Genomic DNA, 68841 nt, shown 5'->3' on the forward strand with positions numbered 1-68841 from the left:
CTTATGGAGCTCTAGTCTTCCACTTCAGCAATGGGTATTCCTATGGAGATGCCTATTGGGTGTGCTCCTGATTGGGTCAAAGCTTCAAAAGCGATCGATTGCTTCGCCACATTGTGCACGATGTGGTGGAGGATCGGAAATGATCCCACACTTATTATGGACTTGCTCATTCACCACACCATTGTACAATGACTAAGTGCATCTCTTTCTCACGGATTTCCTGGGGGAAGGTTTGGGAAGCACTTTTGGCAAATTGGACAGATTTCGTGTGCCATATCTAGCAATGGCTATTTTCTCAAATGGACAAGATTTTGGGAACTCTAGACCATCTAGACAACCCACAATAGTAAGGTCTTTCATCGAAACCAACTACATGAAGTTAGATTTTTTAAGCAATCCCTCATGCAATCTATGTTTGATTGTCCGCAACTTAGAGACATCACATTGCAATTTTACACTCTTTGAGTGCTTCTCAACTCTTTAGTGTCTAATTGACACTTTATACTTCTCTTTATTCTCTGTGGGTTTTCACGTCACTTTGAGGTTTTCCACTAGTAATAAAAGTGGTACTAAAAGAAAAAGTTTATATATAACATTGCAACTGCACTTCATGAAGAATCTCAAACGAGTTTCTCTCGATGGGAGAGTGAACGCGATATAAAAAAGTATCAACTATATTTTATACAAAAGGCATCTCTTCTTGGACTTGTGACAAGGTGGACGTCATTGACATATGTTCACCAAATATGTGCATTCACATATGAAGTGTGTTGTCGAGCTTGATGCCGCAACAAATCCATGCTCTATTAACTGAAATATAAACATACATCCGTATCCATTATGAAACTAAGAGGAAAGAAACTTTGAATTATCAGACAAGTTATGTGTCAAGAGCAAACATAACTTTTGATACAATACAATATACGAGCTTAGGCAATGGCTCTTGTTAGCTAAGCACGTGCAATCCTCGCAGAACCCAAGGTACGATTCCCATCAACCCTCGTTGGAATGCCTCACACCTCCCCCTCCCACCTTACAAGAGTGTCAAACTAGCGAAGGTTGATGACATTCCACAAGCTAGAAAATGGAGTTGGGAGGGAACAATGATTAGCCAAGAAAGAAGTTGTGGGATGGGGGGGGGGGGTCATGGACAATGAGTAGTGGGAGATATATGAAGTGGAGGTAGCGATATAAAGGTAAGAAAACATGTGGCACATGTCAAGGGAGGTATCGATACAAGTAGAAGAGATGCAACATCATGATGTGAGGGGGTGGGGGGGGTAGTCCTCGATAGCAAGTAGCGGAAGATATATGAGTCGGAGGTAGCGATATAGAGGCAGGCGAACAACAGATGATGGACACCTTCCAAGGGAGCTATCGATTTGGGCACACGCGGACATAGAGAAAGGGTGCCCACCGGAACTCATAGAAAAAGAAGAAGAAGAACTTAGAAGAAGAAAAAGAAGAAGAAGAACTTAGAAGAAGAAGAACTTAGAAGAAGAAGAAGAAGAACTTAGAAGAGAGTTTACTCATACACTCTCACATTTACTATTTATTAGTATTTACAATCTTAGCCCCGTATTTTTATTTATTTATTTAATTTGATCCCCCAATTCTTCTTCTTCTTCTTCTTTTCCTTCTTCTTTCTCTGTCTGTCTTTCGATGGCGCTCTTTTTCTCTGCGTGCTGTATGGTGCCATGGCGATCTTGATCCTCTCTTCGACATGAAAAGCTTATCCGGATCTTATATCCTGGAGGTAAAACGCTTTTTGTATTTCTTCGAATGTACTGAAGAATTGATCAAATGGCAGTAACGAGTTTACTCTCTCTCTCTCTCTCTCTCTCTCTCTCTCTCTGTCTAGGCAAGTGAAAATGCCTCCTTAATTTAATCAGTAGCAATTTTCTCTTTCTGCACACCGAAGCTCATCGCATTTCTATCTTCCCTTTGCTCATACATTATCATGACGAGCTCTCCATTGTAGTGATATTTCCCAATTGGTATGGAAATAGAAGATAAAGCCGTGCTTTTTTCATTGTCTTCTTCCGATCTCTTTCCTCCTATGATGATAAAAAAACAGAAAAATAAAATCGAGCTGTTTCCTGGTAACGATCTTTGCCTTTTCACCATGAGAAGAGAAAAGCCCATTCCATTTTCTGTAACCGATTCTGCTCTTTTCTTTCTTTTATACCATGAGAAGAGGAAATTCTATTCCATCTTCAGTAACATATTGCATTGGTAACAATTTTCCTCACACACAGTTTCTCCTTCCCTCCATCTCCATCTCCCTCTCCTCCTTTTCCGCTTCTGTACAATTTCAGCTCTCAACTGTAGATTACTCTCCTCTGTGATTTTCTTGTTGCATCATTGGTCACTCTTTTAGCAGTCTCATGATTCATAAGAAATTGAAAGGTTTATGAGGTCCTTTTATATTCACATTTTCTGCTCAATTAATATTGTTTTCTTATCATTTAGGGTGGATTTTGTGTTTCTGACGTTCATTTTTCTTCTGGAATTTCGGGCTTTGCTTCATCCGAGGTGGCAAAATTTCTCTCCTTATAGCTGCATTGCATTCTGTAATGAAAAATAGGCTTCTTCCATGCTATGTGGTTGAGGCTCCCCCCATCCTATGTTAGGGGCAAAACTCGGCTTAGGTGGTTTTGCATCAGAAAGGAGAGATGTTGTTCTGTTGGTTTTCCCCTTTCCGACCAATACTTAGCGTTTTAAGCCATTCTCAACCAGTGTATCATCAACCATCAACATATGCAATGCAATAGCTTGGACCCTATTGTTGTGTACAAAGGATTATTAAATATACTGGAAACATTACCTCCAGTTTTTCCAATATACTGGCACTATGTTTTTTATTCCCTTGACATGCCCTCGATCAACCTCCCTCAACAGTAATTATGGGATCAATCCATCTTCTTTCTCTCTTTATTTGGCATTTACATGGCGAAATTGGGGAAATAATGAAAATGCGGTGGCACTTGGGGATCTAATGAAAGATTGGAATTTTGATTGTCCCTTTCATAACAAATATATATGAATAACCAATTCAGAAACAAGCCAATTGCCATGGCCAGAATAGAAAAACATCTGACAACCAAGATGAAGAATATATTATAACCAGGTTTTTGCATATGCCAGCATTTTTCTTATCACAGGTTACCTATTTTCCATTAGGATAATGAAAGAGATCAATAGGCTGGCCTTGCAATTCATTTATCTTGTTTCTTTAAGCATTATTTGGAAAGTTTTGTATTATAATATTACTGTTCAGATTTGAAATTAATAAAATACTTTATATGGTTGCTTCCATTGGGGATAAACTAAAATGTGACCAAATTCAATTCATCAATTGTCTGTTTGCACCTGTTTTAACTGGACGTATTGTCACACCTTTTCATCTGCAAATATATATGGGCTACCTTAATATTATCCATCTGATTTATGTTTCTAGATAATTGCTGCAAATTTTCAATGCATCTACCATGCTGTAATTTCTGTCATTTACGAGGCACTGGCGATGGGCGCAAGCCATAGTTGAGAGAGAGCACTCGTTGAAGATGAAGTTCATCTCCTTCATAAATTACCATTGGCAGAGGGAGAAAAACCTTGAATCAACACGAACTATTGAAGTAAGGGGCAGTTGGCATGATCCGAAAGGAAAGAAGTATCCTAACAAGATCTCTACGACAAAGTACAAATGGTACTCCTTCTTACCGATGGGGCTTTATGAGCAGTTCCGTCGTGTTGCGAATTTATACTTTGCATTTCATGCGGCCATCACTCTTACACCTGTTTCACCAGTTAACCCAATCACGACAGTTCTCCCCCTTGCATTTGTAATTGGTGTCTCTATGGCAAAAGAAGGACTAGAGGACATAAGGCGTGGACGGTCAGACAAAGATGTGAACAATCGTCTCGTACAAACATTGGATTCAGATGGTGTTTTCAGGAAACGACGTTGGAAACAACTGAATTCTGGAAATATTGTAAAAGTTGAGCGTGATGAGTTCTTTCCTGCAGACCTCCTTTTTCTTTTCTCAAACAATCCTGCGGGGACTTGCTATGTTGAAACTGCAAACCTCGATGGCGAGACAAATCTCAAAATAAAGAGATGCCTTAATGATACTGCTGGGTTATCTGAAAATAACCTGAAGGGCTTTAATGCTGTGGTTCAGTGTGAACACCCCAACTCATCTATCTATTCTTTCCGTGGAAACTTTCTATGGAATGACAAGATTTCTTCTCTTACACCAGGGCAGATTCTACTCCGTGGCTCTAAGCTCAGAAATACAGAATTTGCATATGGAGTGGTTCTTTATAAAGGGTATGAAACTAAAATAATGATGAACTCAACCCACCCACCATCCAAACGGAGTTCTGTAGAACACCAGTTGGATTCCATTATTCTTTTTCAGCTTCTGCTGCTTATTTGCATGTCAGCAACTAGTGCTATGATCTTTGCAGTGTGGTTGGCTCAAGACAAAGACAAACACTGGTACTTGCAGGTCAATCTCAACAATGGCAGTAATCTTATCTCAAAAGCAGCTTACAATTATTCAAATCCATTTGTTGCGGCCATTTTACAATTTTTTACATGCCTGGTATTGTACGGTAAGGATTTTGAAAGCTTGAGTAATTTAATGGTCAGACTCCACTAGTGCTTTACTCTCATGAACTGTGCAAATTTTCAGCTGAACTAATTAAGTATAGAATCATGAAAATAATAAAATTTTTTAATCAGTCAAGCAATCATAATTCATGATCAAGTTTAAAAAAATGCATGGTAGTCCGGATTCCATTTCACACTTGAGAGTGCTTATTGTGAACAGAACTGGCCTGGAATATGTTTGTATTCAGCACTTCTAATTGTATATGGCAGCCAACTTTTTCCAGGTGATACTGCTCCTCTCTGATCTTAGAAAGATCAAAGAGATCATTGCTTGTTATAGAAGAAATACACCATGATATTCTAACCTCTTTGCTCTAGTACATCCAATGAAGGACATTCTCAGGGCAGACCACAGTTTCTAACTTGAAGTGTGTCTATAAAATGACTTATTATTCATCTTGTTATGATGAGATACATCAGATGTAAACATATGTAAAACTTTCTTTCGTTTAATAGGTCATTGTGGCCTTCAATAGACGTTAATGCTTATTTCTTGCCTTCTTTTTTATCTTCACTTTCACCATCAACTCTCATATAGTACAAGAGTTGTTGGAAGGTGTATAACTTCCTCGCTGGAAGGTGGATGTCTGGATAAATTCCATAGTTGATGAATTATAGCCTCTTTAGCATATCTACATCTACATATAGTGCTTTCAGTTATAATGTAGAGGATAGCATTTGCTGGACACCTAAATCTCCCTTCTGTGAGGAATCTACCTATTTGCTCATATTAGACATTTGATGCTTGCTTTAACTCAGACAAAGGTTTCTTTTGGAATTAGGGAGCGCAAAACCTGATGGCTGCTTCATGAATAACTCCTCCTGGAGATAGCCATTCAGAAAATTGGATTTCATATCATTTGCTAATAATGCTAAGTTCTGGGCCATGGACACTACTAAAATTGGTTGCTATTTCCAAATCTTGCAGCCAGATCAAGTGATTCCTCTAAACCAACTCGTTTGTTCTGTAATACCCTTTTGCTACGAGTGTTGCTTTGTATTGATGAACAACTAACCAGCATGAGAGGGGCTTAATTTATATTGAACATTCTATGTATACGATTTACAGTCCTAAACTAGTTTGTCATAAGGGGAGAATGAATGAGATATCATAAAGTATTCCCTACAATTAATAAAAAAGGTATCTCATCTTAAGCCGAACTTCAGCACACATTTCCATGAAGTGTGTTCACACACTTAACTCTTGGCTTCTAACCTAACACTCATTAGTCATATGTCCCACTTTAGCACATTCATGGAAAGATTGCTTCAGCTTTCTGCTCCTCTTTATCCCATCTAGCAATGAATGTGAATCTGTATTTAACTAATGATGACTTCCCGTTTGCTCTTTTTTTTGTAGTAACACAGAAAACTGTGGTGCCCGAATCCTCAAATCTCTTCCAAATGATGAAGAACAAGTTTAGAACATCCATAGATCTGACCATGCGAGCTATTGAATGGCAAATAGAGAATGCATAGACAATGAACAATGCAAAGAAACAATGAATAAAAAAGATTATATTAATACCAGCGCCGAAGCTAGGAAAAGATTATATTGCATACACAAGTAATTGGCTTGAAATGTAGAAATAACCAGGTGAACACATGTGTTCTAGACTCTAGTTTCAACAAATAGAGATGTTCGCATTTTGCATGAAGTTACCAATGTGAGTTTGAAGTCATGCAGTTAGTAGTAAGAACAATTGAAAATGAGAAATAAATTTAATTGTACTGTCCTTAACAAACATGCAATGATCATATAAATAATCTCAATTTGTTCTATAAAAGTTCAGCAAACATTTCTAAACCCAATCAGCCTATTCCTTTGCTGATGTATCCGATTTGAGAGGGTTTTAAAGATGTTTTACTTATAGACTTTGTTGGCTTATTTGTATTGGCCATTGGATTGAGCACCATGGTTGAGTTTGTATTAAAATTGATTTTAAAAGCATATGTTGTAGAATGTCTCCAAAGCTTTGGTGTCTGTATGCATATCTTGAGACTTGGATGCTGTTACATGGAGTGGCAAAGGAATGATCGTTGTATGCTTGACCAATAAGGAATTTTCTCTTAGAATTTGCAAACTTTGTTAACTAGTGAATGGCAAACTCTCGCCAAATATTCTGTCAAGTGAAACATGAGTTCTCAGATATGAGTTGAGAATGATGGGAGTTGAATCTTGATTGCTTTTGGGAGTGTTGAATATTTGTGGGGACAAATCCCTAACCACTATTAGCACTCTATGAACTAGTAAGCTGTTTATTAATTTTGATTAGGAATCAATTGTATATTCTATTCCAATGTTAACTTCCCATAGGGTTGATAAATATGAGAGCAGTTTATACAGGTGTAATTTCGCCAAATTTTGCATGTAAAGAAATTGCACTTTATGCGGATTAAAAACTGCTATTCTTTGATTTACAGGTTATTTTATTCCTATATCTCTCTATGTTTCTTTAGAGATAGTTAAAGTTGTTCAGGCTCTATTTATAAATTCAGACAATAAAATATACTATGAGGATGCTGACAAGCCAGCTTCTGCACGGACTTCCAATTTGAATGAAGAGCTTGGAAAGGTTGGATTTCTTTTCTTAGACGTGTGTGTTAAGTTTACATTCTACAATTGTAAGTGCTATGATTATAACCTTGTAGAATATATTCTAAGTTTCTCTATATTCTTAACAAAAATTGGAAATCTGATGAAAATGACGGATCTGAATTTGTCAGTCCGCATTTAAATGCCCTTAGAGTTTTTAAGAGATTTGAATGCCATGCATCGTCATGCATTTTGAAGTAGTCCAAGACATGTAAGATGTCCCTGTTTTTGTTTCTTGCTCTTTGAACCTAATAATCTTTTTGTCCATAAATTTCACTTATAATCATTCCTGCCATAAAGTTAGATGATCTTTATCATGCATATTTTTCAGCTAGTTCTCACTACCAAGCTTCAAATCCCACTAAAGCTGATTGAAGACTGCAATGTTTATAATGTGCAATATCAGAAACAAAAAGCTATTCCTATGGCTATGCCTTGTGAGAGGTAGCCTTTCACTTGCAAAAGCATCTTGTCAGGAACTCTGTTTTACTCATGATAAAGAATGCTGAGTACCATATGTATGAGAAACACGGATTTTCTATCCATCAATGATGCCTCCAGATCTGTAAATGACACTCCAAATCAGGCTGCCAAATCTGCTTTCCATAAAGAATTGTAGGAGTGTGACTTGAAACTATAAGAAAGTACAAGTACAGCCACAGATAATTTCTTCCAAATATGACAGGAAATGATATATACATTAGGCATACAGAGGCGTGGATGGTCTAGGATGTAGTGAGAGTAATAAGGCCATATGATTGTCTTATGTGCAGTTACCTAAACCTATTTTTTCTTCCAGTGACTGATTGTGCTTAAATGAATCTGCAATTTGTTTGGGTTTATAGGGGGAATTCTTGCTAAACTATATTTATCATAGCAATAGAGTTATATCCTTTTTTATTGTTTTGTAATGTAGGTTAGCACTATTCTCTCAGATAAAACTGGGACACTGACACGTAATGAAATGGAATTTTTCAAGTGCTCCATAGCTGGTATTTCTTATGGGAGTGGTATGACCGAAGTTGAAAAGGTTGCAGCTTTAAGGGCAGGTAAGGCTTTGTACCATATGGAACAAGAGAACACTAATATCAAACTTGAGAAGGAATTTGCACTAAGAGATGAAAGGCTTGATGACTTAAACTGGCAAAATGAACCCACAAAGGATACAATTTTCCGATTTCTGGAAATTCTAGCTGTTTGTAATACTGTCATCACTGAAGATTCAGAGGATCCTTATAACATTAACTATATATCTGAGTCTCCTGATGAGGCAGCCTTTGTTGTTGCTGCCAAAAGATTGGGGGTCTCCCTACTTGAACGGACAGAAATGTTCATACAGTTGAAACTGTTAAAGAAGAGTGAAAGTCCAATGCTTCAGAAGTACGAACGACTGAATACCATTGAGTTCACAAGTGTTAGGTATTTGTTAATTCTGTTTTTTGCTCGTTTCCCTTAGCAATGCCATATTGAAATTGTTTGGTTGTGCAGAAAGCGGATGTCTGTAATAGTTCGGGATCCAGAAGGAAACATTTTTCTTTTTTGCAAAGGTGCAGATGATGTAATCTTTGACCGACTAGCTAAACATGACAATACATTTATTCATGCTACAAAGCAACACATGAAGGAATATGGTGAAGCTGGCCTCAGAACTTTGGCCCTTGCATACCGTGTTTTGGATGAGGATATGTATGCGCAATGGCAGGTGACAGCATGCTTTCATGACTTTGCTATGCACAGCATTAGTTAGGTAACCAAAGTAGGATGATGTTAAGTGTTGCCACTTTGTTCTGTAATAAATTTCAGGAATCTTGGTGTGAAGCCAAGCGAGAAATCAATCATGAGAACATGGAGGAACTCAATAGACTTGCTGATAAGATTGAATGTGATCTGATACTTGTTGGAGCGACTGCCATTGAAGATAAGCTTCAGGTTGGTTAGTGGATTGTAGGGATGTGCCCTACCATCTGCTTTCTCAAAGAATGTATGGTGAGGTAAATGGTCCCAGCAGCAATTAAGTACTTACCACGCATGCCATGCTTCTCAGGTTGGGGTGCCACAAACAATCTATCGCCTAGCTGAAGCTGGAATAAAGATTTGGGTCCTCACTGGGGACAAAATGGAGACAGCGATTAATATCAGTTATGCTTGCAGGCTTTTGAGGCCAGATATGACCAAACATATTATTCGTCTTGAAGATAACATATCTCTATCATCTGAATCTCAAAATGCTGAGGAGGTGAGCATTTTATTTGCATTTATAAATATCAGAAAACTAGTAGTGAAACTATCTGTAGGCTGATCTCTCAACAAGAATGCATGAATACCAGCCTCATGGATGTATACATATCAGAAACTACTATTAAGCATTCAACATCTAGTTCTGTTAGTGTTTCAACACATTGTTTTGTAACTCAAATCTGTCCCTCACCCTCCAGTTGTGTTTTTATAGTACTATTGATGTGCCTCCTTAGGAACTTTATGTGTAGGCTCTTTCTAGGTATTTCTTTACAGTGTTTTTTTACATTCTTTTGTAAGACTTTTTGCTTTTGGGCTGCTAGATTTTGTATTTCAGAATTGGGTCACTTGCCAGGCTATATACTGTTAATGTAAGGCCTGTAAGCTGTATTTGTGTAAGATTAAATAAAGCATTACACAACAAATACTCATTCTTCAGTTGAAGGTGAAATATTCTTCAGATATAGACGAAGTCCTGTCTGATAATTTTTAATTTTTTTATGCAGGTATCTGCAGAATATGTACAAAACATGATCAAAGAAGGAGTGAATGATTTGAATAATAAGGAAAATAATAACCAATCATCACATGCCATCATTATAGATGGAAAATCCTTAGACTTTGTAATGCAAAGTACATCAATTAAGGAAGAATTTATGAGCTTTGCATTGAGATGTGACTCAGTAATTTGCTGTCGAACATCTCCTATCCAAAAGGCCACAATCACAGAGTTAGTGAGAACTTATGGAAAACAAATATGTTTGGCAATTGGTGATGGTGCTAACGATGTTGGTATGATACAGAAAGCTAATATTGGTGTTGGGATAAGTGGAGTGGAGGGTCAGCAGGTATTGAATCCCGAGAAGTCCCTCCTGAGTTTTTCATGGATGCAAATCAATCAACTGTATGCTATGTTCAGTTACTTATTCAACTAGGATGTCTGTTCACATAAACATATGTACCTATGCAATATGAATTTATGCTATTGTGAATTCTGTATTGGATGTATGATGGTGCATAAAATGATCCATAATATGTACGTGTATGAGACACTTGCTGTTTGGTCTGGGTGCTTACTATTCTGTTTGTCACAGGCTGCAATGTCAGCTGATTTTTCAATTGCACAATTCCGTTTCCTGGAAAGATTACTGTTAGTACATGGAGCTTGGTGCTATAAACGCACTACATTCATGGTATATACTCTCTGGAGCTATAAATGTGTTTAAACCTATGTTTGTTAGTGCTGATACAGGAACTCTTTATGTGCTGTGCAGATAAAGTATTTCTTTTACAAGAATTTTGTATTTGGCTTGTCTATTTTCCTCTTCAATGCATATACACGTTTTTCTGGACAATCGATCTATGCAGATTGGTTTCTTTCTCTATATAATGTGATCTTCACTTCTGCCCCAGTAGTGGTGATAGCTATACTTGACCAAGATCTTGGAGCAAAATCACGGTTAACCTTTGCGCAACTTTATAGAAAGGTGGATTGTTAATGAAGCTTCGAAGAAACTTTATCTAAGCATATAAGATGCACTTGCTTATCATCAGCTTTTTATATCTGTATTCAGGGACAACTTAATGCTGACCTTCGACCAAGGAAGTTTATATCATGGTTGATCAACGGAGTTCTTCAGGTATAGCAAGCTAGCCGTGATTCCTTTTTACTCGATGCTTTGAGATTTGTCATATCAATCTTTTGGAAATGAGGTAATGACAAAGGTTATGAAACTTATGTTTGAAAATGTTATTCCAATTGCCAAAAAAGGCAAGGTTAGGTGAATTGAATTTTGGAGGCTTGATTTGTATATTGTTGGAACTTGAAAGTCTGAAAATAGTCTTGTTGAAGATAACTAATCTGGCTGAAAAATATGGCTCCCTCTGATTAAGTGGAAGCCCTAAATCTGTCATTCCAAATGTTGCTTTCAAATTATTGTGAAGCTGCTCCATCTTGGTTTCAAAAGAACCTGTAACTAGTAATTCATTTACATACAAAATAACTAGACATATCAAGCCATCGTGGTATAGGGCATAGAGATTGTTAGGAGAACATCATTGGAATTCAAGAGAAAGAAAGAAATAGTTAGCCTTGTCATACCAAGGATTCGGAGCTTGTTTCGAGCATTATAAGGTTTGGTGATCTGAAATCTCAAAACCAGGGAGCTCCACATAGACATATTCCATTACGTCACCATTCAGAAAGGCAGATTTGACATCCATTTGAAACATACACCAATTGTTGGAGCAAATGTCTCCTCATAATTAACTCTTTCCACTTAGGGGTATCCTTCTGTTCCCAACTTTGCATTTGAAATCATCAATATTAAGCATGAAGTATCATTCATCTCCAAAAGCTGCATGTTGCATTGGACCACATAAATACATATGCACCGACTCCGAAATGAATGTGGCACAATTAGTGTCTTGCGAGAAAAGGTTGATGGTGGTGCTTCCCATGTATACAAGGCCTCACATGAGATATTGTTGACATTAAAATGAGGAAGATCATGCACCATTTGGGATGAAGGAAGCTGTTGAAGAGAGTCATAGTAGAGGCGTTGAAAGCAATCATGCCACAAACGAGGATCTTCTTGAGCTACCACAACATAACGTTGATGAAGAAGTTGTAGTAGATAAGACTTGGAGGATGATAATGGGCTGGTGGAGCTGTTAAGACGGTAGAAGCCAGCTTCCTTTTTGTTGCTAGCACCAATTTGTAGGTTGTTGATAAAATAGACACCATAGCCTTGTTCAGTAGTACGAGGAATTGAGAGTAGGTTACCTGAAAGGCGAGGTACATCTAATACATTTTGAATCATAGTTGGCTGTTGTCTAGAAGAAGAATTCAAAAATACATTACCGATGCATAAAACCTCAAGAATCGAGCATCTTCATTAGATATCCAATAAATTTTTTTGAAGTGTGTGGCTATGATATAGGCATGTTGTGAAGTGTGGCTGTCATATGAATTGCACCACCTCTATCCATAATCCAATCATCTGCATCAGTCAGTCATAGAGGAAAAGAATTAGCGCTGATGCCTAAGAGAGCTGTTTCTTTGGTTGTATGAGTATTGTTGGATTGTAGTGTGAACTTGAGGTTGGTTGAGGATGACATATGTCATTATCCCATTTCTTTTTCCAGTAATTAGGCCAGATTGGTTGAGGTGGTCTTGCTTCCTGAGGAAACAAGCTATTTTGGAGAGAGAAAATCTATGATTCACTCCTTGCAGAGATTTGCTATTTGGTTCTCCAAAGCTATCAAATGAGCCTTATTGTCTTTATTATACTTTTGTTGGACTGTGTCCCACAACTCTTTAGCTATCTCATCATCTTTGCCTACAAGTTGACAACCAACGTGAGGTGTCATGTTGAAGAGTGTTAAAGCATGATAGCAGCAATCTTTGTCACCACAAGCGTCAATTACAACTTGTGTCTATGAGGTCAAATGCCGTTTAAGATGTCAAATGGCCTGTAGAGACCAAACCGGAGATCGCATCTTAAAACGTTGTGTAGTCTTGGGGAAACAAAGAAAAATAAATCCCTAAAGGTATCCTAAAAGCAATGAACAGAAATTCACAAACATTTATCTCTCTGCTAACCAGCAACTGTAATGTGTTGCAGGCTGTTATTTGTTTCTTTTCAGTGGTGTATGGATATGGATATGGAAAGGTTCCTGAACGTAGCACAGGCAAGATGGTGGGGCTATTTACAATTGGAACCACCATGTATACGTGTGTGCTCTTTGTTGTCAATATTCAACTGGCAGTAGTAATTCAGGTGAGTCTCTGATAAAAAAGTTCTCCAGTTTCTGTGAATCTCCACTAAAAGGTAAACTTAATGCTGGATAGGCTTGATTTCTGGCAGTACTGGACATGGCTGCATCATTTCTTCATTTGGGGAGAACTAGTTGTGTGGTTTTCATTCCTTGTAGTTTTTGGTGCACTTCCTACAAATTTGTCTGGGGAACTTCATTGGCTTTTTGTGAAGATTGTGGCTAATTCTTCAAGCTTCTACAGAATAGTTTTGTTGACGACAGTTTTTGCATTACTTCCGAGCTTTGCTATACACTGCTTTTCCAGGTTTCTATTCTCAATTAAAAATTGTTTCTCAATATCCAACTTTAGAAAGTTTTTAGTTGGAATCTCATAATTATTACTATGCAAATTTAGATTTTGTTGAGAGACACAAAATGTTATTTCTTGCTGACTTGCTGCATATTTCCTTTCATGCTTAGGAAAACAATTGTTTTAAATTGGAGATTAATTTGGTGGAAGGGAGAGTTCCCAGGCTTATAGGGGTTTATTATATTATATAGCTCTCAATGAGTTCCTATATGACCTGTGTGTGCTGTTAGATAATAATGCAGGTTTGTTTTCTGTCAAATTTTAAAGGATTCCCAATTTTGTAGAGGGAGAGTTCCCAGGCTTACAGGGGTTTCTTATATTATAATAGCTCTCAATGAGTTTCTATATGACCTGTGTGTGCTGTTAGATAGTAATACCGCTTTGTTGTCTGTCAAATTCTAAAGAATTCCCAATTTTGTAGGAGTCACACAAACTTATTAGAATAGAGCGCACCTAAAGAAGTGTATCATCTTCTTCCATATGCATTTCATCATTATTCAATATTATAATGTTCAACTTTCAAAGTAATAAGGTTCATGTCTATTTTAATGCCTGCCTAGACTTTAAAATCTCACTATGTCGTATAAGCACGCTTACACTATTTCTGTACAAGGACCCCAAGCATAACACTAATGATGACGAATGCATAAAATATTGGGTAAATTCTGATATACCCCTGAGTTTGTGTATTTCGCCAAATGCCCATGAGTTTTTGTTATTTCCCAAACTTTCTTTTGTCAACCCTTGACAGAGATAAAGAAGAGTTTAAATTGGCCATGGAATTGCTCTAATAGCACATATAAAGTAAACAAATGAACTATATGATTTCTCAAATAGCACATATAATTTCTCTTATGGCGTCAAGTGGGCATTTGGGGAAATAAAGAAAAACGCAGGTCAAATGATAGCTTTGGAGAACCAACAAGCCAATCTTTGAGTTTGTCCATGGGGTGGTCGTCCACATGTGTAGGATTGGTGTCTGAAATAAAACTGTCTAGGCAATGATGTGAGCTTTAAGAAACAAAGCACATTTGATCCTTTACCTTGACATTGAGTTAGGATGTGACATCTTCCTACTTTGGGAGGAACTTTGTTCTAATGTGAAACACTCCATGTTTTGTGCATCTCCTGTAAGCCATCATGTATTTTCCAAGATCAATTAATTTATGATTGCTTCAATGCAATTTCATGACTCATGTGATACGTCAAGTTTGTCTACGAGGCGTATATTTTTGACATGAATGGATCAGCAGTTGTCCCTTCAAAAACTAAATTGGGACCAATGCAGTTATTCTTGGTCTTGTTATGTTAATCCCATGCAAAGGTTTCTATACTAATATTTCTTTTCTATTATTATTAGGAACTTTAATCCATCTGATAATCAAATTGTGCAAGAATTGGAGAAGAAAGAAAGGATGAGCTGCAAGAAAGAACACAGCAAGAAAGAACGCAACATCGAGCTAGCACAACCATTGGAAGACAGATGGGATACCAATAATAAACCATTTTCGATACAAGGTATGAAACATTGAATATAATGTAAGTAACAGCTCAAACTTATTTTACTAATAGGAATTTAACCTTTTTCATTCAGTGTCGCCAATGTCGTACGATTCATTTGAAGCACAGGCTGAGCCTTTGAGAAGTTGGGAGTCTCGTGAAAGCTCACAAGAGATTGAGATTGCTGAGTTAGGTTGTAATGGGGTGATGTCTTGTAGCTCAAATGGTGTTGAGTTGGTAAAGAGAACAGATTCTGATTTTAAACACATACGAAATAATACATGAGTCTCTCATATGTCTCACTCTCATATATTGTATCCATATTCCATTAAAATAACTGTGTTAACAGCCCTAACAAAACTAAGAGCATGTATTGGCCAATACATGATAGTGGCTATCTCTCACCTGTTTGTATCCATATATTCTGTTGAAAAAGGGTTAAAATATGGCCCTAACAATGATTGCGCTTATTTTGATGTATGAATAGTCTGGTTAGGGGAGCATAATCAATTGTCTTCTTTCTTCAATGTCTGTAACATTTTTGCTGTTTGAAGAGTTTTGAGTTTATGTGATTCATTCAATAGTTCAAATGAAAAAAAGAAAGTACTGCTCATTATGTTCGATAAATAATTGCTATTCGACCGCTGGATTTTCTAGAAAGTTCAATTGAAAACCTTTAATTCATGGCAAACACAATTCAGAAGGTAGCTCAAAAGCTTGTTAACAAGCAGATATTAGAAGTGAAGCAAGTTTTTAAATCTTGGTATTAAGATATTTTAAAAGAATAGAGCGTTCATCCATGCTAATGTCAGTGTATAACAAGCTCGACACAAATGAGAATCTAAAGAACCATTGGGATTGTGATTGTTGAATCTGTGATATAGGGGATTCTTGTACTGTAGCAAAAAGTATAAACAAACCTGTATATATGGGGCAAAAAACTGTGCTCCACAAAGAGTGGCATTATCCTCATTCTTGTTGTCTTAACTTTCATCATATCTAGTTTCAAATCCATGATTATGTAATGAGCTTGAAGAGCGTACACATTTTAAATAATAATGCCTCCTTTGGGGAAGGCTAGCTCAAGCTTTCAAACCATAGGAACTCAACCCATATTCATACATCACCTCAAGTTTTCCATAATTACTCCATTATCAATGTATTGAGAAGTCACCATTGAGTGAGAAGTGAATGTCAATGACAATAGAGATTGTGTATACTGAGGCATTTAACATAGAGGCCATATCAATAGTAGATAATGGAGATCATTCCTATCATATTCATTATACTTGAGCACAACTGGATATAGTCATTGAACTTTGTCATAGCCCCACTCCATGGCATCAACCGATGCTAGATATCACACATCACTCCGAATTCCATACATAATGGTTATGCACATCATGTTTGATCAATTATGGTGGTTTAGCAAGCTTAGAGCTTTTTATTTTCCAAAATTTGATAACTTCAAATCACCTATTTTTGTAATCATGACTTGCCTTGCAAGTTGAAGATGGCCTCTTGTAGAAAATATATCTTTCTTTCTTCCAATCTCTTGTGAAATAACAACTTAACCATAACTTAAGTTGGTCGTTTGGTGGTGTTTGTAAATCCACAATATGATCTAGTCACTATTATATAAAAGGGTCAATGTTGGTATAGTACAAGTTGTAGATTATACTACATTTCTAGGAACAAGGGGGGTTGTCAACTACTTGATGACCCATAATGCATAAATATCGTGAAACAACTAACACGCCTTTAATCCAATGCCTTTAATGGGCAAGCAATATAGTACCATTCAACAACATTGACCAATTTTATATGGGCACTAGGGAAGAACATAAAACAATGGCCGAACCTAGAGATAACCCTTGGTAATGCCCACTATCATTTGTAGAGTGCCACTCCCACTTTAGAGGACTATTGTCCTTGCTACCATTTGTGTCAACCCTCTATCGATAAGCAATCACCAACACCTTTGAGGACCGATTTCCTCTTCTCCATAGACATATCGTAATGGACTTTGGTGAAAGAAGCCTACTAACGACCAACTAAAATCATTCTTTATCATAATTAGAGTCACATCTAGGCTTCTTGCTATTGGATAGAAGCCTCACAATGAATACAATGTACCTTCACCCTTTCCCTTGTCTTCATCCTTATCGTTCGACATGTGGCCGTCCTTTTAGAGGGTCTTCAAGTGAGATTCCCTCATGGTGATGCATGATGACGGGATAGGACCCTTGACGTGGCCTTGTGTGCATGGTCTTGAGGTTGAAGATTACGAAATGATCATACGTGCTTCTAGATTTCAATCAAGTGGTTGCCCATTTCACGTTCCTCAACCGTAAGTTGCCAGGACATATATATATACATATATATATATATGACTATTGATTTGTTGAATGCTTGAGAGCTCCTCACGTAGCATGATATGCTCATGGCACACACCAGATCATCACCAAAAGCTTCATATCATGATGATCATGATCAGGATTCATGATCATCATCTAAGCTTTTCATCTAAAACGCTCTCAACCTAATGAGCCAACAAACAAAGCAAATAATAGCGCCTTTAAAAAGAAGAAGAGGAAGGAAGGAAGGAAAACTAATACATATACATTCATTGTATGTATAAACAAAATCTAACGCACGCAATAGAAACCTCTTCTTCTTCTTCTTCTTCTTCTTCTTCTTCTTCGATATCAAAAATCGAAACATGGCAGACAAATTGGCTCCATCGCAGAGACACAAATTCCTGCACGAAGGTTTTCAACTACGTGTCTCTCCATCCCTCCCTCCCTCTCTATCTCTCTCTCTATTCTTGTGTATTTTTCTGTCTGTTTTTCTCTCATTCTCACCCTGTCTCCTTTCTTTCGGTCTCAATTTCCTTTTAACGTTTTCTGTGCAGGACGGACTGTCTTCGAATGGGACCAGACCCTTGATGAGGTGAATTTGTACATAGACTTACCTAAGGATGTGCCAAAGCGCCTCTTTTGTTGTTCCATCAAGTCCACGCATGTAGAGGCTGGGATCAAAGGAAATCCACCATATCTCAATGTACATAATCATTCCATTGTAACTCATTTTTCGTGTATGTATGGCATGGATGTACATATGTGATGTATGTAGTGTTTTGTGAATGTATGCATGCCATGTATTCCTTCCTATATCCTACATCTTGTTGGGTTTTAATGCATGTATAAATTCTTTTTGTATGTTATGTCTCATGGTATGTAAGAATTCTATATTATATCTCGTATTTTGTTACATCTCAGTTAGCTAAGATACCTTTTGCTTTAATTTGTTCCGTTTTGTTTTGTTTTCTTCATGTTTAGCATGATTTGGCTGGTCCTGTGAAGCTTGATGGATCTTTTTGGACAATTGGTTAGAGCTCTCCTCCCTCATCTCTTCAGTTATCTTATTTCTATTTCTAACAGTGTAAACAAAAGAGCTAGCAACTTCAGTTCGTTTGAAACTGACATCAATTTGATCGGATATGGGAAAAAATCCAATCAAATACCATTTTAACAAATCGAATTGACCAGAACAAATCAGTTTTCTATTTCGGAATAATGAGAGCAATGTCTAATCCAATGGCAGCTTTGGTGGCTGCAACAGCTATTGTGAATAAACAAAAGAATTCTCCCTTCATTTGCTGGATTGAATCAGCAAAATGAAGATGAGAGAATGCTATAATGCTAATATTAATTGCATTAACTATTAGTTAAGAAATTGGCAGAATCAGTTGTTCTTCCTTTCTCAGAATCATGGTCAACAAGCACTAGATGCTGCAAGAAATGATTGTTACATTCCAAGATAAAAATTCAATCTTGTTCTTTTTGAGTCATTTATCCTCTGGATGTTTTGAACAAAAGAAGCAATGGAAAAGCCTTTCAGAAGTTTTTTCTTGGAATTTTTGGGAAAAGAATGCAAAAGTTGATCCTCAAAATGGTCTTAGACAAAAATCTTATCTCTCACTTGGGTATGACCCTGACCATTCCTGCACCTAGACAATCCAGTCGATAACATACACATCTAGTCAGACAACAGTGGTATTGTAGATGTGCCCCATTGCAAACATTTCTGTTTGTAATCAGTCAACTTCTTTGAATGGACTAAAAGGAACGAGTATGACTGGGAAAGAAGATGACTCTAGATGTCAGCATATGGACTTGTGGGAAAATTATTTTTAGTTTATCGATTCCTCAAACTATACATAAATCTTTTTTCAGGGAGTGTTGTTTTTTGCCTTCTTTTTTATTTTCAGAAGCTCAACTCCATGGAGTGTTGTGGCTGAACTTGATGATAACTGAGGCTCAACATGTTTATATTGCATTCCAAGCTCTTTCATATGTGTTTATGTTTTAGGATACTTCTGTGGATTTGTATCGATGTGTATTTGCCACATGGAAAAACTATGCTATTTTTTATATTTGATGTAATTACCAGCATAGTTTCTGGTCATGTCTGAAACAAAGAAATAAACGAATTACTTTATCATCTGTGATGAAATTATGATGGAACAACTTCTTGGTCTTGTAGTCATCTCTAATATTGAAGTTAGCCTAGATACACTTGTTTGTGTAGAAAAGATGGTCAGAACCTTGAAGTCTTTAGATTTTTGTGGTTCTGTTTTCTCAGGACTGTTACGAGGCTGAGATTTAGAAGAGACAGAACTCTAAGGGGTCAAAAACACCCTCCCATATGCTGTTTTCTGCTTCTTTCCAAAAACATCCTACCATATGCCAAGGAGCCACCCCCTATCCCATCTTTGTGATTCCCTTGGATTTGTATGGTGCCAGTCCACTAATCTTTCCTTACCTGGGGAGATATATGTGAAACCTTCATCCATTGTTAGTCCATCACCTTAAATAAGTTGGACAATGACAGGCCAAGATATGCGTTTTGCAGATCCCTCTCATGCAGCCAGAACCTCCAATAACAGTGATTGATCTTCATGCTCATTCTAAAAGAAACCTGATAAGTTGGGTTCAAGAACCTCGTTTTAGCCTGTCCCAGACTCATGAGTAGAACAATATTCCTTTTCTGAATCCATACTTGTTCTGTAAGAAACAAGACACTATCGACTATGAACCAGGAGAAAGAAAACTGTAATAACCCAAATGATCAGAACTTGCTTTATCATCTAGTTTCTTTCAACTCAAGCTGGGATTGAGAATCCCTCTTTGCTTGTCTCAGACTCATGAGTAAAACAGCATTCCTCTTCTGAGTCCATTCTTGGTTCTAAACTATGACCTAGGAGAAATAAAACCTTGAGACATTTCACGTTTCAAATATTTTGAAACTATTTCCCAGTGACCTTTTGTTACTTGCATAACCATAACTGATCATGAGATACTTTTCTGCAGTGTTCCCTAATCTTATGATGAGTACGTGCGGGTTAATTCCGAAAGTAATGAGGGTATGAACTATAATATTCAATACTACAATATGAGATTACTATTAAGTGTGTTTGAACACACTAGGGCCTAGGGTTTTTGCCTATATAAGAAGACTAGCTACCTTTTTATTAGAGAGGCTTGACTTATGTTGAGTCTATGTCAGTGTGGCTATGGCTGTTGTTAGCTAAGCACGGACGATCCTTGCAGAACATAGGCACAACTCACATCAACCCGTGATAGCATGGGACATCAAGGAGGTTTGGGTTCGTCTTATGCTGTTGCTAGGGGGTGATCGGGTGGTTTGACACCCCTCTTTCTTTTCTTTGGTCTATACTTCCTCATGTTTTGCTTACTTAATTAGTTAGACTCTAATACATTTGTTGGGGACGGTAACAAATTGTATGTGCATGTGTGCATTTGTCAATGATGGTCATGAACACCATTTTTGTTAAGGCTTTGTCAGAAATAGAAGAGTCTATCAACTGGGTTGATGTTAAGGTGAGTTCAGGTGGCAGTAGACTCTGATGGGTGGTGCTAGGATGGTGGCAATGCTACCGATTCTCAGGGCCCTTGTGAAGCTTGATTAATTGAATGGAGTGAAAGGGAAGGTGTCGTTGACTAGTTTAAGATCCTATGTAATAGAAGGGAAACTACTAATCAAGTGGATTAATTAGTAGTGAATAATCCCTTTTGTCATTTGTTTGTCACTTCACCAAAATCAAATCAACATGCTGTGTCAAAAATTCAGAACAGGAAAAAACACACGTTTTTGTAATGTGATACAATAGAGGACTTCGAACTGGATGAGAAAGTTACCCATCACATATTAGTTATGCACTTCATACTTGTAAACCATCTCCAAAATCATTCCATTCCGTCACATGGATCCATCGGAATCCTGGAGCTCTATATCACCCATATCTGTAAAGATCCTTCTCTTTCTCTTTGTAGAGCTGCTCAATAGTTTCTCTAATATTTGCCTAATCAGTTTATTTCTGAAATGTTTACCTAATCTCTGTGTTCATGCCCTCTGCATTTTCTGAAATGTTTCCCTAATTTTTTCATTTTTGCAAAATTTCTGAAATGCTAGCTTAATCTCTGAAATGTTTCTTTGCAAGGTTTACTAGTTTCACAAAGAAATCAAATTTAGACCTCAAGGATGACATGGCATAGTACCTAAAAGATGAAATATCCTCAAAGAAGGTTGAAATAGTAGCTATTAAATTTGATTTACAAAAGGATAAGACGTAATGGAAAATGCATCTTCTAAAGACGATGTAAATGCTGACATGAGCAAAGATGGCCAAAGATGCCAAAAGCTCATGCTGAGCATGCTCAGAAAATAATTAAAGCAATCACTCCTTGGACAAAGTTAGTGAGAAAGAAAAAAGGAACACCAGCAGATACAATGAATGATGAACGCTTACATTAGAAGAAGCAGGCAAAAGGAAGCTCATGTTGTTGGTTAAGCTGGAAAAGGAATCCCACAAGAAGATGGCAAGAATCTTAGAACAAAGATTAGGGAATAAATATTCCATTTGCTTCAGCATGGAGGGTGGGAAGAGATGAATCTAGAGCCAGAGTTCTATTTATCTGTTTAAGGAGGTGCAAGCATAGATGAATGCCTGATGGGACCTCCAGCTCTTATACCAATAAAATAGTTCACCATCTTTGGTAGACCTATTGGGTTGGCAACAGATCACACATCTACGATTTGAGGTGAAGAATGGACGCACAAAGGATATATATGCTAAGAACGAGAGTGGACTCGCTAAATACCAATTTACCGTGGAGACAGTTGATGTATATAGTTGTGGAATGTGCAATGGCCTGCTAGATTTGGGTCCTTTCGCGCCCCTTGAGGAACTCACAAAATAATTATCACACTTGGCTAAATTTTGAAGCACATGTGTACCACTTATTCTTAGGATAGGAAAGTATAGGATCATGGAAAACCTACTACACAACTGGCCTGAACTCAGTTGTGCCATGAATATCCCCAGGCGGCCCCTGCCCACATGGCTCATGCCCAGTGAATCCACTGTTTTTAGTCCACAAAATGTAAGAAACACCATCTATCAGATACATTTTAGGAAGGCTTAAGATTATGATGCCGGAGACCCCACGATGCCAAAAAGTTATAGGACAATCATGATTAGGCATCAGTTGGCTAAACTATATGGCTCCATCCTAGAGTCAGAATTGAGTGTAAATGAATCTGTGTCAGGAAAAGTGCAATCTACCAGAATTGCATCTATATTCCCATCCTTTGACCTTATTTTCCATATTTTCTTCCACTCTGATTATTAGTTTATTAAAATTTAACCATATTAGCTTTATCATGGTTGAGCTATGATACACATATTTGAACTTTGTACATTTGTAGGTTCCATATTCTATATTGTAGTAGGTATACCTTGCTAATTGATAACATAAATTTATGTTGATTAATTTTCCTTATTTGACATAGAGGATGACACTATGCATATATACTTACAAAAAAGGGAAAAAGGACAACCTTGGCCTTCTGTGATATCGGGGCATGGTGAATTGGATCCTTATACTGTTGATAAAGAGCAACGCCGGCTTATGCTCCAACGTTTCCAAGAGGAGGTTTCTATCTGAGCTTTGTATTTACATTACCTAGTCTTACCATTAATTTGTAAAGTTGTTTGTAATCTATGCATATAATATATATTATATTCTTGCAGATGGCTGTACCTATAGCCTCATGTCAATAGTATGATGGCATATCTTATTTACCAACACACTACAAAGTTATTCGTTTATAGAGAAAAGCCCATTAATAGACTAATGGGACATGAACAGGAAGAAGATGTATATAATTGGCACTAACCTCTCTATTAGCTTCAGATAACTTATGGAATGCTAGTCAGTCTTCTCTCACTTTGGTAGCATTGATTGAGAATAGGTTTTCCATGACGTTACTATTACTGAGTCTATCATTACTCTTACAGTTTGATAGCCATTTTAAAAGGTTGGTCACACAATGAAAGGCCGTTCATATGAATATTATCTATCTTGGTCATATCACTTACAATGATGCTGGAATCACAGAATTACCTAGGCTTCTTTGCATATCGCTTACAATGATGCATATTTCCAACACAGAATTACCTAGGCTTCTTTGCAATCAAGTCACTAGAGTTTTCATTGTTCAATGATTAAGCAGTCTTTGATATATTGCTCCAAAACTGAAATCATTATTGCAATCCAGTAGTAAAAACACAGATGTCATACCCAGTTTGTGTTGGATCTGCGAAAATGCTAGATGGGCAAAGATTATGGGCACCATTTCTTTGTGAAGGATAAAATATTTAAAGCATCAAAATGAAATATTAAGGCTTAGATTTTTTAAAATTTCTAAACACCCATCTTTCGTGTTTTTATGCAGCACCCAGGGTTCGATTTCTCACAAGCAGAGTTTAGTGGTACCTGTCCAAACCCCAAAACATTTATGGGGGGTATTAAACAATGAAGTTGTATATGACATTCACTCAAGTGTGTTTTAAATGCTGTATAACAAAGATGGTATATAATTTAACATTGATATTTTCTAGACAGCATAATATATGATAGTGGATAAGAACACAAAATTGTATGAATGCGCTAACATCTTTTAGCATTCTTTATTCTTCAGAGTAAGTTCAAGAATTGTGTAGCCAAGTATAAATATACAATTAAAAGTGGATAAATTTTCTAGAAAATACAACATATGATTCTGGATAAGAATACAATGTACTGAATGCACTGTTATAATTTACCATTCTTTGATCTTCAACGGGTAGGCAATTGTAGACCTCGTCACTCAATCAGAGATTGAGGTAAGCAAATATATATGCACACCTTTGGAAGAAAAATTTGCCAATTGTCTTCTTCGAGTGGAAACTGAAGAAAATTATGTTTGCCATTGTATTGCTTTATTAAGAAATGCACGAGACATACCATTGCCTTTTTAACCAATAATAATCTTGAATGCTTTCACACGCTATGCATGGTATGGAATATGAGGACCATTGTTTGGGGTGGTTCTTGCTAGAACTTGAGACAAATGGAAAGACTATCAATAAACCTTAAACCCTAAAAAAATGTATTTAGCCTAATCACTTCTAATAAAAATCCAATGTAGAACATACATATTTCCTACTAAATCTTGTAAAGCAGCGTAAAATACACTAGCAGGTATTTTAGGAATAGGTCTAATTTAGCAAGATTGTGAAATACACACCATGTATTTTAGCAAGAAGTGTGTGATACGTAAGGTAATGATATGCCATGAGTATTATTGATGCATTTACCAGGTAGTCTACCTAAGGATTGGGAATGTAGCCAACAAATGACCTTAACATATTGGGAAAAGAATTTGCACAAATTTGTTTGTGAGAACATGCCTCCCTTGGCCTATTGCTTTAAGGTTTGAGGGAAGCATGTTGTGTGTATACCATGACCTTGATTTAGTGAGAGCATCATCACCACATCCTTATTCTATAGTTTTCTTGTGATATTTCCTTCTTTACTTTTTTGTGCACTTAGTGAGATGCTCAATACTATGCCCTTTATATGTTTATTATGTCTCTATTGTATTGCAAATTCTTGTGAGAACTTCCCAAAGTCATACACATGTCTTTCACCTTATATGCATCGTAGCCGATTTCACTTTGATAACAATAATAATCTTGAATGCCTCAACAAATAGATACCTGTCTTTCAAAAAATCAAGAACCATGCAAAGATATTTGATACAACACGTGCATGTCATAGATAAACATAAAATTGTTGATACACCATGAAGCTTTTAATAAAGCTACACACATGATGTTTGAAAACGTCTAGAAATGAACATGTTTGAAAAGGGAAAAATGCGTGTTCCTTTTATTTTTATTTTTTTTCATTTATTAGTTTTACAAATCTAGCTCATCCTAGTGGTAAGGAGTCATGCTATTGTTGTCTATGTCTTGGGTTTGATTCCAATTTTTTCATCTCTCTCTCTCTCTCTCTCTCTCTCTCTCTCTCTCGTTAGTACCATGTCATAGCAAAATTTTATGTTAATGTTATTATAGTTTTTTTCTTTTTTTTTTCTCTTCTTATCATTAGAACTAAGTACAATCTAGTGGTGAGTTATTGTGTTATTATTACTTGTGTCTTGGGTCCAATTCCCAACTTTCTCATATCCTCTTATTAGTGTTATGGCAAAATTTTATGTTAGTGTCATGTTCCTTTTTTTCTTTTTCTCTTTCTTTGTTATTAGAAATTAGCTTACCCTAGTGGTAAGTTGTTATGCTACTACTGCCTATGTCATGGCAAAATTTTATGTTAGTGTCATGTTCCTTTTTTTTCTTTCTTTCTTTCTTTGTTATTAGAAATTAGGTCACCCTAGTGGTAAGTTGTTATGCTACTACTGCCTATGTCATTTTTCTTTATATTCTCGAATATACGTTTTATAAGTTTTTGATCATTTCTTTTTTTTCTTTGTTATTAGAAATTAGTTCACCCTAGTGGTAAGTTGTTAATCTACTATTGCCTATGTCATGTTTTCTTTATATTCTCGAATATACGTTTTATGAGATTTTGAATGTTTGATTATAATTTATAATGACATATTTTGATTCAATCTCTACAGTTCAAACTCATTTTTTTGTAAAGTTCTAAAGTGAGGATGATAGAGATGTCTTGATTCCTAAGAAGCATCCCAAAAGTATGCATGTGATACAATGCAAATATTGCAACCATACTTATGTTGGTGGTTCACAATGGATTAGAGTCCACTTATTGGGATTGAGAGTGAATCAATATATAATATACACCATAGTCAATCCAATCCAACTTTGAGATGATTTACCATATGGTTTGATTGAATCATTCTCGAATGCGAATGCTCATATGGTTCATTCTATGATCCCAAGTAATTGAGTTCAATTATGGTAATCATTATAAACTGAAACTTAAATGAAATGAAAATATCAATGTAATGATTCATAAATGGAATGATTAATGATATAAGACGAGATCCTTCCATCATTCTGTAGTCTGCAGGTTACTAATTATGAACTTGGGCACATTATTTACAGGAACAAGTGTGCATGAGACAACACATGGAAATAGTTGTATTTTTTTTACCCGAAGCAAAATATATAAAACTGACACTATCATTTTTATCTATTACATTCGAGCTCCATGTTCATCTCAACTGAGCAAAATTGTTAACATTCCCCTTTCAAAGTTAGAACCACATTTACACAACTGCATCTTTGTTTCAGAGTTTGAACCACATTTACTCAACTGCATCTCTGTTTCAAAGTTTGAACCACATTTACGCAACTGCATCTTGATAACACCCCTCAATTTGAGCTGGAACAAACATTCAAAAAAATATCTACATGGTGAAGTGAACCAATTTATTGAATCTCTTCAGAGTAAAGAAAAACATGTCAACTTTGCAGAATATCAAAGAAAAAATGATATATAAGCACACATACATATTTTGATGTACATATAGATAGCCACTGTCAAAAGTGCTGGCCTCAACCACAAACAAGCAGTGGGAACTATTTGGCTAAAGATTTAGTTTTGCAATATTTTATATTACTAGCATTAGGTAAAATATTATACAATGAAAAGATCAGTAGATTACATATGTATATACATGCATATATATGATAGGAAACAAGTCCAAAATACACCCAAGCTTTTATTTCTCAGCCTGAATGCACCTAAATGTCCAGAGTCAACCCCCGAGAACTTCTATGACTGATTCATCCCCTTTTTCTCCACTATATGTGCTATTTGATCAATTACACTGTGATTTCACCCTCTTTTTCTCTCTTTGGGGTTGGCGAAGGCCTTTTGGGAAAATAGAAAATCCCAGGGATATGTCAGAGTTTCTTTATATAAAAATAAACGCTTGAAAAAAACAGAAATACATACCAAATGTATCGTGGAACTCCAAACGCATTGTGTTGATTATTTATTTCATCTTCTTGACCAACTCTGTTTTTTCTCAGTGGATTCAACCAAATCCTCCTTTTATTCACTCTATTTGACAGGGACCTATTTTAAATGGCTTCTCCCTGCTTCATTCACACAAGTAAACTCTAACGCAGAAAAAACTCGGCTCCCATTTCCGCACTTCCAAGGCTGGGATTTCAAGTTATGTCGTACAGATTTTTCAAGCTCTATTCACTCTCATCCAACCAACAATTATACATTCAATGGTTATTGCCTCTCTTCATGTTGTTATATCATTGGTCTCACCAAATAACAATCAGATATGCCTTTTCCACTCTGTACAAAAGAATGATGCCTACAAGAATCTATACAGCATGCTTTTTCTCGGTGGCACTGCCTCATTTACCAGAGCCTTGTCTGCTTTGGAGTCACCGATGAGTGTCTTTAATGTCAATGAATTGACCAGCTTATGCAAGTGCGCATTATCGATAAAGATGTCAGTCAACAATTTTCTCATTGTCTTGTAGCCTTTAACCAACTCACTGTCTGACTCTGCAGTCGTATTGTCATTTTCCTCAGTAATGTCATCAGCATCAGCATCATCTTCCTCTGCAAGAAGTTGTGCCTAACACAAATAGAGTATGGTTATACTAATCAATATTCAGCCTTTGTAAGCAAAAACTTCTCCTATTTTCCAATCACAAAAATGTAAGTATTAAAAATGGAGAATATGCTGTGTACAACACATAAACTTCCAACTTGAAGTCAACATCAAGACCAACTCTAGATCTCAGCCATAGGAAAGATACATATTAGGGCCAACCACTTATTTTACATTCAGCTCCTATTTTCCTCCATTCTAGTAGTGGCAGCAAGCTTGAGCTATTGTAGTGAACATCTCTAATGCAGCGCAAGAACATCAGTCACTATAGGACTAGACATAGGCCTGTTTGCACAAATTTGGATAGGTATATCCTATCTAATCTGGATACCTATATTCATGCACAATCTCATTGCTACAGCCTCAACACTAGACCCAGGGTGGATATACATGGGTCAAATATCCCTTTGCGCATTTAAATGTTCTCCCTCTTCTTTTCCTCTATTTTAGAGGTAGTGAGGCATCATACTGCACATCCCTAGTCCAAGGTACATGCTAGATTCCTAACAAATACCACATTCCAAAAGCCAGATACAAAATTTATGAAACTCTCTCACTTTAGCAAAACTATCAAGTCAAATTGTCAGCGAGTGATCTCACTTGGGTAAAAAAGATAAATTCTAAGTAGCCTACCTCTGCTATAAGGAGGCCTATTCGGCTATCTGATGTCATGAGCAAATCGGCAGCATCTGTCAAAGCTGCATTGTTGTCAACCTCCCTCGCATCCTCTTTGGCAAGAAAATCAACTGTGCATTGTTGCAGCCTCTCACGTAAAGCTTCCACTTCATGCAGAATTTTGAGTCTGTTTTCCTTATTTTTCTGATGTGTTTGTAACTTTGCCTGAAATATTCGTTAAAAGAAAGTTATTTATTTCCTGCCAAAATCAACATGGGAATGGATTTATATGAATTCTTTGAATGATGCTAAGTTGGGAACTGCCTTTTTCTGATCTGAAAAAATTCATTACTAGGGAAACATGAACATCCGACAAAATAACATTTCAAGGCATTATCAGGAGATGATGTGATTCATTATTAGTAAGCCCTCATTGATTAAGGTTTTTTAGAAGGTGGAAATTTTCTGACTGTTTACAGATTGATTATCATATGTACTTCTCACAGTTGAATCGTACCAACAACAGACTATAGTAAAGTATTATATATCCATTAATAATCAAGAGATGAGGGCATAGAGACTTTTCAATAAGGGGTAACTACTACAACTGACTGATTCCTGATAAATGGGAAGTTGCAATTGACATCTAGAAGATTCTTCAACAACTGCATGTCTCAATATGCATAGAACCCTATGCGTAGCAACTAAAATATTACCTCTAGTTCTGTGTTGGCTTTCAGGGCTGTTTCCAAATTTTGTTTGAGCTCTGGTTGTGATTTCCGCAATGCTTTGACCTCCTTCACGAGTACCCTTGTCTCAGCCATCGCTTTTGCTCTTATATTATCTCTCTCAGATTCCACTAATTGAAGTCTCACTTTAATTTCAGATAATGCATTTGTAAGCTTTGTATTTTCAACTTCGACTGCTTGTAGCTGCTCTTCAGTTTGGGATTTACTTTCCTGTTATAACAATCACACTCAACAATAGCATATTGAAGATCAGAAATATGTCGTAAAGCTTCTGGCAATAGTCACTCACTTGAGCTAATTTTGCTTCCTTTTCGGCTCTAGCAAGGGCAACCTTGGACTCTTCAAGCTCCCACTGAAGATTCATGTAACCCTCCCGTTCGATAGCTACTGCATGTTGCAAGCTTTCCATGCCCTTCTGCTTAACTTTGGAAAGCTCAATTTCAAGGTCTTTGACCTTCAGGACACCATGATTGTTACTCTCTGGAAAGAGGATTCTTTGGAATAATTAATTACTAGAATTTACCTTTGCTTGTAGAAACTCCTTTACAGTAGTTTCTTGGTTTAATCGTGCAACCAAATCCTCCACATCTGCTCTTGCTGTACTTATTCTCCTATGTAAGTTTGACAAGACCCTTCTAACATTGCCTCTCTGATCAATGGGCAACATAGCGTGTACAGATTTTATTATCTCCACATCAAGGCTGGGATATCCCTCTGAAACAGAGTCTCTATTATCACTGCCCATAGGTGGAAAAGAGAGTTCACTGCCACTAACATAGCTTAACTCGCTTGTATTACTATCAATAGAGTTTCTACGCGCATGCCATGAGCTCAACTTTCCAATACCAATGGGAGATGCTATCCCTTCTTGTGTTGTAGTTTGTTCCATCAAGGCAAGATTGTCTTCTGCCTCTGATAAATCGTTCTCTGATGGTTGAGTGTATATTTCCTTGTCAATGCCTTTCTTAAGCCAAATTTGCAGCTCCTGCTTGTCAGTGTCTTTCTTGATCGAAGAGCAAATACAAACAGCAAAAATCTAAATCAGTACACAAGGATTTGAATTAAACATAAAAGTAAAAGTCATATCAAAACCATTGTTTCATTGATGTTCGTCTAGGTTTAATAGACCATTTTATGACCTAAAATGACCTCCATTCAGTTTTTTATGTTTCCATAGCATCAAGTCATGTGGAAGATAGTATGTTAATGTGCATATTTCTGTCCACAGCAAAATGCAAGAATATTCTATAGCTAAAAAACCCATCACCATGTATAATATCATAATTCACATGATGGAATAACGTGCAAAGAAAAAGTAACAGAGGTTTTGACACTTATCACAAATGAAAACTTTTGCTTCCTTAGAAACAGACAATGCTTACAAGGACAGATAGTTTGACAAAACAAATGTTATATTTTTCTTTATCCGCTTACAGATAAAGGGCACAAAATGTTATAGCTTGCATCCAGCTAAATAGTGTAGAGAATTTTCCCAAGTATTCTTCACATAACTCACTCACCTGGCATGGCTGTTTTTGCAGCATCATCCAGGTCCAAGAAAGTTGCAATTGGGGCACTTCGTGAAATATCAATATCCTCAAGAAGTTTAACCATCCACTCCGATAGTGTGATCTTTCGCTGAGAGAGAAAGTTTATGTGAGAAATCATTTAAATTGTCAAGAAACATAGGCATTGTAGCCTGCAAGCCTGAAGGAACAGATTTTGATTTTCCTACAATATTGCCCCAAACAAAAGCATTTGACAAAGAGAGTAGGGGCTACTCACTCTTTCAATAGACTGCTTTCATGAAGGAATGAGAAACCCACAGAATGATTGTACCATTCATTCCTCTATCTAATACGACAACAATTCAAATTTATACCTGTTGGAGGTAATATTTGTTATGGTTTATCTGCCTCAGTGACTTTTTAGGGGGTACCGGAAGTTTTTTCTTTGGAAAGGTCCTTTTCAACTATGAAATTACATCCATAAATTGAGTCATAAACACATCCAACAGCTCAAATGGAAACAGCAGACAAATTTGAAGTCACGTGGACATACTGAATCATTTAGTTTCAGAAAGTCACTAAATCGCCTCAATATCCCATGAAGTGTGCTCACACCCTCTGGGGACTGAATGCCAACCAGTACCCTGAAAAACTGGATAAAAAAACCTTTCATTAATACTTCAACAACTGCAGTTTTGACAAACCATATATGACTTCAAACAATCTATATTTTCTCAGCTTTGGGTTTATATATGCAATACCATAGAATGACAGTGGAGGAAAGAAATGAGACAAAATGTAAAAGAGAGCAAAGCCAAAGAAAGGCTCAAATTGTTATGAGTCTCAAATGCAAGGATCTCGCACACAAAAAGAGGAGAAAGGACAGAGGAAGAAGATACACAGAGGAAACAAGACGGAACAAAACACAGAGAAGAGTGACAGCACTTTCTTGAGAAACAATCTTCTCAAGTACTTTGGCTATATACTCAGACTGAGACAAATAAATAAAACATTTACTCCTGTCATGAGAAATGCACAAACAGATAATATGATTTGCATCTCCCAACTTCTTCATGTCAAAAGTTTGACTCAAGTTTTACGCCTTGTTCTTGAAACCTTTTGCTACGAGATGAACTTTATATTTAGAGGAAGTAATATCATGTGTATTTATACCTGCAAACCCATTTGCATGGCAATGTTTTCCTACCATTGGTGGACAGAGGAAGTGGAAGAAGAAGAAGAGATGATAATGATCAAGGGCCTGAGCCTCAAGGAGGCAGTGGACGATGGCAAGGATCCTTCCCTGCCTAAACTCCTGAGCAAGATCAGAGAGAGACGTCCCAATGCTTTATTAGTTCTTACAAGCCTTGGGATGTCTCTCTCTGATCTTCCTTCTGATCTCATTCGAACTGTTGGACAAGGAAGGATCCATATTTCCATCACAATTATAATGATGATATATTAAAGTTCGGGGGGCAGCATGACATATAGGGACAACAACTGTTACAAAGCACTATCCCCAGCAATGTAGGTGGGGGATTTTTAAACTGGTATGATGTGTATTTGGCTGGCTGCATGAAGAGGACTCCATAAATGAGGGGCAGTTAGATGGGTATACGCTCCCCTTCTGACCTCCATAAACAACTAATTATACTAGCAATCAACATGACAGTAAATACCCAAATTAGCCTGGGCTATAAATGTCTCTAACACACCCCAGAACCACTAGTGTGTCCAACAAACGATAAATATAACTGAGAGAGAAGAGTCTTTGGTTCAACAGTTTTGGTGAAGATGGTGCATGACTGGGTAGGCTAATCTCCTATCCCCCAGGCTGGCAGTGACAGTTCTTTGGTTCTATCCATGTATTAACAAAACGAAAAACGTACAAGGCTTTGGGCAGCCTATGAGAGGGTGAGAAGCATCACCAACGGAATGTGAGAGATGGGCTCAAATGCTCATACAACAGAGAAAGTTTAGATGTCTGTTCCTTCATAGTTTTTCACCAAAATTGTGATAGAATGTCCGAAATATAATATTGCCACTGAGAAATTTTATAATATTTCTGAATAGTGATATTCTCTCTTTGCTTTTATGAGACACTGCACTAACTTCATAAGAGGATGTTGCGCCCACATTTGCAGGAGGGAATGACCATTACTGAACATCATGATCAATGTAGAGGCTGACCCATATTTGACTCAGAGGCATTCTAGTCAACATTAGGAATCTGGGTCCAACAGATAGAGTGGCTACATGAGGGATTCTTATGCATGATATTGCCCTATATGGGAACTTAAAATCTAGTCTCTGCAAATAAAGTGGCTAGATAAGGGATTCCCATGCATGGTCTTCTACATATATGGAGGCCTACAATTTATAGGAGACTTCAGACATCAGCATAGATTCTTCCTGATTAAACAGCAGAGATTCACAGAGTGAAACTACCGGATGTACCACACAGCATGTTCAGAATTCAGATCATTCGCATCAGGGAATAAAAATCCAATTATGTCACCTTAGTGTTTACAATCAATGACCCACTAAGTGATTGCTAATCCATACCAATTCAAGGAACTCATCTTTTTTCCAACATTGAGTTGTTTCACAGACCATCACGGCTTTATAACTGAAAACTCAGTGTAAATCATGACTCATGAGCCTTTAAGCCATTCCCATCTTAGTCAATTCAAGAAATCATCTTTTCATCAGCACTTGTTTTTATAAGCCGATGTTATAGAATTCATTCCTTACGTTGTCAAAAATGAGATTGTAAAGACAGTTTTTAGGAGAGAAGTACCAGATAACTGTTAGTGTAATAATCTCAACATCAAAATATGGAATTTAATGAAAAATTCAAACCCAGTGTTTTAGACTTAAACCTGAAACCGTCAGTTATAAAGCTTTCAAATCTTGATTAGCATGTTGTGTAAGGTCTTGTTTCAATACAAAGCTATATTCTGAGAATCTTGCCTTAGCTTATAAATGGCATCGTGATTGGGGCCCAAACTGGATAGGCAATATCCAACTTCAGGGATTGTCCAATTGAGAACCATATTATTAAAAAGCAGAAGCTTAACCGACACAATATACACTATTTATACATTAAAAATTGGTCATTCTAATCTCCAACGGCTTACATAGTCAAGGCTTCCACAGGATGCTGCATTAAATTTTCTAATAAGTGCATAAAAGCCATGTTTTCTCATAGTTTCCCTATGGAGAAATCCAACTTTATAACTAAAACAACAATTTCTATCCAATCCATATACCCTTTTTAAAACATGAAAAATGAGTCATTTATAGATTTTCTTATAATGGATTTCAATTATATAAAGTGGCAATTATGCTCAGCATATTAAAATAGGCTGCTATTACTTTTACACTATTTTTCCCAAACAACTCTTTAAAATTTAATCTTCAAATATATTTTGAAACTAGGTGTCTTCAAGACCAATAGCTTACCACAGTAGTCTTTGATCTTTCAGAATGGTCATGTCCAGCAGCCAATTTCGGGTCAGGAATTTCAATCCACGATGGTATCATAACACAGTAGCTCCATCCAAAGGGTGGATCATGAGGCCAGATGGTGCTTGCTCCAGTCTAAACAAAGAAATCAATGACAAAGAAAATAATAATAATACAAAAACAGCGTAAAAACGAATCACAAAAAAATATTAACAAAATCATATGAAAGAAGTTATGCATCAAAGGTTCATCCATCATAGTGTTCAATGTGAAACCCAGAATTTTGTGTGATTTGAAAATTCAACGTGATGATAATAATGAAAACTTCGAGTTTAAAACATTCTAGAACAAAACATGCCTTCAGATTTTGGGCATTTTTTCACTTTGACACAATTTTCTGATTCATGAATAAAAGTCTGTTTGACTATTTGCCAAAAAAAACGTTTTTCTTGAACATCAAGATCCCAACAGAGGAAAATAATAATAATATAAAGGAAAAACAGAAAAATAACATACCCAACGAGTAGGAGCGGGGCTAGCGTCCAATCCCAGGGGTAATGGAGAAGCTCCATCGTGCCGATGTCCACCCATCATGGTGTGAAGCCAGCAGATCCTGATGAACTAATGGAGTCGTCTGAATAACTGATCATGGATCGAGAGCTCCGACGATCAAAGAAGAACGAAGGAACAAAGGAGACGCTATTCTCTGAAAAAACAGAGATCGAGCCAAGTTGAATGCGAACGAGTATATATATATATATATAGATGGCTTCCTTCTTCTTCTTTCTTCTCTATTTTTTTTATCATTAAGTTTATCATTAAGTTGAATGAGAACAAAGAAGAAGAAGAAGTATATGGCTTCCTTCTTCTTTCTTCTCTATTTTTTTTTATCATTAAGTTTTATCTAATTCTTATTGCTAAAAATTGTTAATCAAATATATGAAAACTCCCTCCTCTTTTGGGGAGAACACCTATCAAGTTAGTTGCTCTTCATAAAGTAATGAATTACCTACGGAACCATCGGGAACTATATCATGTCATGTGTGTCGCCCGCCCGCCTGCTTCCGTCGATTGGTTACTCTCAATGTTTCGACATATGCAGAACTGGAGCATCAGAATGGAAATTCCTTTCATTTTTTGCCTGAACAACCCTCTCCTTTCCAAGACCTGATCTCTTCTTAGTTTATTTGCATCATTGCTCATATATGTGGAGCTCTTTAGTTGGACGGTTGTTCAACCTTCACCCTAAAGCTCAAGGTTTGTCAGAGAGATATTTGATGAACATGGGACAATGGTCACCAACCTTGGTACCCTCAGGTGAGAACCCCATCTAGTTTCAAATATCTTCGGGTTGATATGGGCCTCCATGGTACTTGCCACATGGAGCTTTGAGACAATGTCAAAAACACAGATTTCTTCTTACGAAATTTGCTCTTATTTGCCTAGCATCATTACTTGAAAAAAAAAAACTCTCCAATTGGAAGGTTCTTCATAGATCACAATAGTGTTTGAGCTTACTTTGAGACATTTGATAACATCAAACAATAATCACCAATCTCTAGCAAAGATCATGTCCAACTTCAATGTATGCATTTGAGTTTCAGTGAATTCGTTCAAATGTTGCTTGGGTGACATTTCCTTCTATGATCTTTCTTCTATACTTGATAATGCATGTGAAAAATTTTATATCTTACACAAGGATGAAAGTATTCCACCTATAACTGATGAGGATGATTGAATTGGAAAAGAGTCAAATCATTTTGATGAAGAAGAAGCTAATATTTGTTTCTAGTTTACCATGTACATGTATTTTAGAAGCTCGTTCTCATACATATATTTATAAATTGTAACATAAACTTAAAAGCATGCCTTGCATTATGAACTTTGAAGTTCTATGGGGGGGAAAAAAAGTGCAATAATGAAGTCATGAGAGTTTTACGAATGAAATTATTGAAAACTTTCTTTACTATGCATCATCTTATGTTGCATTATGTCTTCATGAGTTTTTAACTATATTATAACTTCTAAGTATTGTTGCAGAATGGTTGAATACATTTTTGCTTAAAATTGGCTCCCATGTACCATTTTTCTATATTCTAAGTGTTCTATGATGGTCACTACTAAAAAAGAACACCAAATTCATTTCCAGAATAAATGTTGCGTATTCCTACTCCCATTGCTGAGTTTATGTCCTCGTTCCAAAAAATACTCATGTTTAGGGCAACAAGTGATATATATTGAGTGTCTTAGAATCTATAATAAGGAGTTATATCACATACTTATGAGAGAAAACTACATTTCCCCAACACTTGATGATGTTGAGCAAGTATGCCCAATCTTGCCAACTCTTATACATGATGTGGCTTTTCTAATATTTTAGCATATCGTAAAATCATATATCTCCAAAATAAAGGTTATGCTAGTGAAGACTTCAAATAACCATACACTATATACATCAATGAACCACTTCAAATTGTAGAAAAGTTCAAATATCTTTGGTCATAAGGTTTCATGTAATCATGGATGGAATCAATATTTCACACCTTTTGAAGGCAAGTAAGAAGGCTTACTATGCATTGGAGAACATATGCAATTGTGGAGAAATCAAATGTTGTGGGTTTTCAAGAAATACCTCGGTCCTCTATGACACTTTGGCAACACTAATGCTTCTCTATTGGATTGATGAATGGGCAATACTAAACCTTAACTCAATTCGCAAAGAGTTTAAAACAGCTTTAAACCACTTAAAAGAAATTCTTTTATCAAGCAACAAACACCATTCGTTACCCTTCTTAAGATCAAATCACTTCACACTAAGATCATGACTATGCCATGAAAAGAGGTCCACACCTAAGGTTCAAAAAACCTCACACATCAAACTTCCTAAAATCACATGGGAAGCAAGTAAAAATGGTGAAAGACACATACAAGCAATAGACTTTTGGGTTCCCAATAGATGCAAGATATAAAAACATGGTAAAAACATGGTTTGGAGAATGGAATGTATAACATTTGTTGCATGATGTGTCGATAAACTCTTCCTTTGAGACTTCTTGCAGAAACTCATGTTCCACATTATATTTACATGTCGCACAACAATCACAATGAGTTCGATGGATTGATAATCAATTGAAGTCAATGAGTGAGGATATGAATAATATGAGGGAGAGATTGCCCATGACTTGTTTTAAGTGTGTTGGATCCGAATTCTAGGGTTTTCAAGTTGCAAAAAGTCATATACAGAGTGAGAAGGGGACCACTTGTCTCACATGAGACTGAGAGGTAGCTAGTACTAATTCCTACTAAAGCTCCCTGATGATACAGCTGGAATGACATGCAAGCAGCACGAATTGTTGAAGTGGCTCAATGCATAACAATCCGTTTGAAAGTGGATAGGATGGATCAACCATGATGAGTTAGAACACTCACATATGAAAAGGGAGCTGATACTGAAATATTATCAAATAGCCATCATAATGTATTACAAATTTGACTTGAAACACATATTTACATAGTTCCAAAGAGAATAAAAGAACATATAAGGCAGTGAATACATGGTGATATATATAGATACAAAGAAATCGAAATGCATACATAGTACATGCACTCCCACATGGCAATGCATAGATAATTCATACACAAATTGTGTGATACACACAAAAGACAAGCACATAGTGATACACACACATGCAAACACATAGTGATGTGCACGTATAATGATATACATACATACATATAGATATTCATTGTGTATAAAAATGCAATGTGCATTCTGAACATGTAGAGACCAATAATAGAACAACTCTAGAAAAAGATAGTAAAAAAGAAAATACAACCTTCTGAACTACATGGCATGTATGTATGGTTGCCATGGACTGGATTTTAGCCCTCAAAACTTTCACCTGAAAAAACCTTGTGCTTTCTTTCACTCAGGGGCTAACAGTGTAACACTGAGAATGTAAAGCAAAGCCAGCCAAATGGATGTAAGGGATAAAATTAATCTGATCCGAACCAACCCAGGGCAGCAAACCTATATTGATTTTGAATTGTCCATAGTTTGTCCATGGTAAAAACATCAAGAGATGGTTAAAACCATATATCCAGACCCAAACATCGGCCTACAGAATCCTTTCCGAACTGCCCCAGCACAAGCCTTGGCGTAACCCAATCCGTCCTAACATTCTACGGACGCAACCTCAAAAGCCCAGCTCTGGCATCATCCAACTCGGGATCTAAACCCAGGGCTCGCTCGTATGACTTCTCGGCATCGGCAAACATCCGGCTCTTCTCTTGGGCCATGCCCAACATACAAAGGACCTTAGGGTTGTCGGGTGAGATATGGAGCGATCTCTCGAAGTCGGAGATGGCCGCAGCCAGAAGTTTCTTCCGGCCGCCACCGCCACCGCCTTTAAAGGTAGCCAGAAGAAGGTCGCCTCGCTTGATGAGAGCATCTGCCAGTTCTGAAGGCGAGAGGGTTGGGGCAATTTCCGGGGAGAGGGCAATATCCATAGATCGCAACGCCTCGTGACCTAACCCTTGTTGGTCGAGAGCCAGGGCTTTCAACACATAGGATGCGGCATCTAGAGGGTCCAGGGAGATAGCTAGGTCTGCCTCTTTGGTTGCTTCTTTGGCCAATGATCGAGCCTCGGGATTATTCGAGGCATTGCGTGCAGAGTGGGAGAGGGATCTGGATCGCGCGAGGAGTTGGGCACCTTTGATGAAATGGCGGCTGGCTATAGATTTCTTCCGGCCTCTCGATCGAGAGGCTCCAAAGATCCTCTTGCTCAGGCTCTGAGCGATCCATATAGCAAAGAGGCCTGTCATCACTGCAAGTGCCTGCATCCAGAACCCATCTACCATGGTCACCATCACCATCATACATAATCTAGATTTTCAGAACACCATAAACCCAATTTTCCTTTCTTCTGCTTCTTGCTTCCTCTTCTTTCTGATTTCTGATTTCTGCTTTCCCCTTTCTGATTTCCTTCTGAGATTGTGAGGAGTTTTAATGGCTTTTCTATGTGGCAGATGGGGCCAATGTGTGGAAGCATTTATCTCATTCACATTATGTGGACCTTCTAACATTTTGGCCATGTCTTTGATCCTTTCACGAGCCCGACAGAAATTCGTGTGTATCTATCTACACCCAGCAAGCGGTGCCACGGACTCTTCGATCAATTCAGTTCTCATCTTCTTCGGGCCACATTGTCCATGGATGGCTATATTTTTGCTCCCTGCAATAGGCCGCCTATCCGATGGGCTTAGGGTTTTAGAGTTTAGGGTTTATCTATGTGACAATTGAACATTCTCTCATCATCGTAGTTCCTTATGAACATGTTTTGGTCATTGGGAACCCTTTTTGTTGTTCATCGCAAACATGTGTCCTTGATCGTGTCAACTTTCTAACAAGCTTTCCAACTCAACTCTATCTCTTAAGCTTGTCCTGGGGCTTCTTCTTTTTTTGTTGCTTGCCTTAATGTGAAGGTGATTTCCATCCACTTTCTACTTTTTTTCTTGAAAACACTTGACCATTTGCTCTTCGAATTGACTTCAAGTTAACAAAGGCACCTCCTTTTATGAAGAATGGTTATGGCTAATCGGACTTATCAACCATTGATGCCCAATGAGTAAGCCCCAAACCGAGTTGATCGAATGAGCATCGTTAGAACCATAAAGTTCTAGTAGTTTGTAAATGGTGGAGCCAAAAAAGAAGTCGAAAAAAATTGTTGCTTTTTTCTTTTCATAAAGAGGATTGGGATATATGTTGATCCCATCAACCTACCACTAATTCAAAAAACCTTTTTGGAGTGATCAAAAATTGAGACGGGACAATGACTACGTTCTAAATTGTATGAGCATGAATGCTTAACATCCCAAAATGCACTATCTATCATAGTTATGCTTCTTATCGTATCAAAACTCTTACCACATCGAGTTAGATGGGCTTTGATGGAGACGGTTTGATGAGGTAAACTACAATGTTTAATGCATTCGCCCAAAATCTTGAGTTGAATCTTGCACGTGTGTGTGTGTGTGTGGAACTAGAATAGTAGGGATTTTAACCTACAATCGGTTTGTTCTAGAAGGATCATATTTAATTTGGTGTTATGTCATGCTCAACTAGGCAAATAACAAACATTAGGTGTGCTTGGATTTCGAGAAACCATGAAAATTTTGTCGAAGGTGAATATGAGAACTCTGTGTGTGTGTGTGTGTGTGTGTGTGTGTGTGTGGAAATAGAATAGTAGGGATTTTAGCCTACAATCGATTTGTTCCAAAAGGATCATATTTAATTTGGTGTTATGTCATGCTCAACTAGGCAAATAACAAACGTTACGTGTGCTTGGATTTCGAAAAACCATGAAAGTCTTGCTGAAGGTGAATATGAGAAGACTACTTTACGTGAATTAAAGATCCACGATGTGTTTTGAAGAGAGGTCAAAGTGTTTGTAAAATGGGTTCTTATGGCATGACCACATACAAATGTCGAAGTGCAATGGATTTTGCATGTTTTTTTTGTTACTTGGGGCAATAAATAATCCATCAAAAAAGACACAATTGTTAAACATAATGGAGCTTAGGTAATGGTCAAGATTATCGATCAAAATTGTCCATTTTAAGACACGTTACAAATGAATCTTTTGGTGGCCTACAACTTTGTGGATCTCACCAAGTAATTGATTATGTTCCCCTATGCCTCTGGTAAACAAATGAGGAAGTATGAAGTCTTGCTAGAGTGGAATTAGCCACATGATTTTGGCACTCCAATAGTGTCATGAAAACTATAGTTGTATTATTATTACTTGGTTGGAACATACAGTTACAAGGGTGTACAAAGGTGCAAAATCACCATCATTAAGAGTGGATAATAGCAAGACAATTGTGACTCAACATATTGCCAATATTTTAGCACATGTCCACATATATTATTAGTAAATGCATTTCAACAAAAGAATGCTTAATGTCTCATTTCAACTCATTCATATCCCATTTTTAGGCATGCAAAAGGGATGCTAAAGACACTCACCCTTACAATGGTCCTACTAGTTTATCATTATTGATAACCATCATCATGAGAATCATATTCAATAAGTTAATCCCATTTTATCTTCCATGAAACTTCTCTAAGTAGCCTTTGCATCCCCATACCCCGTGCAAGTTCCAGATCAGTGTCCAATGTACCAAAGGATGATGGGTCACAAATAGCTATTTACTCCTAACCCATGCTACAACACTCGATAACTTTTCGAACTACTCATCGTTCTACAGCAGCTTCATCTTTAAAACCTAGCTAAATCCACTAGAGAAAATTGGACATGCTTACTCCACCAAAAAATGTGATTGGGTCTTTCAAAATGCCAGACTTCTATGTGCCAACAAGGTTTTCTCTTTCTCTTCCATCAAAACGTGATAAAGGAGTCTTAATGAAGTTGAACCAAAAGAAAATACATGAAACACCACTGCTTGCTTCTCTTTCACTTAGTAGAGTCTAGAAAGAAAGATATGCAAGAGTCAACCTTTACATGCAAACAAGGAAGACTATCATGCCTCTTTTTGAAGCAAACAAAGGACTCAAAACAAGATGTTGGTATCACAATTTTCCATGTATAAATCATCTCCAACAACAATCCCATTAGCAATCTCACTACACATTGTATAGAGCCCATTCTCATTGTCAAAGAATGTGTAAGCCTTTAACTATCTGAAATGACGACGAAAATCACCATTCCAAGAGGCTGATGAATCAAAACTTACTTCATCAAGATATCGACCATACTTCAAGGGTCCAGAGTGTCCTTTCAGGCTAGGGCTTCTTTGAGGACCAAGTGGTCTAGTTGATTTCAAGGGGCATGGAAATGACAATCTTTTTTTTGCAAAGGATATTGACTCCTCTTGAGTATCAGGCCTTTGTTTTGGTGTACTTTGAGATCTCACTTTTGCTTTCGATGATCGTGTAGTGGCCATGTAGTTGGGAAGTGTAGAAAAGCTCATGAGACTTTCATCATCTCGTACTGAAGAGCTCCCAACACTATGCCTTGAGCTGAACCTTGTAGGCGCCGAAACTAAAGAGGGTGTGTTCCTTCCATCGTCATCAAAATTCCGGCTGCTTCGAGGACTATCTGATCGTCCATTGTTCGGGATCGGACGGTTCATAGATGGAGTGTTCGGTGAATGACTATAACTAGGCTGCCTTGAGAGCCTAGTCACGATATGTCCTACAGTGTGATTCTTTACACTATTTGCCCTCATAATATCTTCAATGTTCTTCTTGGTATACGGAACCTCTAACACATCTTTCTCTATGGCATGACCATCCCAAGATCTCCCTACCATCCATCTGTCCAACCAGCTCCACTCCGGTTGAGCATTATTACATTGCTCGCTTCGCAAACATGTAGTGTTATAATCGTGGTTTGCTCCCGGTTTCAAAGGCTAAAAACAAAAGAAGAATGTGTTAAAATCATCATAGAAAAACACCATGCACAAATGAAAGAAGCCTTTTTTACATTCAACAATGGGGATCTTGCACTAACTCCGATTTTGAAACAAAGTTACAAGTACTTGTTCAAATTGTACCAAAAGAGGCCTTCTCCATTCAATAATGTGGATCTCACACTAACTCCAATTTGAGCAAAATTACAAGTTCTTCATATTGTAATGAAAGAGGAGGCATTTTCATTCAACAATGTGTATCTCACACTAACTCAAATTTAAGAAAATTGGCAAATGCTTCTTCATGTTATCATAATAATGGAAGAAGAGATATCATAAACCATAGGTCTAATGCCCATGACATCGTTATCCATAATCCATGTGGATAAAGGCCATCCAACCATAAGCAAGCATGTCTATCTCTTAGCTTTAACATTGACTCCAAATCAAGGTTATATGTCTTGTGATACAAGCATAACACACAAGGGAAAGAGTTATTACCATAGAGGATCTTCTACAGGCAGAATCATTTTGTTTCTTCTGTTTGTGCCAGAGCTCCTCTTGGGTGTGTACTATATGCCTCTCGTCCGACATCTTCGATCTTCGTTCCCGCACTCGTGCTTGAGCGCGTACGAGAGCTTGCATACACCGCAATGTTTCTGTTGCTTGACGTCGCACTGAATGCCCGCGAACAAGGGCCTGTAGTCTCACCAGACTTTTTAAAGCTCGGAGAGCCCTGCGAGCCTAATATACAGAGAAGTAGGCAATGTTTCAGCCTTGTGGCCTCAGCTTTGATCACCATAAGTGAATGTATGTGTGTATGTATGTGTATATGTCTGTCTGTCTGTCTGTCTGTCTGTCTGTATGTATGTATGTATGTATGTATGTATGGATGGATGGATGGATGAAAGGATGCATGTATGTCTGTATGTCTGTATGTATGTATGTGTGTGTATGTATGTATGTCTGTATGTCTGTATGTCTGTATGTCTGTATGTATGTATGTATGTATGTATGTATCTATGTATCTATGTATCTATGTATGTATGTATGTATGTATGTATGTATGTATGTATGTGTGTCTGTCTGTCTGTCTGTCTGTCTGTATGTATGTATGTATGTATGTATGTATGTATGTATGTATGTATGTATGTATGTGTGTATGTATGTGTGTGTGTGTGTGTGTGTGTCTGTATGTATGTATGTATGTATGTATGTATGTATGTATGTATGTATGTATGTATGTATGTATGTATGTATGTATGTATGTATGTATGTATGTATGTATGTATGTATGTATGTATGTATGTATGTATGTATGTATGTATGTATGTATGTATGTATGTATGTATGTATGTATGTATGTATGTATGTATGTATGTATGTAGTGTTAGGTTCTAGGTACATTTACCAGATAGCCACGAAAAGCCGCCTGAATTTTGACAGCTGCGCGATCTTCTTTGCTGCGTACACCATAGCTGAAGGAGCCTCGAGAACGACCTCCTGTCAGCCTTACTACTTCTGCAGCAGCCTGAGCAGCTACAACGGCAGCCTGGGCAGCTGCGGCCGTTGCTTCAGCCACTGCCATTGCATGCTTCTTCTCCTCTTCTTCTTCCTCTGAGTTATATATCATGTTCTGGTTCTTTTTCTTCATTACTGACAAAGGAAGAAACCTCTCATTTTTACTTTCCCTCGCTTGATCTGAAGCATCCTCTTGCAGTGCCCTCGTGCATTTCTCTTCCTCTGATGATTCCTTCACTAATAGTGTCCTTCTCACTGTCCATCTACTCCTCTTCTCCTTACTCTGAACAGAAGAATTACAGAGATTTTTATGTTCAGATCTAGGTTTGAAACATCAGGGGACATACAAGCAAAAGCCCGCATTTTATTTCCCACAGAGAAACAATGCATAAATCAAGAGCTCCAAGGGAACTGAGAGGCAGAGAGTGCAAAGTACCTGTGGATCTGTGTTGTTGAGCTGCTTAGCTTCTTTGTCTGGATCTTTGGACGGTGAGAATGCTTTCTTCACAGCAGTGAACCAGCTACTACTACTACTACTACTACCTTTCTTCCCCATCTAATTCTTCTCAGAGAGACATGAAAGGGGGAGCAGGAGCAGGAGCAGGAGCAGGAGGAACAGAGTACTAGCAAGTAGTAGCTTTCCAGCAGACACAAACAGAGAGAGAGAGGAAGTAGCTTTCTTCAGTGATAGTTCCATAAATTTATAAAACTATGCCTATGATCTATCTGTCATTTAGCATGTATATACATATATATATATATATATACACATTATAATATATACATATATATAATAGTATATATATGTATATATGTACATATTATAATGTGTGTGTATATATATATATATATATATGTATATACATATATATAGATTATTGGTTGGGAAGAGAATGTTTGAGAGGAGGGGGCATGGCATTACTTTAGGTCAAAACATAAGTGGCTCCATGGATCTCATGATTATATTGAGAGATCTCGTGTGTTTTCGCCTGTTCTTTCGCATCATTCCTTCCATCGATTCTCTCCTTAGAAGACGTTAATATTTCTTTCTTTCTCTCTCTCAAAACTCCACCACCACCCCCCCCCCCCCCGCCTCGGGCATCTCTGTTACAGGACTGTTTTTTTGCCACTGAATCCTCGGTCGTGCTGTTGTTTGAGATGAAGTACTTATCGGGTTCTGCAGGAACAGTTTGCGTATTGTTGTCCATCGGAGAATCCTCCGAGAAACTTGGAAACTTACAAAACGTTGGCATGGTGTGAGTATGTATGGGTGCGTGTGCGCACGCATGTGACAATGGCTCGGCTTTTTCATGACCATTCCATGTGTCGACATGGGCATACCTCAACTTGGTTCCCTTCATTTGGAGGATGAGTGAGGTTGGCATGGCATTCAATTTCCACTACTATTGATGTCTCACCTTTCTCGCTAACTAGTGATAGTGAAGAACTGCCACACCATAGCCATGTAGGCTCCTCGCTAGAGTTTGTCACCTATGTTATATTAATTGGATCTCTCATTGATATCATAGCCCAATGTTGGCCTACGATTTATATGTCATTGAATCAAATGATGTTATCTTCGTGGACACATATGATCTTGCTACATCATAGTAGCTTAGAATTGTAGTAAGCGAACATTGAAGGGAAAATATTTCGCGTGCCCCTTGTATAATGGATAACATCAACATTACTCCTTATTCCTAAATATTCCTAGTACCTACATACCCTTGGTCAACAAGTAGAAAAAACCATTTATGGGTTTCATTAACTGATTGTATGGATCAATCCAATATTTCATCAAATATATAAGACATTAATATTTTAGATTCTATATTTAACTAAACGCAATGATCTCCATTTTAGGCTTTTTGGGGCAAAGTTTAGAGAAATGAAGGTATGAATGAGACTTTAGAAATTGGCATAAAAAGAAGGGTAATTAATGCCATATAGGAGCTATTGTGATTGCTAACACCAAAACACACAAAGCATTTCCCTTCCAAAAGTTAATTGTTGAACATCAATATATGATGATAACCGAGGAGTTTCATGACCAAAGAGATTTGTTTGTTGATAATCGGGTTGGTTGTTTGCCTGAATCCTTCATACAAATTTGGGCTTGCAACATTTTGCCACACCTATGGGATAGCTTCCATAAAGCGACAAACAAAAACCTACATTATGGTAACCCAAATACCTCTTGTTTTGGCAATAGCATGAGGGCATACAAAAGTGAAATTTCAATTACATGGGTGCCTATGACATTCATTATTTGGCCGTTAGCTTTGTGCCAAAAACAAGTTCCCATATATATGACTTCACACAAAGGTCTCAATGAAGGGGTGAAGTCGTGTTGACTCTAACCTTCCTAGGGTACCCCTCTTTATTGGCATACACTTGGGATAATGTAGGTGTGTCCAATCTTCGTCCATGTGATTGTTCTTATCTTAGTGTACTTTGTGTATCCACTTTGCACAATTTGACCCGAATTGATTGATATTTGTGCACAAGATAGATGTAATACATAGCATATAAAGTTTTATTATATATCTAAATAGGAAGAAGGGTTTAATACATTAATGATCTTTACGGAACCCAAAAATGTTTGTTTTGGGAATCTAGGACATCTATGTTGGCAACGACCATTGAAATAGAGAATTAGTTTTGTGGGGAGAAGTGTGAGTTTTGCTGAATATGGTTGAACTTTGATGTACTTTGTTTGCTAACTAATGTGAAGAGTGGTTTTTTGAAAAAATAAAATAAAATGGATATGTTATGTTATAACATGACTAATGCAATTACCTTTACTTCTTCGTTTTCTTTTCCTGTTTTGGGGCTTGGTTGCAATGATCAAGATATTGCCTTTTGCTTTTACTCCCTACCCCATTTTGTGTCTTTTGTTGCTGTGTCTTTCTTTCCTCCTCACTCTTGATTATTTCCTTCATTCTCATCCTTTAGTTCATCCATTCTTGCTTTAATCACAACAATATCATTATCATCAAATAAATCATCGTTGTATACCACATTCACATAATTATTCACATTCCTTTATCAAGGTTTTGGACACCTCACTCTGTAATCACAAAACGTTAAATAGGTAAAGCCACAAATCCCCCCGAAATGGGCGAAGAAGACGAGAGCAAAAAAAGAAAGAGGTATAAGTAAATGTATCGTCTTGATTGAACAATGGGTTAATTAGTTTCATTTGGTTGTAATGGGAATTCTTTTATAGACTTTTGGACCTATCCCTATTTATTTGTAAGGTGAATTCACACATCCTTCATATATTGACATTTCATATCTCAAAGTATTATCTCTACATATTAACATGTCCACATTCTTATGTGAGGTATTATCTCCACATGTTAACATGTCCACATTCTTACTCAAGTTATTGTCTCTGCATACTAACATGTTCACATTCTTATGTGGAAACTTAGCATATAATAGGATTCACATGAGTGCTCAACTAGGGATTTTAACATATTAAAATATTTATGTAGCTTATTTTAACCAATGCTAGGAATTTATAGACGAGAGGATCTGCAATTAGAGACCTCATTATAGGATGTTGCCCCTTCGAGGGGTTTTGGGGCTATTGTCCTAAATTCTAATCACGTGTGAATACATTGGCAACTAATGTTAGGTGACCTACTAAAGGTAGAATACATATTAACGGAGATATTAATCAATGAGTTTAAGATACCGATGGGAAAGTGCAAACTCCTTTATGGTAAATTTGTAAATTAATAATTTGAAAATATGAGGGAGGGAGTCGACGGTTGGTGCTATTGTCCTAGTTTCTAATCACATGCAAACATATAAGAAACTTATGTTAGGTGACCTACTAAAGTTTTAGATCACATAATAATTGATATATTCACAGACCTACCAATGGGAAATTGAAAACTTATTTTAAGAAGATTGTAAACTAAGTAAAAAAAATTGCTCATATTTGGCATGAAGATAAGTAAACCATGACCCACCCCATTGGAACTTTCGGATGCATGTTGACTTAGGCTCTATTATATATTACCCAATATGGTGTTGTAGCCTAATAAACTTAACTATTGCCAAGCTCAAGTTAGCTACATGGTTGGCCTCCTCAATTGGTTCATGTGAGTGTTGTGTAACATGTATTTGGGATTACAATAAGCCTGTGCTACAATATGTCATTGGCCCTGGTGATTGCGACATCTTCTATGAAGCGGGGTTCCTATACACTTTCCAATTGGATCATGGTTGTCATTAGTACCAAAGGAGCAAGTCTATAGGCAAGAAAAGGGGTAAGGGGGAAAAAACTATTGCTATGTATCTTGTGAAAAGTCACAAATAATGGAGTATAAAATCCACTTCTTTTGCGTGCTTCTTCCGTTTATCACTTTTGATCTAGAGCTTTAGTATTTTGTATGTATGTATGTATAATGTCTCTAAACAAAAACAAACACACATATCATAATTAAACTTTGACCTTCACCCCAAGCAAAGCTTAAAACAACCACACACACTAAGTTTCAACTCTTCCCAATATAGTCATATCCCCCATGCCCTAGAAACTTCCCTAAGTTTCATGCGTGTTGATCCCTAAGCCAATAGAGTTAAAATACACCATCACAATAATCATTTTGATCACTTTCAAGCAATTGCATCCAATAAGCAAGTGGATGGGACTACATATTGGTCCCTAGGCCATCACACAATGTCATAACTAAATTGGTTTTGACTCTTCACAATAACTCCTGGTCATGGTCAATGAAGTTTTAGTGGTTAAGGTTAGTAATGAGCAACCTTAGTTAAGACAAAAAAGCATGTCTAAGTTATCACATTTCAACCCATTTGTTGCGTTTGGTATCTTCTTTCTATCATCCCTATGTTGTAAAATGCACACCGAGGATGAATGATACTTCACGTCATGCACAACATCTTCAAGAGAATGCCAATAATGTTATGGCCATGTATGATTGCCATATGCTAAAGCACCAACCTAATCACGTGCTTTCAAGAGGCAAACAAAATTCACTCGAGTTATGTGTATTTGACTTTTACGTTCTTCGAAGAGAAAAGTAAGTATTGAGTTATATCACAATCATTGAGACCCAACTTTACATGCATTATTTCTAGGATTTGACGAGACTATGATAATTGTACAGACCGTGAATGCACATGAAATATGTGCTCTAATGTTTTCACCGAATTTGTTGTGGTATAGAATGTAAAGTACTAATGAAATAGAGTCATGGGTGCTACCATGACAGTGATAGGTAGATAGATATATGTATAGTATTTGATGCAAGAGAGATTCAAACTTGGGCACATAGCTATTTTTCTCATTAAGGTTGCCATAACAATATCTATGAAAAGTGATAGCCTCTCTCTCATTTTCCCCTCGAGTCTAATTTCACCTCAAAAGCAAAAATTCTTAGTGAAACCAAGTAGAGTTAAAATACACCATCATAATAATAATTTTGATCGCTTTGCAAGCAATTGTATCTAAGAAGCAAATGGGTGGACTCAAGTTGTATACTCTCTCTCTCTTGTGAAAACACACAATTATATTAATAAATGTGTTTTATACTTACAATGGGTGTCACGATGGAGTATGGTTGTCCTAGCCCCTTACGACTTGTAGCTCATAACACACAAAGTTTGCACTTATTTGTAGAGTTTGCATGTCGAGATACCAACACTTTACCCATTTGACTCATCAAAATTGGTAAAAGTGGTCATAAAAACGCATTCTTACAATCCACTGTTACCTAATTTGGGCATTCTTGTTTCAATAAAGGATGATAGTCCACTACGGGGGACTATTACATCAGATGCACTAATCGTTTATTAAAAGCATGGGAACTTTATCCAATAATGTACTCGATGTTTAGGGGAATGAAATACTGCATCATAAAACCCTATATATATATATACAAGCTCAACACGATTCGGTGACATGATTGTGTTCAACCATTGTTTAATCCAATTTAGGTATGGAAGTTCCCCGGTAAAAAATAATACAACTGCATGATCATAGAATACATCCAAAGATTGCAATACTGCCTTAGCATCAACTTCAACATCATGCACATCCTCATCCATGCATTCTTTTTTGCTGCATTTTCATTTTCTTCCACAAATTAGACAACAAGGTATTCACAATCCCCCATAATATAATCCAATCATGATTATCCTTGTCAACCTCGACATATATCAATTTCTTCTTATTGATTTCCTCAATACCCTTAAGTCTCTTAGAGCTCCCAAATTATTCCCTTGCACAATCACATTCTACCATGATATTACTCTTTGTTGGATCACTTGTTCCCATATCAAAATCCCCCACAAATTATGAGGGTGTCATGTTTATATTCACTATTCTTGATGTGGTATCGAGCTAGGATAAAAAAAGATTTTCCAAGAACAAAAAATTAGAACTCACCCGATTGAAGAGATCGACGATGAAGAAGACAACAAGAGGTCTACAATGTGTGTTGAGTATGTGTATGCGGACAACATACGATTCTTTTTTTCTATCATTGCTACCAGTATAGACCACCAATTTAAACTTGCTATATATCGTTACAAAGCTCTAACTGGGAGTTTTCCAAAGAAGGTCTTTGTGCCAATTTTCTTCATCGATAGAGACTGCAACACCCTCTCTCTCTCTCTCTCTCTCTCTCTCCATATATAATGGCTTCTTTAAAGAAAGAAAGTAACACCACCATGACTTACATACAACGAAGTATATAACCCTTTTAGGGATCAAAATACTACTATGACTAGGAACTCAAACCCAATGTACACACCAATTCAGATGTCGAATATGATGATATGCGACATTGCAAAGTTCTCTCTCTTCATGGGTGGGATTTCGTGACTTCTTTAATTTATTTTTACTTTCGATGAATGGCGAAATACCCCATTTTTGTTGCAAGCCAATTGTCTCATGGGCCAATATTGGTCTTAGAAGATGTTAATATATATTTCTTTCATTTCTAGCACCGTCAATTGCCACAAAAGAAGTCCTTTTAGCTTTACAACATATTCTCTCATGAACTATATCCCCCCTAATACCCCAAGAACTCAAAAATAAATTGCAAATGAGGCAAAAGTTCGTTGATCTCCATATGTGCAAAAACCCAACTGAATGAACGTAGTCTTCCTCCAATTAAAGACATTTACACTAATTTGATACACGTTCCAAGCTATTTTAGCCATTGGACATGAAGGAAATCGATGCTTAATATGTTCCAATTCCATCGTAAAAAAGAAACACATTCCTCTAACAATCTCTCTCTCTCTCTCTCTCTCTCTCTCTCTCTCTCTCGTAAAAACACAAAATTATACTATGTTGTAAACTTGTATGTAAAAAAGTCACTCTTACAACTTGTGTGTGTGTGTTTGTACCTCGTTTGTGGTGCCTCAAAAAGGAGATGAGAAAATCTTTATCTACGACGAACCAATAGAATTCAAAAGCACTATCACAAAAATAGAAGGGCTCAAGCAAGATAGGGACAAATTTTATCACTTTGCCTAAGTGGCAGGTGGACGATGACCGCACATTATGCTAGGTCGAACGATGTCTTACCTCAATCTCTCTCTCTCTAACACACACACACACACAACTGAGTGTGTGTCAAGATAAGCTCCCAAATATCTTGCGTCTGTCCCTCGCTCTACCTCTCTTTGGAGAGAAAAGATATACAATTAAAGGAGACGATGATCACAGATCTGACCATGTGGAAGCAGAGAGAGTGCCACGAGGGATGCAACTGTGGATGTGCTATCTCCACACACCACCATAAGACAGAAAATGGAGAGCGCACACACACAAAAATCTATCTATCTATCTATCTATCCAAGAGCAATCGTGTCCAAAACATCTCTCGAGTTCTCGGCCCCCAAATATCTACATTTAGGAGCCCAACCAATAGAATTCTCCGGCAGATGTGAAGCCCCACCACATCAGCAACGAGAAATGCCACGTGGCATGGGAACTTCCATCCTACTTTGACCAAAGCTTTTCACCACGTAGGCGAGGCTGGTGCCACGTCAGAAAAACGGGACGACGTGGCCCCGCCACATCAGCAGCAGGAAAATGCCACCTCGGATGATAACTTGCATCCTACTTTGACCAAGCGTTTCGCCACGTAAGCGACGCTGATGCCACGTCAGAGGAACGGGACAACGTGGCCTGTCTCTCTCTCTCTCTCTCTCTCTCTCTCTCTCTCTCTCTCTCTCTCTCTCTACGCGTTAAGATAAGCCCTCAAAGTTTTTCGTTTCTTCTCTCTCTCTCTGTCTGTCTGTCTCGCCGTGTCTGTTTGGCTATGGCGGCAGCAGTAAACAGAGCTTGTTCTTCTGCTTGCTCAAAATACAGTCATTTTGTTCCATCTTCCCATTCTTCTTCCCTTTCATCATCATCATCGTCTTCTTCTTCTTCTTCTTTTCATCTTCCTTCATCTCCAAAGCTTCCATCTCTAAGGATCCATGGCTATCGTGGATCCTCTGTTTCTCTCAAAAGACCTCTTTATATCACTTGTATGGCTTCCCATCAAGCAAATCCAGAATCTCCTAACGCAACAACATTAGGTCACAATATATGGCTTTCTGATGTCATCCCTCTATGGAAGAAACCTTTCTTTGTCAACAGAAAATGGGTTACCACAGATATATTAATTGGAGCTTTCATGGTGCTTCTTCATGGACTCTGTTTCTTGGCTCCTTTCACATTCTCTTGGAAAGCGTTTGGTGTTTTTCTTCTCTCATATATTGTGACAGGAATGCTTGGAATCACTCTATCTTACCATAGAAACCTCTCTCATAAGAGTTTTTCCTTGCCTAAATGGCTTGAATACACCTTTGCTTACTGCGGAGTCCTTGCTATGCAGGTTAGACCTCTGATTCTTCCGCTTTTATTTTATTTAATGAAGGCATGATTTCTTTATGGTGCCCATTTATATGGACAAATCTTTAACCCATCACGTAGTTGAAAACTACTAATTTAACTTCTTGCAAAATGATTTAGTGAAAGCTTTTGCTAACACAGAGAATGTGATCATATGGTGCTTCTATGGTGAATTAATAAGTGATTTGAGGAGGAAGCTTGATGAGAAACATTTGCAAGCCTATTGAATGTGCATGCATTCAATTTTCCTAGGAAAATGTGTCCTGGAACATGATGAAAACTTATTGAATGTACATTGGAGAAACATTCTCAATGAAGAAAACTTTAAGGAAAACTATCAAATGCATGTATGGTAACATGTCTGATCTTCCCCTTTATGTTCGTTATGTAGTTGGATTCTGTATAAGGTCGTCCAATGAGGGCACATATATTGACCTAGGTGTTCGCTATTAGAAAATAATTATTAAAACGAGAATTTATATACAGGTAAACCCTAGCTTCTATGTCCATACATTATAGCCTTCCAAACCTTGATGGTGGCAGATATATAAATCCTATTGTCTTGGTTGACCAACCAAAGACTGTCCAATAGCTAATGGGCATAGTGCTTTATAGGACGCCTAGCGTGTTAATGGCCATTATGTTATCAATCACTCATTAGTTCTTGTTGCCTAATCCAATGTGGTCCTGTAGCTAATGGGTGTGCTCTACCAAGGTCTGGAAGAAGGCATTATTGATCCAGGAGCTTGTTATGTGCATAAACAGGCTGAGATAATAGCTATCATAAGTTTAGCCGACTTTCAAATAGCTAAATGCCTACTCCAGCCTTAAGAACGTAATCTAATATGTCTATAACAATGCAGGGTTATGGATATGTAGCATGGATGAGCAAGGTCTGGAAATATGACTAGATCTTTAGTTGAGTTATGAGCCTTGGTTCAAGGCATCTCTATGAGTTTAAATCCTAATTTCATTCTTTGACCTAGAAACTTCTAGGAAATGTCATGTCAAATAATGTCATTCTTTCGCCTATTAGAACAAGAAAACCATGCTTATCTCTATGCTTTCCATTCTCCATATTTTATTTTGAGTTCATGATGTATTTATACCACTTTTGTTTGTTTGAAATTGTGTGGTGGCACATGGGCCCTAATTTTGGTATTTGATATTCATACTAAATGTCATGAATTTACAGGGTGACCCAATTGAATGGGTGAGTTCGCATCGGTATCACCATCAATTTTGTGATACAGACAAAGACCCTCATTCACCATATGAAGGTTTTTGGTATAGCCACATGGGATGGCTTCTCGATAACAAATCCACATTGGAAAGGGTATGCGCATTCAAACCCCTTGTTTGAATGATCTTTTTTCTTATATGCACGAGGACATTGGTTGGAGATTTTAAAGCCATTTGATTTGATCATAGGTGGGTGCTCGAGCAAATGTTGGGGATATGGAAAAAGATCCATTTTATAAGTTCATGGCAAAAACTTACCCTATTCATGTCATAGGAGCTACCATTGCATACTATGCTTTGGGAGGTCTACCCTTTCTCATATGGGGTGTGGTAAGTGAACCTCTTATGCAAACATAATCAAACATTAGACAGGCTATATATGGTTTTGATAATATTCCGATTTCTGTGATATGTTTTTCTAGGCTTTGCGGGCGGTATGGGTATATCACATCACTTGGCTCGTCAATTCTGCATCTCATGTGTGGGGCACACAAGCATGGAATACAGGGGACTTGTCTCGGAACAATTGGTATGCTAAGACCTCCATTCCCTTTCCCTATCTTATGCTTTAATGTCGACTACTAATGTTTTGAACTTTATCGTATGTGTCAACGTCTACACTAATATTGACATTTATCATTTGTTAGGTGGGTTGCATTGCTAGCATTTGGGGAGGGATGGCATAATAACCACCATGCTTTTGAGTATTCAGCAAGGCATGGTCTTGAATGGTGGCAGTTAGATCCAACTTGGTGGTGTGTTGTAGCTCTGGAGAAACTTGGGCTTGCCACCAAAGTGAAAGTTCCACTCAAGGAACACATGACCCGTCTTGCCTTGAAGCCTCAACTATAAGATGCGTTAGATTTGTGCTTGATTACATTCAAGAGCTTTTATGTGGAAGTGGAAAATCTGTATACTTGAGCCTGTGGATGAGATGCTCCATTGGTTTAATTCATTTAAATCATTTTGAGAGGTTTGGGTCCCTGAAATGCATATTCTTTTGACATTTAGCATTCTTTCCAATGTTCACAGACTGGAGAATAAGGGACATTTGTGAACAGAGTCGATCCTTGTGATAGTTGTCCAAAATTATTCTAACTTGCCAAGAGATATTCTCCTTTGCTCCTATATTGTGGAGTCCCTTGGGTGTGTTATCTTGAACCCAGGGTTCATGAAATACTGACTTCAAAACCTTGATATGTTTTGGTAAGAGACATCTTTGTTTTTTATATCATCAAGTTTGAGCTCAACCCATATGAACACAAAGCAAGAGAGACTAAGGTTTTTTCACATATAAATTTATAATCAAAATTCTGAATTCTGGTTTGAGATCTTAGCAACTATCAGCTTGGAACGTGGAACCTAAAGCCTAGAATTAGCAGTATTACAACTTACCCCAGTATGATAAATAAACAAGAGATAGAGAAATATGTTTTTAACATACATGAAGTCCAATGCATCTATGACGGGTCAATTCTTATATGACTTTGATGAAATGGTGTGAACCACGAAGCCAAGAGAGAGAGAGAGAGAGAGAGAGAGAGAGAGAGAGAGATTTACAGTGATTTGCAAATTATGTTTGATAGTTATTTTGCATCAATCTTGAAGAAGGTTGCATCTAAGTTGTCAGCAATTTTAGAAGATGAAATAAATGAAAACGAGGGGAGTTGTCCTTTGACATAATTATGATGATAAAACACAGGGACCCACAAATGGAATTTTCTAGCCTTAAATGAGAAAGTACGGCCTCTCCCTACAATGTTGTTTCAAGAAGGGTGAATTTGTCCCATATTTTGAAGTGCCCACTCCAATTTGTTTTGATAGTATCGTTTCAAGTTTGGAAACTTGAAGGTACTAGTTTTGATGATATGGCATTTGACTAGATCCACTCAATTGTGATGGGGAGTTCTTTCTGCAACTTCTCATATTTGTCATTTCAGTAAGGCATTTGTTGGGAGGGTCATGATGGTTGGTTTGTTATTTGCTTTTCACCATTACAATGGCATTTTTCAAATGATGTGTTTCTTCTTTATAGATAGTAAGGATGTGGACACAAGATATTGGATGCCCAATTTATCAATGTGATTTGACAATCTGTTTCACATAGTGTTTTTTTATTATGATGATAAAAGTTACTCAATGGCGATGCCGTCTTGGCTTAGTTTAATGAAGCTTTAACATTGAGCTCTTGTAAGATGGTAAACTGGTTATTTGAAGTATTTAGGAGTATGGTTATTGCCTTTTTTGTAGGAACAATCCTTTAGAAGGCAATGGAATTAGTTAAGGCTATTCCTTGACATATCCTTAGGTTGGGTTAAACATTGTTTTGCCTATTTATTTATCAAGGGAGAGTTGGATTACATTACGTACCTAGATGGATAAGAGGAGTCTTGCACTATGTTGAGGAGTGTAATGTGTGTAAGCATGTATGCAAGTACACGTCTTGGTGACAAGAGATGCATTACAACCAACTACTAAACTCCTAGTATTACTCCAACATGACTTGAAGAACTAGGCGCAATCCTTAGTGGTTTGCTCCATCCAATTTCTTCTTCAACAATCAAGTCAGAACTATTATTTAGGATTGCAAAAGGGTAATGTTGGATTATTTGTGAGAGTAGAGAAAAACTTACGAAATCTTTCACTTTCACATTTAGTGCCCATTAAGTCCTTGAGAAAAGCTTTCACACTTCTCAGTTTCTCATTCTTCAAATGCAATCCAATAGGAGCTTTGAGTTGGAATCCATTCATGAACGTCAATGGACTGTTGCCACAACATTGCGTTCCAAACTATTGTAGGCAAACTCTAGAATGAGCAAGTACAAGAGTCTGAAGGATACCTTAATAATAGGAGAGCCACACTAAATTTGCATGTGAGCATCACTATAAGCCACACATTTCTCATGGCTTGGTTGTAACATGAGGGCAGTATAATGGTGCATTGGTTGACTCTGCTGCTAATGCTTTTGTCTAGAACAATGTCTGTGAAGAGCACACGCCACACATTTCTCATGGCTTGGTTGTAACATGAGGGCAGTCTAATGGTGGATTGGTTGACTCTGCTGCTAATGCTTTTGTCTAGAACAATGTCTGTGAAGAGCACACGCCACTCATTTCTCATGGCTTGGTTGTACCATGAGGGCAGTTTAATGGTGCATTGGTTGACTCTGCTGCTAATGCTTTTGTCTAGAACAATGTCTGTGAAGAGCACACGCCACACATTTCTCATGGCTTGGTTGTACCATGAGGGCAGTTTAATGGTGCATTGGTTGACTCTGCTGCTTATGCTTTTGTCTAGAACAATGTCTGTGAAGAGCACACGCCACACATTTCTCATGGCTTGGTTGTACCATGAGGGCAGTTTAATGGTGCATTGGTTGACTCTGCTGCTAATGCTTTTGTCTAGAACAATGTCTGTGAAGAGCACACGCCACACATTTCTCATGGCTTGGTTGTACCATGAGGGCAGTTTAATGGTGCATTGGTTGACTCTGCTGCTAATGCTTTTGTATAGAACAATGTCTGTGAAGAGCACACTTATCTGACTTTGGACGAGTTCCATTGCTATATTTGTCAAACAACTATACATTTTTTTATTTCTAAGCAAACACTCTAAATACACCTACTGAATACCTTTGTTGGGATCTATGCACAGATCCTGAACTGATCATATCAATATAAGTGAATCTCTGAACTGTTGTATGCAACATTAACCAAGTCAATTAGCAACCATACAAAGATAATTCTATAATAGCTAACTATTGAATGTTCTTATACCAAAATCCTTTTGGAATGGAGCAGCCCTTTTTCTGAGGTTTGAAGAACGACAATAAGAATTGCATCAAAAACCTCAAAGATGTACAGGTTTCGGGATAATGAGCAGAAACTGAGAGCAAAGGCATTAACGGAACTCCTTCACAAGTTTCCAAATAATGATCTCATATGAGATCATGCAGCGCTGAGATATAGAATCTGTATAAGATGACCATATTTTCATCAAAGCTATATATAGCACATAAAATGGATATATCCTCGGACCTCTATAGCACATTCACAACCACATTATATTTTCATTAGCTTGACGATGAGGTGTAATATAATCAGTGTACATTTTGTTTTGTAGTTAAACATAAAAACCTCCAATCTACCTGTTTAGCACAGAGCCTACCTTTGCAGAGTACAAGTGTACATTAGATTTTTCTTCTTCTCGTAATATGGAGGCCAAAAAGCAAACATAGAAGGTCAAATCTTTGAAAGATAAATTAGCACCAGTATTACAAGAGGACCCAAAAGTTAAAGGTGAGAAAGTGGGGTTTCAAACACATCAAAAAGCTGTAGCAGACCTTTTGGAGGATTTTCTTGAACGTTTTGGCACCGCTTCCATAGAAGAATAAGCGTCTCTTCCTGAAGAAATATGTCCACCAACTAATATTGTATTATTATGTTCACTTTGAGTTCCTCTTCCCATTTCAAACCTCTCAATGAAGGGCCTGGCAGAGGAGCCATCAGAATTATCAGAATATCGTGGTCGTGGCCATGCCGCAACGAGGCCTCTTTCACTATTTGACATAATAGAACCTCTTTCACTATTCGATATAAATGAGCCCCTTTCGCCATTTGATATAATGGGAACTCTTTCACTGTTTGATATAATGGGACCTCTTTCGCCATTTGATATGATGGGACCTCTTTCACTGTTAGTTATAATGGCTCCTCTTTCACTATTTGACATAATGGAGGCCCTTTCACTATTCGACATTGACTCTGAGAGACGGAAATGATCTAGCATAGTAGGGCGGGGTACATTAGTAAGGCTCTCACACATCATCCATTCTGAGGGTTGGCCAGGTCGGTAAGGCAAGAACATATTGTTAGTAACAATTCCATGTTGACCTGGGGGTGATGACATTGCAAGAGGAGCAGCTAAGCTTTTCCCTGGAGTAGTTCGTCGGGCTGGAAGAGAAGTATTACAACTCATTATGGAAATCTCTGGCTTATCTGTTGTTTCTTCATTGTTTCCAACCAGATCTTCACTTATATCATTAGCATCGGTTATGGTCTCTGCCCCTGATATCTTTCTAAGAGGTTCGAGTTTCGTTCGCCTCTTGTATCTTCCAAGTTTTCCAGTCTCTATCAAAGAGAATACTTCTTTTTGTGATCGGCAACGACGTTTTGTAACAGTATCGTAATAGTACTGCATCAACCCATCATAAGACAAGAAGTTAGAACAAAAGAAAAAAAGATATGGCCTTTTAAGAGGCCAGAATGACCTATAAGACTAAACAAGATATTACATCTCAAGTGTTGTCTAGTCTTTGAGAACAGCAAATCAAAATAAAATGTTACCAAGTAAAAAAAAGTAAATAAGATAAAAAGAGACTAAAGAATCTTGTTATCGGCATATGTAAGATTCTCAAGTTGGAGAAAATATGAGAAAAAAAATTCAGCATTGAAGTACCGGACAAGCTAATATGTTTGTACAACCAAATCCCATTAAATATTATCTAATTCAATAAATGGAAAGTCCATTTTAATGGTCAAACATAGCAAACATATTCAAAATTAACACTCTTAAAACTTCATATACGAAAAAACATAAAGCTTCACGCACCCACCAAGTATAAAGAATGATGCATCTAACTAGTCATTCATATTCTTAGATTGTTTATTGCACCAACACTGAATATTTCCTATCTGTATTGGCTATTGTAATTAATCATATTCTTAGATTGGTTACCCGGAATCTATTTGGGAAATAATCAAGCTGCGTTATTGACAGTATAGTCATCGTAAATTTGGCTCTTTCACGGTGGTGAAGAACTTCCACTGTATGATGTCAAAAATGTTCCTAGCATCAAAAAGAGTCTATTGTTTGTTGGTCACATGGATGTACATGGATATAGCATCACATAAGATAGTGGATCATGGAAATCAACAAAAGGTTCTAGACCTATTGGTCAAGGGCACAAAGAAAGGCAGTTCACGTTGCTCACAAATAAAGGCCTTACGAGGCAAATACACTGTTGTTGTAGAATTGATTCTCACTTAGATCTTTGGTATAAATGATTGGTTCTTATCCTTTCTTATTTAGAAAAATTGAATGTCAAGGCCCATAAACTTGATTTTTCTAATGATTGTCAATATGGAAAACAAGGGGGAAATTCCAATTATCCTCATGTGTCTTGGAACCATAATCTTTTGGATCTTGTGCCTTCTAATATTCATAGCATGTGTACTAAATCTATGAGGATTTTTGTATTTTATTTCTTTTGTTGAGGATTGTTCAAAGAGAAATTGGTTTATTTGCTGAAAAGCAAAGATGGACAGGCATTCCATGCATCTAAAGGTCATGAGCAGCCAATGAATATGCTGAAAATAGGGCTGTAAATGATGGACAAAAGCCAAATGCTGAAGATTGTGAGCCTCATGCATTAAAAGAGGCTAGATCATGTGAGCAAAAGAGTAAGTGGGTGTATGCAATGCAAGAAGAAATAAAAGCTTCGCATGCAAATAAATGATACTTGGGACTTGGTTGAATTGCCCAATGTTAAGAATGTCATTCCTAAAAGGTGGGTGTATAAAATCAAGACAATGGATGGGAAACCTAAGTACAAAGCAAGGCTGCTGGTGACAAAAGTCTATGTACCAGTAAAAGTGGTTGACTTTAAGACGTATCCTGTCCTGTAGTCAAAATTGCCATGTCGCAACCTTTGTTTCCCCTCATTGCAGCTATTAAATTGGACCTTTACCAGATGAATGTGAAGATTGCTTTCTTGCATGGTGATATTGAAGAAGAGCTATATGTGAAACGACCAGATGGGTTTGGAATTCCTGGTAAAAAACATTTCGTGTGCAAATTCAAAATCTATATGGGCTGAAACAATCTCCAAGACAGTTGTAAGAAAATTTTGATGCTTTTATATTATCACATGGGATTAGGAGTCATGCAGAGATGGCAACCCAGCATTTTGGTCTATATGTAGATGATACGCTTTATTGCTGGTAAAGAGAATTAACTTTTTAATGCACTTAATGGCCAGCTAAAATCTGCTTTTGCAATTAAAGATTGAGGCCCAGATGAGCATATATTGGGTATGAAGATAATGACGAATAGGCAGTTTAGACTGCCCAAAAGATGATGCAACAGTCAATGGAGACTGTACCATATGCTATAGTTTGTGATTCTTTGATGTATGCCATGGTTGCTACAAGACCAGACATTGCACATGTAGGTGTTAGAAGGTTCATGGCTAATACTGATAAAGCACATTGCAAAGCCATCAAGTTAATCATTAGATATTTGAAGGGGACAAAAAGCAATAGTCTATGTTATGGAAAAGGTTCATTGGATTTACATAAATCCTGGGACTCTGACATGGAAGATGATGTGGATACATGCAAACCTACTAGTGGATATGTATTTACCCTTGTTGGCAGTACTGTAGTTCCATGGTCTTCTAGATTGCAGGGAATTGTTGCATTATCTACAACAGAGACTAAATAACTTTCAGCAACTGAAGCTTCCAATACGCCATATGGTTGGCACATCTCTGCAATAAGCTTGGACTACATGAGAGGACATGAGTCCTACATTGTCATAGCTAGAGTATCATATGCGTGTCTACGAAAGCCATATTTCATGCGCACACTAAGCACATTGATGTGTGGTATCACTTCATCAAGCAGGTGATAGAGGTGGACTCATATTACTGCATAAAATCAGCACTATACAGAATCTTGCAGATGATCCCTCTAAGTGCCTGTCAGTGGCTCAACATCAACATTGCCTTCAGCCAGTGGGAGTTGCATATCTTAAAGAAGCCTCCTTTGCTCTTTAAAGTGGGAGGTTGCTGAGTATAACCATCCAAGAACTCTCCATGTATACATTTATAAAGGCCCCTTAGAAAAAGGAGTTGATTATGAAAATTCTTCCATAATCAACTCTAGAATTTCAGTTCAGAAGAAAGATGGTTCTTCAAGCACATGTATTGGTTGGCGTGCATTTAACAAGACCCTAATCAAGAATTCATTACCAACACCGAGGATTGAATCCTAATTAATTAGGAGGGGCAATATTAACATGCATTAAAGCTTCTGAAATTTTCTTATCATAATCTTCTAGATTTTAACAATTTCCTGCCTCCAACTTGTGCCCGACTATCATGAAATCCACTTCACTAGTGTTTTTAACAACCATTGCGGTCAAAAAAATGTGTTTCAATTGGAACCATGAAGAAGGTGCCTAACCATGCATCAACTATGTGGCCAACCACTGCAACACGCCCTTCAGAAAGATTTGGTAAACTTTTGTGATGTGTGAGTCGCATCAAACTATTGTATAAAGAGTAAGGCCATTAGCACATCCTGCATACAGCAAAAAATTTCAAACGTCACTGCAGCTTCCACTTCTTCATAATTCTTTGCTTCTCCTAAAGGTGTCAAGTGCTTGTAAATAGATGCTTGTAAAAGTGCGGCTCCATTTTTATTTCTAAGCCCCTATCATATAGTTTTCAACCAATATTGAGCTGCCCATATATTGTTGAGGAAAACTGTATTGTGCTTTCAAAGGGGCACGTATGCAAGGAGGGGCGTTGAGCCTACTGCCAATGGCCGAGATTTCCGCTGGCCGTCAAGCCGTTCTACAGATCCATCAAGTTCAGAGAAGACTATTCTATATATCCCAGAATGTTTTATAGGTGTTCCAATGATTCCAAAACATCCTTGAAAATCTACATGCATGCCAATGTGTTTGTACATATGATTAGTCATGCCAGCTGATTACCAGTGCCTTATATATATTACCTGGCATATAGGAGTTTGAGCATACTCTCTAATGCCAGAACCAGCTTCCAAGTAGCCAAGATGTGAAGTAGGCAGTGGAACTATAGCACAAATGATCCATTCACTACTTGGACTATTCAACAAAATATTATTCCTGGCAAAGAAGGTGACTTGCATTTGTCTGAGTACTAGGGATTCATCTAGTTTTTCTGAATTGGTGTTTCACCTTTCTAGCAATCGGCAATGGTTCTGCAACTGCGAAACCACGGCTTAATGGTTTAAACGGTTGGTTTGGTTTGGTTTGGTTTGGTTCAGGTTCAGGTTCTTGTGAATTGTTCGGTTCGGTTTGGGGGGAGTCAACAGTTCGGTTCAGTTCGATTAGAGCCTTTATTGGCTGAACGGTTTCTGGTTTAAACAGTTTGAAGGTTTAGGGTTGACACGTGATTACTTTTTTGAACAACCTTTTTCATTTTTTAGCCTAAATTTGATATTCTAAGAAAATCTTTAAATTTCGAAAAATTAAAATTTGAATTTTGACCTAACTTGAAAACCAAAACCGAACCGTGAAACCTGGTTTTAACAGTTTGTAACAGTTTGAAAATCTCGAAAACCATTTGGTTTGGGCTTGAATTTTTTGCAACAGTTTCGTTAACTGTTTGACTTTGACACTCTTGAACCAAATCTGAACGAAGCATCGCCGATTGTTACTCACATCCTTAATGTTTATGATATACTCATTGTGGAGTAATCCTATGAACAAGGAGACACTTCCTAAGATTTTGGACTTAGTAAAACTTAATTTCACATCTAGGAAGCTAGATTCTCCTGAACATGGAGGTTCACATCATGTCAGCCCCAAAGATTGGCACCTCTTATGGCGTTTATTTATTGATAATTAATCAGAGAGGATCCAATAAGATAAAGATCCCAAATTCTAAACTACTTAAGCCTATTTCAGCAACTTGAACCTGCATAAAACACTTTGACAGTACTATCAGGCTAGAAAAGAGAAAATCAACTATGAGACCTACAAATTTCAGCACTCTAAAATTACAACAATTGAGTAGGGAGTAGACTGCCATTGTACACCTAGTTACAACATTCCTTTAACAGCTTCAAAGAAGGGATTCCATGGCTTCCAATGCCACTATTATATATTTCACCATCGCTCGACTTCCCAGTGAGTATTCTCGATGGAACCATTATCCAGATTGGGAATTGCAGACAAAGACCTTGCTACAATACCATCTTATGGAATATTGTTAAATAGATTGAACCCAATCCTAAGGCTACTTCTTTTGTAACATCTTTAAGACCCACACAAGTTGCAATTGACTCTTGGTTGGACAAAGTTGGTGGCACTCGTTCTTTCATGCTCTTAAACATGAATCCTTAAGTTGCCCAGCAATTTCTAAACAAAAATGATCAGACAAAAGGGTTGTGGGATGCAGTTCAACAAAGGTATCATTGAGCCAAGCCAATAAGGCACAAATGATAGCTTTGGAAAAGCAAATAGCCAATCTTTGAGTATCTAATGGGCCTAGCATCATGGAGCAAACCACAGATTCTCTTCAAAAAGAAACTTGTTTGGAAGCAAGACCATAGAAGAAGAGTTTGTGCATCTCCAAAGGAAGCATTTGTGACAAAATTTCCCTTCTCTTCCTGATGGTCCTAGCATCATGGAGCAAACCACAGATTGTCTCCAAAAAGCAACTCATTCCCTTAGGAAGCAAGACCATAGAAGAAGAGTTTGTGTAGCTCTTGATGACAAAGCTTCCAGATTCTCCAGAATCTTTGGAGGTGTTTTGTGACAAAATTTCCCTTCTCTTCCCAATGCTCCCTATTTAAATACATTTTCAAAAAAAAACTAGCACTAAAGACTCTTTTCCATGTTAAAGGTAAAGGCAAGTGGAACATCTCCAGCTAGGGCCGTGAGCCCTTTCACATGGGTAATGAAATGTTATGTTACCCAGTTTCAAACTTTCTAAGGGACAAGTAAATAATTTTCTGAAAGATTTGAATGGACATATAGCCTGGCTTATATTAGTGCTGACCATTTTAGATTTCTTTCTAATGACTATGGGATTTCGAGAAGATGAGAGAAAAAAGCAAGGTGGAAAGTAGAGCCAAAAAAAATTTAAATGATACTTTTCAAAGTTCAGAGCCTCCAACCCATGAAAAATAACAAAGCACCTTTCTTCACAGAAATTGCTAAACAGAAAAAAACCTAAATCTTGCTGATTTGTCAGTGTCGTTCAAGGAGAAAAAAACTGATATCATTAATATCCTTCTAAGTGGAAGAGTGCAAATTATGGACTCCTCCAAGTGAGAATAACATAAATTTTAGTGCTTGCAAACTCCAATACTGAGAATCTAGAGGATAGGGCTCTGGGACCATGTCAAGAATGGTACCTGTGGAAGATTTCATTAAATACAGAGAGAGAGAGAGAGGGAATCACAGAAATAATATTAATTGATTAAATGTTCAATACAATGTCAACAGACCTCAGTTCGGAGTTGCCCATAAGAGAGGACTAGAGATAACACCAATTAACATCATACTTGGTCACCCTTGTGCACTCAGAGCTCAAAGTACGCATTGGCTAAACAATCTAATTACTTGATAAAAGGAGATCCAATATATTGGCGCACAAAGAGATAAACTCATATGACTTGTGAGAAAAGACAAAAAGAAACAACCTGGAAGCCCTTTAGCCACAACTTGAAAAACAATCAAGTATTATGTCATTGCACAGTCCCATGCACAGAGCCATATTGAGGAATGTATTGATATGCGGTTACAGAAATGGGAGGTAGACATATGCAAAACATCACAGTAAATATACCAAATTATTTTCAGAAAAGAAAGCACAACTAATTTTTCAAAACAATGGCAGTGGTAAAAACTAAAAGGAAGCTAATGATTTAACTCTTGGAATTATATGACAAAAGCATTATGACCGCATGAATCTAAATCTCAAGAAAAAACATTGGCAAGTTAAGAAAAACTAATTCAAGTTTCACCTTATCCTTGCAACCTGCACTACCACCAGCACTTCTTGTCTTAAGTTCTGTGATCCAACCTTCAGGAAGCCAAGGTGGAGATTCCACAACCTCCACGTTGTACTGAAACCGCCGTATAGTCAAGTCCTGGCGAATCACTGGTGTTACCACTTCTTTTCTCGATTTCTTTCTCTTGCTAGAGGGAGTGGGAGTGACCTTTACCATGGTTTGAAGAATAGGAACATCTTCCCTATCACGCGAAGATGTATCCCCATCATCTCCACAAATAGGTTTAGATTGACCTGATTGCCTTGGAGTCATTGCAAAGGCAGTCTCAAGATCCAATTGGGGATGGTTTATTTGAGTAACATTATGCGCATATTCTTGGCTAATTCCATCCGTCATTGTGTTGTTTTGGTTTGGGATAGATGGTATTGAAGATTCTAAAGGTTTATGGTTTTGCAAGTCTAAGGTTCCTTCCATGATAGGGAAGTTTTTACTTGGGTCTTGAACAAAATCAAGTTTATCGATGGCATGAACATTTTCCATTCTTGATGCCCTCTTGCTTTCTACTAAGAGTAACTGATAGTGGTCCGACCAAGATTCAATGGTTTTCTTCATAACCTCCATGAAACTACCCAATGCATTTGTAGTTTCTGAATGATGATGAGATGTTAGCCTTGACTTCTCTGAGGATTCACTCTTTCCTCTTTCTTTTTCTTTCTCTTCTTCTTCTTCCAGCAGATTATTGGAAGGATTTGGAAAACACCATGTTGGGGATTGAAGGGGCTTATCTCTTGAATCTGAAATTGGGTTTTTGCAAGGATGATGGAAAGTCTTCCCGGCGCCGAAGTCATAGAGACTCGGAGAATTTCGATGATGATCAGAGACATTTTGTCTCCTTTCTCTTCCATAAATTATTTCCATTCTTCGTTTCATATCTTGTAAGAATTCGCCGATTTCCTCTTGAATATTTGTCTGGCTTACAGGAAGCTCTGAACCTGCAGCCATATAGAAGATTCGGGTAGAATGAAGAAGAAGAAGAAGAAGAAAAGGGCGAACCTTTTGGTTGGAGATCTAAGCCGAACCCTAGCGGAATCTGTGGGCTGATAACATAGTACCCATTATGTTGCTTCCTCTGTTTAGACGCGAAGAAAGTTTTCCTGGGCTGATAACAGAGTCCTCATTGCGCTGCTGCTTCCTCCGTTTTGAAATGTAGAAAGTAAGCACACAGATGCTCTGCTTTGGGGGCCAAGGAAATGCGAGACATTTACTAGTTCTTTTTTGTGTGTTTGTGTCAGGTGTGCAGAGAAGAAATGGGCAGAGAAAACAGAGAGAGAGAGACAGAGACAGAGGAAAAGAGAGCTTCCTTGTTAAGGAGATGCTCACATGCCTCTAAATCTATAGTCTACCATATCAATTATCATACATATATGTATGCATATAATACACATTGTTGGGTAGGATCAAACTCATGAGTCATACCTATCCTTGATCATTCAACCCCGACCAACGTATCGCCCATCTCCATTTTACGGCATCTTGTTCCAGATGTTACCGCCTCTGGATTGATCCCATTGATCCTTCTCAAAACCTCAATTCATTTGTCCGTATATCCTGAACATTGTTTGTTCGTTCGTCCATCCATCGTAAGCATTTTGCCATGGTATCTGGCTGAGCAGTGCAATTCTTAAGATCCGACCCTACCCTTTTATAAGGTCTTGGTTTAGATGTTACGTATGGTCCCTTGAATCTATCGAATGGATGGCATCATTCATATATTTGTATCCTTTAAGTGTAGTTAGTTCATCCATCCTATACATTTTGCAATGGCTAAATAGTGCAATTCGTAAGATTTGATTTGACCTTAGGCGGATGGCTAAAATCCAAACGTGGCTTACCACTGAGATGCATCTCATGGAGAATATGTAAATAAAACCCTAAAACAACAAGTATGTTGTGGAGAATAAGAAGAAAAAAAACACACAAGGATTAAAATCTTATACCGATAAGGTTCTTATGCAATGACTAGAGGCCTTACCATGCATTCAATCTTAGTGAAGTTGTGCAATTGGTCACATTTGAACCTAGATACTTGGACCAATAAATATATATGGCTTCCAACAAAAAATAATATCCTAACCTTAAAAGTTACAAACACTTTTTTGAAACCTCGACATCTCATGAACATACAAATTGTCATTGGAATCATGGTATTTATTTTAACATTCCACATCTAGTAATCTACATGCTTGCATTATTATGGTACATTATGCTATAATTATCATGGCCTATGGATTATCGTCAAATAGCAAGCATGCATCACACCTAACCAACGACCATGGATAATACTAATAGCAATATAAGTAGGGAAGATCTCAATATATTCAAAGCAAATGTAATCTTTGCATAATCTTGTAGTTCTTGTGTATTTGTTTTGAGTAAAATTCAATCA

At 37.4% G+C, this 68841-nt stretch overlaps 7 protein-coding genes across 8 annotated transcripts; 3 read left to right on the top strand and 4 right to left on the bottom strand.

Annotated features, from left to right (window-relative positions):
• The first annotated feature begins 1622 nt into the window (after positions 1-1622).
• LOC147856559 (putative phospholipid-transporting ATPase 9) lies at positions 1623-15665 on the top strand. 2 transcript variants are annotated; one of them, XM_087328986.1, is made up of 15 exons: positions 1623-1756; positions 3461-4620; positions 7103-7254; positions 8191-8693; positions 8763-8976; positions 9078-9203; positions 9319-9510; positions 10016-10357; positions 10604-10702; positions 10784-10996; positions 11084-11149; positions 13136-13291; positions 13379-13593; positions 14999-15156; positions 15233-15665. In XM_087328986.1, exons 2-15 carry the CDS (start codon positions 3567-3569, stop codon positions 15421-15423), a joined length of 3681 nt encoding a protein of 1226 aa, XP_087185112.1. In that variant the 5' UTR covers positions 1623-1756; positions 3461-3566; the 3' UTR covers positions 15424-15665. The 2 variants fall into 2 exon arrangements, with proteins under 2 accessions (XP_087185112.1, XP_087185113.1); XM_087328987.1 differs by lacking the exons at positions 14999-15156; positions 15233-15665 and having other exon boundaries at positions 13363-13522.
• Positions 15666-17779: 2114 nt separating this feature from the next.
• On the top strand, positions 17780-24206 carry LOC147856560 (HSP20-like chaperones superfamily protein). The gene is made up of 5 exons (XM_087329854.1): positions 17780-17909; positions 18053-18201; positions 18480-18528; positions 23017-23159; positions 23962-24206. The coding sequence occupies exons 1-5, from the start codon at positions 17861-17863 to the stop codon at positions 24043-24045; spliced, it is 474 nt and encodes a 157-aa protein (XP_087185980.1). The 5' UTR covers positions 17780-17860; the 3' UTR covers positions 24046-24206.
• Positions 24207-26648: 2442 nt separating this feature from the next.
• LOC147856561 (PX domain-containing protein EREX-like) lies at positions 26649-35273 on the bottom strand. Its single transcript, XM_087329193.1, has 11 exons — positions 35030-35273; positions 34511-34648; positions 31599-31697; positions 31420-31509; positions 31058-31175; positions 30061-30536; positions 29827-29991; positions 29505-29747; positions 28807-29013; positions 27492-28137; positions 26649-26915 (listed from the first exon to the last, which is right to left on the bottom strand). Exons 1-10 carry the CDS (start codon positions 35105-35107, stop codon positions 27868-27870), a joined length of 1884 nt encoding a protein of 627 aa, XP_087185319.1. The 5' UTR covers positions 35108-35273; the 3' UTR covers positions 26649-26915; positions 27492-27867.
• A 3023-nt stretch (positions 35274-38296) lies between these two features.
• Positions 38297-39510, bottom strand: LOC147856562 (uncharacterized). The gene has a single exon (XM_087328982.1). It carries the CDS (start codon positions 39389-39391, stop codon positions 38696-38698), a length of 696 nt encoding a protein of 231 aa, XP_087185108.1. The 5' UTR covers positions 39392-39510; the 3' UTR covers positions 38297-38695.
• A 2575-nt stretch (positions 39511-42085) lies between these two features.
• Positions 42086-45115, bottom strand: LOC147856563 (protein IQ-DOMAIN 17-like). Its single transcript, XM_087329505.1, has 4 exons — positions 44904-45115; positions 44358-44750; positions 43448-43690; positions 42086-42946 (listed from the first exon to the last, which is right to left on the bottom strand). The coding sequence occupies exons 1-4, from the start codon at positions 45021-45023 to the stop codon at positions 42212-42214; spliced, it is 1491 nt and encodes a 496-aa protein (XP_087185631.1). The 5' UTR covers positions 45024-45115; the 3' UTR covers positions 42086-42211.
• A 7615-nt stretch (positions 45116-52730) lies between these two features.
• Positions 52731-55728, top strand: LOC147856564 (palmitoyl-monogalactosyldiacylglycerol delta-7 desaturase, chloroplastic-like). Its single transcript, XM_087329529.1, has 5 exons — positions 52731-53343; positions 54556-54696; positions 54792-54932; positions 55025-55131; positions 55250-55728. Exons 1-5 carry the CDS (start codon positions 52783-52785, stop codon positions 55452-55454), a joined length of 1155 nt encoding a protein of 384 aa, XP_087185655.1. The 5' UTR covers positions 52731-52782; the 3' UTR covers positions 55455-55728.
• Positions 55729-58652: 2924 nt separating this feature from the next.
• LOC147856565 (uncharacterized) lies at positions 58653-67783 on the bottom strand. Its single transcript, XM_087329528.1, has 2 exons — positions 66408-67783; positions 58653-59796 (listed from the first exon to the last, which is right to left on the bottom strand). Exons 1-2 carry the CDS (start codon positions 67395-67397, stop codon positions 58927-58929), a joined length of 1860 nt encoding a protein of 619 aa, XP_087185654.1. The 5' UTR covers positions 67398-67783; the 3' UTR covers positions 58653-58926.
• Positions 67784-68841: the final 1058 nt, after the last annotated feature.

Source organism: Azolla caroliniana, unplaced genomic scaffold, assembly GCF_043228905.1.
Source record: "Azolla caroliniana isolate FFs.n. ecotype wild unplaced genomic scaffold, voAzoCaro1.0.p SCAF_13, whole genome shotgun sequence".
NCBI classification, from domain to species: Eukaryota; Viridiplantae; Streptophyta; class Polypodiopsida; order Salviniales; family Salviniaceae; genus Azolla; species Azolla caroliniana.

What these genes read in the sequence shown, in the direction of transcription:
- LOC147856563 (XM_087329505.1), bottom strand. Translation starts at nt 45,023, where the DNA reads ATGGGGAAGAAAGGTAGTAGTAGTAGTAGTAGTAGCTGGTTCACTGCT. An exon ending in CGGCTTTTCGTGGCTATCTG is followed by an intron (nt 43,691 to 44,357) that starts GTAAATGTACCT and finishes TCTGTATATTAG; the next exon opens with GCTCGCAGGGCTCTCCGAGC. An exon ending in CCTGTAGAAGATCCTCTATG is followed by an intron (nt 42,947 to 43,447) that starts GTAATAACTCTT and finishes TTTTGTTTTTAG; the next exon opens with CCTTTGAAACCGGGAGCAAA.
- LOC147856561 (XM_087329193.1), bottom strand. Translation starts at nt 35,107, where the DNA reads ATGATGGGTGGACATCGGCACGATGGAGCTTCTCCATTACCCCTGGGA. An exon ending in AAAGATCAAAGACTACTGTG is followed by an intron (nt 31,698 to 34,510) that starts GTAAGCTATTGG and finishes TTTTTTATCCAG; the next exon opens with TTTTTCAGGGTACTGGTTGG. An exon ending in AAGCCAACACAGAACTAGAG is followed by an intron (nt 29,014 to 29,504) that starts GTAATATTTTAG and finishes CGAATATTTCAG; the next exon opens with GCAAAGTTACAAACACATCA.
- LOC147856565 (XM_087329528.1), bottom strand. Translation starts at nt 67,397, where the DNA reads ATGGCTGCAGGTTCAGAGCTTCCTGTAAGCCAGACAAATATTCAAGAG. An exon ending in GTGCAGGTTGCAAGGATAAG is followed by an intron (nt 59,797 to 66,407) that starts GTGAAACTTGAA and finishes GGGTTGATGCAG; the next exon opens with TACTATTACGATACTGTTAC.
- LOC147856559 (XM_087328986.1), top strand. Translation starts at nt 3,567, where the DNA reads ATGAAGTTCATCTCCTTCATAAATTACCATTGGCAGAGGGAGAAAAAC. An exon ending in AATCTCAAAATGCTGAGGAG is followed by an intron (nt 9,511 to 10,015) that starts GTGAGCATTTTA and finishes TTTTTTATGCAG; the next exon opens with GTATCTGCAGAATATGTACA. An exon ending in GTGGAGTGGAGGGTCAGCAG is followed by an intron (nt 10,358 to 10,603) that starts GTATTGAATCCC and finishes TGTTTGTCACAG; the next exon opens with GCTGCAATGTCAGCTGATTT.
- LOC147856560 (XM_087329854.1), top strand. Translation starts at nt 17,861, where the DNA reads ATGGCAGACAAATTGGCTCCATCGCAGAGACACAAATTCCTGCACGAA. An exon ending in ACACAAATTCCTGCACGAAG is followed by an intron (nt 17,910 to 18,052) that starts GTTTTCAACTAC and finishes TTTTCTGTGCAG; the next exon opens with GACGGACTGTCTTCGAATGG. An exon ending in TGGATCTTTTTGGACAATTG is followed by an intron (nt 18,529 to 23,016) that starts GTTAGAGCTCTC and finishes TATTTGACATAG; the next exon opens with AGGATGACACTATGCATATA.
- LOC147856564 (XM_087329529.1), top strand. Translation starts at nt 52,783, where the DNA reads ATGGCGGCAGCAGTAAACAGAGCTTGTTCTTCTGCTTGCTCAAAATAC. An exon ending in GCGGAGTCCTTGCTATGCAG is followed by an intron (nt 53,344 to 54,555) that starts GTTAGACCTCTG and finishes ATGAATTTACAG; the next exon opens with GGTGACCCAATTGAATGGGT. An exon ending in ACAAATCCACATTGGAAAGG is followed by an intron (nt 54,697 to 54,791) that starts GTATGCGCATTC and finishes ATTTGATCATAG; the next exon opens with GTGGGTGCTCGAGCAAATGT.
- LOC147856562 (XM_087328982.1), bottom strand. Translation starts at nt 39,391, where the DNA reads ATGATGGTGATGGTGACCATGGTAGATGGGTTCTGGATGCAGGCACTT.